Source organism: Malus sylvestris, chromosome 13 (genome assembly GCF_916048215.2).
Source record: "Malus sylvestris chromosome 13, drMalSylv7.2, whole genome shotgun sequence".
NCBI classification, from domain to species: domain Eukaryota; kingdom Viridiplantae; phylum Streptophyta; class Magnoliopsida; order Rosales; family Rosaceae; genus Malus; species Malus sylvestris.
In genome coordinates this window covers 8,631,568-8,692,515 of record NC_062272.1, presented here as the reverse complement: position 1 = coordinate 8,692,515, position 60,948 = coordinate 8,631,568, and the positions used below count along the sequence as shown (strand labels likewise).

General features: G+C 38.4%; 6 protein-coding genes, 1 long non-coding RNA gene and 2 other non-coding genes across 10 annotated transcripts; 5 read left to right on the top strand and 4 right to left on the bottom strand.

The window, feature by feature from the left end:
* Positions 1-1,067: 1,067 nt before the first annotated feature.
* LOC126595216 (probable WRKY transcription factor 17) lies at positions 1,068-2,104 on the top strand. Its single transcript, XM_050261589.1, has 2 exons — positions 1,068-1,260; positions 1,380-2,104. The coding sequence occupies exons 1-2, from the start codon at positions 1,068-1,070 to the stop codon at positions 1,808-1,810; spliced, it is 624 nt and encodes a 207-aa protein (XP_050117546.1). The 3' UTR covers positions 1,811-2,104.
* A 6,485-nt stretch (positions 2,105-8,589) lies between these two features.
* LOC126596858 (uncharacterized) lies at positions 8,590-12,587 on the bottom strand. The gene is made up of 2 exons (XR_007614042.1): positions 11,996-12,587; positions 8,590-11,120 (listed from the first exon to the last, which is right to left on the bottom strand). It is a non-coding gene; the product is annotated as an uncharacterized LOC126596858 (long non-coding RNA).
* A 6,834-nt stretch (positions 12,588-19,421) lies between these two features.
* LOC126596851 (delta(3,5)-Delta(2,4)-dienoyl-CoA isomerase, peroxisomal-like) lies at positions 19,422-20,802 on the bottom strand. Its single transcript, XM_050263509.1, has 2 exons — positions 20,090-20,802; positions 19,422-19,866 (listed from the first exon to the last, which is right to left on the bottom strand). The coding sequence occupies exons 1-2, from the start codon at positions 20,724-20,726 to the stop codon at positions 19,676-19,678; spliced, it is 828 nt and encodes a 275-aa protein (XP_050119466.1). The 5' UTR covers positions 20,727-20,802; the 3' UTR covers positions 19,422-19,675.
* A 77-nt stretch (positions 20,803-20,879) lies between these two features.
* Positions 20,880-20,951, bottom strand: TRNAQ-UUG (transfer RNA glutamine (anticodon UUG)). The gene has a single exon. It is a non-coding gene; the product is annotated as a tRNA-Gln (tRNA).
* Positions 20,952-28,155: 7,204 nt separating this feature from the next.
* Positions 28,156-30,846, top strand: LOC126596850 (bidirectional sugar transporter N3-like). The gene is made up of 6 exons (XM_050263508.1): positions 28,156-28,375; positions 29,130-29,166; positions 29,267-29,477; positions 29,599-29,760; positions 30,012-30,131; positions 30,208-30,846. Exons 1-6 carry the CDS (start codon positions 28,321-28,323, stop codon positions 30,538-30,540), a joined length of 918 nt encoding a protein of 305 aa, XP_050119465.1. The 5' UTR covers positions 28,156-28,320; the 3' UTR covers positions 30,541-30,846.
* Positions 30,847-33,552: 2,706 nt separating this feature from the next.
* Positions 33,553-37,684, bottom strand: LOC126596847 (serine/threonine-protein kinase PBS1-like). 2 transcript variants are annotated; one of them, XM_050263502.1, is made up of 6 exons: positions 37,551-37,684; positions 36,918-37,482; positions 36,076-36,293; positions 35,339-35,528; positions 34,502-34,893; positions 33,553-34,366 (listed from the first exon to the last, which is right to left on the bottom strand). In XM_050263502.1, the coding sequence occupies exons 2-6, from the start codon at positions 37,039-37,041 to the stop codon at positions 33,899-33,901; spliced, it is 1,392 nt and encodes a 463-aa protein (XP_050119459.1). In that variant the 5' UTR covers positions 37,042-37,482; positions 37,551-37,684; the 3' UTR covers positions 33,553-33,898. The 2 variants fall into 2 exon arrangements, with proteins under 2 accessions (XP_050119459.1, XP_050119460.1); XM_050263503.1 differs by having other exon boundaries at positions 36,918-37,478; positions 37,551-37,683.
* Positions 37,685-50,386: 12,702 nt separating this feature from the next.
* LOC126596845 (exocyst complex component EXO70B1-like) lies at positions 50,387-52,910 on the top strand. Its single transcript, XM_050263500.1, has one exon. It carries the CDS (start codon positions 50,731-50,733, stop codon positions 52,753-52,755), a length of 2,025 nt encoding a protein of 674 aa, XP_050119457.1. The 5' UTR covers positions 50,387-50,730; the 3' UTR covers positions 52,756-52,910.
* A 5,494-nt stretch (positions 52,911-58,404) lies between these two features.
* Positions 58,405-59,126, top strand: LOC126596962 (glutaredoxin-C1-like). The gene has a single exon (XM_050263683.1). The coding sequence runs from the start codon at positions 58,530-58,532 to the stop codon at positions 58,911-58,913; it is 384 nt and encodes a 127-aa protein (XP_050119640.1). The 5' UTR covers positions 58,405-58,529; the 3' UTR covers positions 58,914-59,126.
* Positions 59,127-59,566: 440 nt separating this feature from the next.
* TRNAA-UGC (transfer RNA alanine (anticodon UGC)) lies at positions 59,567-59,639 on the top strand. The gene has a single exon. It is a non-coding gene; the product is annotated as a tRNA-Ala (tRNA).
* Positions 59,640-60,948: the final 1,309 nt, after the last annotated feature.

Here is a 60,948-nt window from a genome sequence, read left to right as displayed (position 1 = left end):
TCACTCCTAAGAAAATGCATAAGAAGCATACGTCTCCTCCACAAGTCCGCCAATCGGAAAGGGGGCAAAGCAGTTCTTGTCAACCTTCAAAGCAACGTGAACGTGTTGAAGATGATGAAATTGCGACACAAAAATCGTCTGTTGCCATAACGATGCGCGACTTTTTGCCCGAAGACTTCTTCAATATCGCGGTCAAAGCTCCTTGCTATGAAGATGGTGAGGAACGCCTCTCCAAAATTACTTGACAAATTCACCATGCTCCTTGTTCGCACGAGCCTAAACTGCACGAACCGAAGCTCCTTGTCCGCACGAGCCTAAACTGTAGGACACGAGGCTCCTCGCCTGCACGAGCCTAAACTGCATGGCACAATGCTCCTGGTCTGCACGAGCATAAAAGGCAACACCAACGCTCCTGGTCTGCGCGAGCATAAAAGGCGACAACCCAAAGCTCCTTGTCCGCACGAGCCTAAACTGTAGGACACAAAAGCTCCTCGCCTGCATGGGCTTAAACTGCATGGCACAAATGCTCCTTGTCTGCACGAGTTGAAACTGCGAACGACACCAACGCTCCTTGCCTGCACGAGCTGAAACTGCAACACGGCACCAAACGCTCCTTGCCTGCACGAGTTAAAATTGCAAACGGCACCAAAAGAAAATACCCAAAAAAAAAAAAAGAAAAAAAAAAAAAAAGAAGCTATGTATTTGAACTACGTTACGACTTGATCTCTTCTTTGGAGGGGTACGTAGGCAGCTCGAATATTCAAAATTTGAGTTCAGTCACATCAAAATAAAGAATCAAAAATTTTACTAAAAAAGTTTGATGTTATTACAATTTCTTTGTACAAAAAAAAAACAAAAAAAAATTTAATTACAAACATTTGTTTAAAATATATATATATATATATATATATATATATATATATATATATATATATATGCCTCAGAAACAGATTAAATAGCATCTGCAATTCCAGTAGGCCCAAGCCCTTCCCCCAAATCTCAATTCCTCGCATGTCCTCTGGAGAGACCTCCCAACCTTCGCGGCCGGAGATTCTCGAAACCCAACGATGGCGGTGGAGCTGATGAACTTCCCGAAGATGGAGGATCAGAAGGTCATACAGGAAGCGGCATCACAAGGATCGCAGAGCATGGAGCACCTGATCCGGTTCCTCTCTCATCAGCAGCAACAGTCAAACAAACCAATCGGCCCGCGTCGACTGCACGGACATCACCGATCACACCGTCTCCAAGTTCAAGAAGGTCATCTCCCTCCTCAATCAGACCGGCCACGCCCGGTTCCGACGCGATCCGGTTCAGCCGGTTCACTTCCCTGCTTCTCACCCATCGTCTTCACAAACACTCAACTTAGCTTCGGCTCTGAAATCTTACTCCAACTCCGGCGCCGGCTCCAGTGATTACTCCGGCTATCGTCCCTTCGACTCCGATCGAGTTGAGTTTCGTCCAATCCCAGCCACACAGCATGACGCTTGACTTCACGAGGCCCAACGCCTTCGCGTCGAACCCAAAGAGCGCGGAGATTGAGTTCGCGAAGGAGAGCTTCAGTGTCTCGTCGAGCTCGTCGTTCATGTCGTCGGCAATCACCAAAGACGGCAGCATTTCGAACGGGAAACTCGGACCGTCGATCTTCTTGGCGCCTGCCCCGGCCGTTTCCGGTGCGAAGCCTTCCCCCTCTACGGCGCCGTTTAAGAAGAGGTGCCACGAACACGACCACTCCGACGACACGTCGTGCAAGTTTTCCGGCTCAGGATCTGCTTCCGGCTCCGGGGAGTGCCTTTGCTGCTGCAGTTGAAGGAGTTGAACTCCAGATGGGAGGCAATTTTTCTGCTCCATATGCTTTTCTAGAACTATGAGGGATCGAATGTTCAAGCTTTCCTTGTCAACCATCATTGGTGAAAATATGAAGGTTGCCGTTGTTTCTCCATCGGATCCTGTCTATGTTGCAGCAAAAAGGGATGCGGGAGTTTCGGGTTAATTCAGTCATAATTATAATGAGCAACAAGATTCAGGGGATACTAACTTCCAAGGATATCCTTATGCGAGTTGTGGCGCAAAATCTCTCTCCTGAGTTGACTCTGGTGGAAAAGAGATGGATGCATTGCTGCTTGCTTGGATGTTCTGCAGATAACTCATGCAGCAGTTTTCTATGGTTGAAAGTAGCTCAGGAACGGTTAATGATATGGCAAACACAAATGATGCAAAAAATTCTGGGATTCAGCACTTGCTTTGGAGCCACCCGATGATTGTGATAGTTAAAGTGAATTGTCTACAGGGATGGCTTCTGATGGGGCTGATGGAAAGTTTTCTTCTCTTGGTCTTGGAAATTCATTTGCCTTCAAATTTGAAGATCTCAGGGGTCAGGACTCCAAAGTGGCGTCGTCCGATTCCAGATTCGACGGCGGCGTCTCGCATCAGAGGATAAGCGGCATGAACGGCGCTGATTCCATCTCCCGCACTTCCCAACGACGCATCTCTCGTGGAGCCGCGACACCGGCTCTCCATCCGCCACCGCCGACAACTTTGATGAGTCTAGCTGCCCCAGATCCAAGGGCAATGCTGCATATGAATCCATCCAACCCATACGGCCTGGACCAGGTCCCATGGCACAAGGATCATCGCTGGGACAGGAACATGAACTTTCCTCAGTTTTTGGAATTTTCTTCTTGCTTTGGATCTCTGCCGAGGGATGAGTGGGCTGTGCTATGCGCTTGTGCTCGGTAGCGGTGCTCTGTGGCTGTGCTTGATCAGTGGCGGTGCTCGGTGGCAGTGCAACGGATGCGCAATGGCTGTGCTCAGTAGCAGTACAACGGGTGTGCAGCGGCTGTGTTCGGTGGTTGGGCTCAGTGGCTATGCTCTGGGTTCTAACTGGATCCGACGTCAAGATCACCTCCACCTACTCCGTCTTTTGCCTCGCAGCTGCCAATGACTTCAACAACCGCCGTCAAACGACTAGCCGGTCGTGAAGCTCGAAGCACCATCTTCTCCGTCCTCCTTGCTCCGCACACTGCACACTAAGAGCCAGGGACTCCTTAACAGCCAACTCATCAGACCGCCTGGAAAGTAGTCTGTTATCTTTGGGAGTGACAAGGTTCCGGGCCACCACCGCAGCGGTCATATCATTCTTCATCACCGAATCCCCAACGGTAAGAGGACCAGTGGGGGATATGAAGGTTGGGCGCCATATGTTGTCTGGAGAAGGCGGGACTGCCTCTTCATCAAGATTCAAGTCAAAACGACGGTCGGAGGGTCCAGACATTTTCAAAGTGTTGAAGGAAGAAGAGATCGGACAAATCAAGATCTTAGAAGTACAAGAGGGAGTTTTCACAAGCGAAAATTCAAGTGTGCTTTGAAACGAACTGCATGCCTCTATAAAAAATCAGCACTCGACGGGATTTCAAAGATCGAAGAGGCGAGCTCAGAATTCGAAGAGGCCATTCAAAAATCGAAGAGGCAAGCTCAGAAATCGGAGAAGCATCTTGCTTTTCCAGACGCGTCGGCACCCGTCACACGCAAACTCAGCTTTGCGAAAATCACGGGCAATTTGTCAAAGCGCTGATCCCAGATATCGAAGGGGCGCCAGTCTTTTTCAGCCACGTCAGCACCCATCACACGCAAACTCAGCTTTGCGGAAATCACGGGCAATTTGTCGAAGCGCTGATCCCAGATATCGAAAGGGCGCCAGTCTTTTTCAGCCGCGTCAACACCTGTCACATGTACACTCAGCTTGGCGGAAATTACGGACAATTTGTCGAAGATTTCTGATAAAGAAGAAAGCACGTGAAGCCATATAGATCAATCACGCATTGGTTGCCAACACGAGTGAAAGAATAGTACCTCTACAGGTATCAAAGAACTTCCTATAACTGTCCACCTTCACCTTCCATAGCAAGGCAGACATGCATAGCCTTTCTTCATCTCCAAAAAAATGCTTTCCCAACGAAACCTCTCGAGTCATTCAGTGTTCCTTATTCCTTGGGGTACCTCTGCAAGCTAATGACTCCAAAGCAAAAGTATCTCATATCACCAGGGTAGAAAGCAAGAGTATCTCATATCATGCGTTCTCCCTGTCCTTTCCTTTGTCCTTGTTCCTACCTACAGAGACAAGGATAAAGAAAACAATATGCCGGAACTTCCACTCAAACTCGGGTAAGGAACTGATTGCTTGGAACCCTTCCCTGATTGCCTACCTAGCACTGCTATCGCGTACTCGTCTCCCACTGCTGCTGTACTTCCAAAGAAGCTACCACATCTGCCTGAAGAACAGATAAGGCAAGTGAAAATGACACCTTGCAGCATGTGGAGACAACGTGCAGAAGGAACAAGCAGAGAAGAATGCGGTCTGCACAGTCAACTCAGCAGAAGGAGTCCGAACTGAGGAACTCGAGAAGCTGCCACATCTGCCTGAAGAAACAAGCAGAGAAGAATGCAGCATGCACAGTCAACTCAGCAGAAGGAGTCTGAGATGAAGAACTCGAGAAGATGCCACATCTGCCTGAGGAACAGATAAAGGAAATGAAGATGATACCTTGAAGCATGTGGAGACAAGTGCAACCAAGCACGTGCCGATTCATCCGCTACTTCTTCAAAAGCAAGAGTATCTCATATCATCAAAGTTGCAATCACTCTGACGGTGAATTCGTTTTGACCCTCAAATTCTTGGGTCGACTTACTAGGCGTTGTAGGCTGCACGTGTCGATTCACCACCCTTGAATCAAATCCTTAAAGATCAAGTCACCAACTGGAAGAAAAGCCCATTAATCTTGAAGATCATACCGTTGACCAAACTGCTCAGGTGTGAATTAGAAAGATTGAACAGAGCAACAAGTCGTCACCTTCACCTCGTGCCTGCTTGTCATGTGTTCAAGTCAACCTTCAAGGATCAAGCCCTAACGGTCCTTGAAGAAGTTTCCAACCAAATTCAAGATCAAGCCTCGACGGCCCTTGAGGAAATCACAAGTCCGATTCAAGATTAAGTGTCTACCATCCTTGAATCAAAACCTAGTTCAAGAATAAGCTGTGGAAAATCAACAATTGGAGGAATCCAGAAAATCCTCCAACCCAGTTCAAGATCAAAGCTGTGGAAAGTCAACAAGCGCAACAAAATACGTGCCGATTCACCCACTACCAAAGCCAAAGATCATTTACCACATGAAGCTCATTGTGGCCCAATTTCAACCTTCAAGATCAAGCCTCGACGACCCTTGAAGAAATTTCAAACAAAAGTTCAAGATCAAGCCTCAAACGGCCCTTGAAGAAATCTCCAGCCCAATTCAAGATCAAGCCTCGACGGCCCTTGGATCGACATCTACAGTAAGGGACTTCAAAACGCATCTCCTACACGTGACAAGCACATGTATACGACGTGCCTTGAAGTGGGGGCATTTGTAGACATCGAAATTTCGGTAAATAAATGTTGACCGATAAATCAAAGTGTCAACGCTCATGTATTACATAAATTTTACACGTAGCATGTGACTCAACGAAAATTGAAATGAGTTGGAAAAGTCATCAAATAGGACACGTGTCAACACCTGGCAGAAACGACTTATTTCATCTGGGATATTATATTCAAAATTGGGCCTTGAAAATTTCTATAAATAGAAGCCAATTTCATTCATTTAAGGGGAGAACCAAAATCATTAGGCAAAACTCTTGAAGCTCTGAAGCTCTGAAACTCCGAAGCTCTCAAGCATTCAGGTTCCCGAAGAATCAAGAAAGCGTTCTTCGTTCATCGTTCGTCCTAAGATCAAGCCCCAACGGCCCTTTGGATCAACAATCATCCACCTTCAAGCCCAAGCCTCAACGGCCCCTTGAAGAAAGCTTTCATCGTTCATCAACTGTTCATCCTCAAGGATCAAGCCCCAACGGCCCCTTTGGATCAACAACATCAACAAGTCCGCTCATTCGCTGTTCATCAAGCCCAAGCCCCGACGGCCCTTGAAGAAAGCGTTCTTCGTTCATCGTTCATCACTGTTCTTCAAGATCAAGCCCAAAAGCCCTTGAAGATCCGTCAATCACCATTCTTCAAGATCAAGCCCAAAAGCCCTTGAAGATCCGTTCATCCTCGTTCATCCAAGATCAAGCCTCGACGGCCCTTGGATCAATCGCACATCCCACAAATCAACACCTTACGGAGATCGAATCAGAGGATCAAAATAGAGAGAGATTGTAACCCAAAATCATCAAATACTTAATATTTGTTTGTGCGCGTTCGTTCTTGTCTCTTTCGTTTCAGGAATTTCCGTGTTCACAGTAATCTTCACACGTAACATCAGCTTTCCAGATACCACATACCACTTTTTCAAAGTGCTCTGACAAAATTAAAACACGTGAAGCTGGCAGCTCCCACTACATTGCTGTGACCAAGAAGGGTAAAGGAATAGCATTACTACTTGTTATTGGGAAATCCCTATATACATTGACCTCCCTCCTCAACGGACAGGCAAACCTGCAAAAATGCTCAACCCTTTCTCGCATTCGAAAAGGCACCCTCAACATAACCTCTCGAAATACTCAGCTTTATTTCCCCCCGATAATACCTCAGCAAATAAGCCACACCAAGAACAAGAGTATCTCATATCATCAGGATCGAAAGCAAGAGTATCCCATATCATGATTTCTCCCTGTCTTTGTCTTTGTCCTTGTCCACACCTGCAGGACAAGGAGAAAGAGAGCAGTCAGTCGGAACCTGAAATCAAACCTCCAATTTGGAACTGACTGCCTGGAGCCTTTGCCTGGTTGCTTACTTAGCATTGCTCTCGAGTACTCATCCTCAACTGCTGTCAAGGTCACGAATTCCACCGGTAAATACCTCATGACAGTTGATCAGATATTGACTCTTTACACTGAAGCTGCCAAGCGTGGATGAGTCACTATGAAGGAATGTTCTGAAGGACCATTTAAATGCAAAGGTTGCACACCACTTCTGCCATGCAAAAGATTGAAGCAGAAGGTTCAACGGTGAGCTGAAACAGATCACTACAGCACGACACCTTTCCATACCACATTCATTATTCCGTCAACAGCAAAAGTATCCCATATCATCAAGGTCGAACGTACTCTAGATTTGATGGACTTGTTTTGACCCTCAAATTTTTGAATCGGCCTTATACTCTGAAGGGCACCAGAAAACCCTCCAGCACAGTTCAAGAATAAGCCTGTGGAAAGTTACTTCTTCAAAAGCAAAAGTATCTCATATCATCTCTTATCCATTTGCTTCTCCTTATCCTGGCAGTTGAATGAGAGACAAGGAGAAGGAGAACAATCCACCGGAAGCCGAAGTCAAACCTCTGATCCTGGGTTGCTTACTTGGAAGTTTGACTGCTTACCTTGTCTGTCACCTCTTTCGGCAGATCTCCTAGCTCGGCGACTTGGGGGACTCCTACTATAGGGTTTGTATCACACTTGACTAAGCCCGAAACTACAACTAAGCTTCAAGTGAAATTGATACATTACCTTGTGCGTCAACATCAGCTAAATACACCATTCCCGGATGGAGGAAAGGTACTTCCAGAGAAGGGCAGATGAAGATCAGACCACACTTCGGTACTTAGAAGTTTCGTGATTACTCAAGGGATTGGATCTTGCAAGTCCCCAACCGAGGAGTTTCCCTCACTCGGGAACTTAGGGGAGCACTGTTTGTACCATACTTGACCAATCCCGAAACTACCGAGCACCGGCCAACGCTATACTGTCAAGGACCCAGAAGAGTTCCCCTCCGACCAGGAGGCCAATCACTACTCGACACGTGTCAAGATTAGAAGCCAATCAGAGCGCAGCACGTGTCGACATCAAGAACCAATCATAACATGACACATGTCAATGTGACAAAGCTACAAGTTTTTCTATAAATAGGGGTCATTCCCCCACAATATTGCCTAATGCCATTTGTGTTAAATCATTCACAAGAACTCACTAAATTGAAAGCTTGATCCTTTGTACTTGTGTAAGCCCTTCACTACTAATAAGAACTCCTCTACTCCGTGGACGTAGCCAATCTGGGTGAACCACGTACATCCTGTGTTTGCTTCTCTGTCTCTATTCATTTACGTACTTATCCTCACTAGTGACCGAAGCAACCAAGCGAAGGTCACAAAACCTGACACTTTCTGTTGTACCAAAGTCTTCGCTGATTTTGTGCATCAACAACCACTATTCTCTGGGAATACCAAAATACGTGCATGAGTGAGGAAATACTTCAGTTGTTGAATCCTTTGCTCACAATTTCCTTCCCACTCATACATAACCTCTTTTCTCAACAGTCTCGTCAATGACAAAGCAATGACTGAAAAATCTTTCATAACCATCCAAGATAGCCTGGTAAGCTAAGAAATTCCGAATCTCAATTACAGCTCGTGGTTGTTCCAATTCCTCAATTTCTGCTATCTTTTAAGGATTCACTTGAATACCTTAAGAATATATAACAAATCTCAGAATGCCACCTGATTCATCTAACTTTAGCATTTGCTACTTAGCATACAACCAACGTTCTCTCAATCTTTGCTTCACCGACTTAATACGTTTACATGCTCTGCTCTGGCTCAGAATATGCCAGAATATCTTCAATAAAAATGATATCAATTTATCAAGGCATTATTGGAATACTTCATCCATCAACTCATAAAACAGCATGAGTATCCATATAGCATCACCAAACTTCATAAAGACTATAACAAGTCCAGAAAACCATCTTATGATCAACGTCACTTATAATATTCAATTGGTAGTAACCAGATCTCAATTCAATCTTTGAATCTTCGCAATTACTTCTGAGCTGGTTAAATAAACATCAGTACATCACCATGGATAACGGTTCTCAATCGTTACCCGACTCCATTGTCTATAATCAATGAACAGTCTCAAGATCCATTTTCTTCCTCACCAACAAACTGGGGCTCCTCAAAAGTGTTGTACTAGGTTGAATAAAACTTTTATCAACCAATTCTCTCAACTGAATTTACAATTCCCTTAACTCATCCTGAACCAATCTTTAACATAAATTTATACCTGGCAACAATTCAATAGTGAACCTCATATCTCTGCCTGAAGACAATCCAGGTATACTTTCAGGGAAGACATCAAGAAAAGTCTAACCCCTTTTTCATTTTTCACACTTCTCCGAGCAACATCCTTTAGTACCACATGAACTAAGTATTTTTGGGCAGCCTTTCAAAACAATCTATTTGCTTTCACAGCATAAATAATGGCTGAACTCACTTCACTTTGTATGCCCACTCATTAAGATAACCTCTGATCATCCAGATCGATGGAAAGTGACTGGTTTCCCGTAACAATCCATCTAGTCACAATTATAACCAACCAATCTAATGGAAATAATTTAACCGACACAATACATACTCTATTACTACTAAGCATTCTGAATAAGTACAATATTAACATAAAATAATCTACTGGTTTACTTACTTAACGAATCCACGAATAAGTTATTAATATTACGGTCTGCAGCCCGCAATACTGATAAATCATCGTTGTCTCGATAAGTAGGCAACCACTCTCAAAGATATAACATTACTATTTTGTCACTCAATGCAAAATACATACACTCGTCTCAACTACATTTATTTACTACTCTCAAGGTAATAACATACATAATAAGAAATATATCAGCCGAAGTCAACTAGAATGACCAATACGGCTGATTCAACTCTTATCTCAATAATACGTCGGCCGGATCCACTCCGCGTGGTCGGTACGGTCGAGCCTATAACTCACCAATTTCTCATGTGTCAATCGAATCCACTTCTCATGGTCTGTTCGGCTGAACATAAAACTCATCAAATCTCTCTGTACTCACGGTCAATCCGACCAAACTACTAAATCCATAACTATGCTGAATCAACACTATGATATCATGGAAAATTGTTGAGTACAACTGATTCTAGGGACGATTCACAATTCTGTGTCCCCTCTATTCACATAAACACATTCATTAATTTCACATTTCCCAAAGTGTTAATTTTGTACCTGCTGCACAAGGTACATTTCCTTTACTCGAGACACCTTGTCTCAAATATCTGGGATTACCAGTATATCAATCACTTTTATTCTGACCAGCGACATTAAAACCTCAGCTGGAAGAATTAACTCTAGCTTCACTTCTTTCGAAGCTCTGAATCTTTCTATATCTTTGATATGACGAATCATTAACTTTATCGTCTTCATTTGATTCCCATTCATTTCTTATTCTTCTTTATTCTCGTTGCTCATGTTCTCAGAGTCCTCAAGACTCAACAGCATCTCGTATATTCCTGGTAAGAAGTACAATGGATAGTGGTCACCCAAAATACCACTTCCCTTTTGCCACCCAGCTTAAAACAACATAACACCTCCACCAAATTAACAACAATATCTGGATGGAACGAGGCAAGTCTGAAAACTTTTTATAATATCCCTTGATCATCACCTTCCTTGTCTCATATTTGTAAACTCTTGTTTACTACAATCGATAAATGCCGGAGGGATAAACTTTTCCTTAAACAAGTCCTTAAACAATTTTAAATCGGCTGATTCCTCTGGTGACAACAATTAACAATCCTGTTTCCACCAGGATACAAATTCATACTCAAAACCAGGTAGTCGTCTCGACCCCTGTCAGAAGGAAATTTCCTTTAACTTGCATATTCTGAAACATTTTTTCCAAACGGTTAAACCGTCACTTCGTTCCCTCAGGTTCATCATTTCATAAGGTGATTCAAGTTCAACTCATTACCCATCTTAAAATGTCCATTTTGATAATATACTGAATCACCATTATAATAGTTTCCCCTAACCCGCTAAATCAGGGAGACTAAGTTCCTCTAACTACGTGGTTTGCTACGAGGCGGTGTAGTTCTGACAGAATTCACTAGAAACTTCTCAAGATGTCCAAGATTGCAACCATGCTCTGATACCAACTGACACACCCCGTCCCGAAGGAGGGCATGCTGGCCGTCACGTGAGAGTGACGTAACCATTTGCACAGTACGGAAGCTTTAAGATACAATTTATAAGTTGATACACCCGAAGGTGAGTCCTAATTTTGTCCAATCTGTCAGAACATCGTCGAATTCCTCGTAGTCACCACACCTTTGTGATTCCTGAACCTGGAGGGGCGCAAAACCAAAATTGAGTGGGTCAGTAAAACAATTCTTTTCCAAATCCAAACATTTCTCAAAACGTTGTAACCCCTCTCCGTAAAACTTGTATACTTTCCCAGAAATGTAAAATATAAATATACATATATATTCTCAAAACTTCATTTTTACTATCTCAACATTATCTCTTTATCAATCATGCCATGCCATGTCTAATTCAACAGTTAAATATGGATGCATCAACAATAATCATATCAGGTGCAAGAAAGTAATCAACCAGAGGCCCTCTAATAGCCTGTACGGTTGAACCTAGAGCTCAAAATCTATCACTCTCACTCTGCCGGAGTCACCTCTGTGACCTGTCCGGCCTTCTGCACACAAGTTACGCTCTAGTGCTTTCTCATCAATCATCTGTGCACATAATCTAAGGTCACCCACCAGTCGAAATCTCACTAACACTCTACGACTGGCCCGTCGCACCCACTCCGCGTGGACTGTGCGACCAGCATCTACTTGGATCCAAGGCGAGCGTGCGATGCGGTGAATACTATAAGCACTAAACCATGGTGCAGGATTTGAGCTCAATATATATCATCATCATCATAACAGTAATTAAATACTCACCTGATACTCACCTGTGCGTCCGCCGCACCAATTCATACATATGCATCATATATCAATTCATATCATTTCATGCATGGCAATTCGATTCACATTTCTATATACTTTTCATATACTTTCATGCATAGCGTTTCAATTCACGTTTTTCATATAATTCTATATACTTTTCACACATTTCTATTTAAAGCATAATTTCATGCATTTTCAATTTCTGGGAAAACGGCAAGTATATATGTATACGGAAAACAAAACTGCCCACTCACCTGGAGTTCGCCCTACAACTCCCTAGCACAATACGCCAAGGCGTCATGACGATCGCCGCCTAGAACAGTAATCAAATCCAACCTCAGAATTCATATCGATAGAATATATAACTTATATAAAATACGTCACTACGTTGATCGATCCGGAAGATCTGCCACTCAGATTTTAAATCCATAACTTCCAGAGGTCCACAATATATCTCTAGGATAACATCCTAAAATTTCACTACCATCCAACGGTCGGATCTCCGTCAATTTCCAAAACTAAGTGACGGTTAACATTTTATTTTATGAACTTACAATTCCAATTCCGGAAGATCCGTAACTCGGATTCCCAATCCGTAAGTTCCAATAATCCTCAAATATTACGTATTACAACGTATCAAAGTTTGGTAATGATCCAACGGTCGGATCGTCAATTCATATTTTCACCTAAATGCAAAAACTATAAAACGTTATTTGAACACCTAACCAACAATCCTTAATAACTTTCTCATACGGTGCTCAATTTGGGTATATGAATATACCACAGTGATCTACTCGATGTCACGGACGTCGAAATATTTTTAAAATAATTTTTTACTGTAGCACGCGCCCCCCACGCGCCAAGGAAGGCACGGACCTACGCGCCCCCACGCGCACCTTCTTCTTCCTTGGGTCGCCGGACTGGTTTTTCCGCGGCCGTTTTTCAAATTGCCATAACTTTGTCATTTCTCAACGAAATCAAGTGATTTAAAAACGAAAGTTGTAGCCCTTGAAGAGACAAAGAGAATGATACCTTGCACAACACCTAGTTCGCCGTGTTTTGGCCGGAAACTGCTTCGAAAGCCTCGGAGGTCGCTGGAAACTGGGTATTTTTCAAATGAGTATAACTTCTTCAATACTCAACGAAATTGAGTGAAACAAAAAGGAAAGTTGTAGTAATTGACGAGACGAAGAGATAGATACCTACATCGACTCCTAACTCGCGGGGATTCGCCGGAAAATGCCTCGAAAGCTCCGGCCAAACTTTGAACTTGTCGATCTCCGTGTTCTTACGTCCAAAAACTTCCAACGAAGCACTCCGAGCTTCCTTGGGACCTCACTAAGCTTCCTACAAGCTTGTTTTAGCCTAAAACGTAACCATTTAAAAGATCATGAACAGTTCTCTTCACGGGAACTTTGAAACTAGGGTTTTCCGAAGCAAAACTTACCTGAAATGGATACCATCGTGATCGTGAAGTCTTCAGGGTTCCAATGGTGGTCTTAGATTCGTCGTTGGTATAGCTTTAGGGTGGTTTTGTGGTGGTCCGTGTGAGTTCGAAGGAGAGGGAGAGAGAACTGAGAGTTTCGTGAGGGAGGAGAGAGAGAGACAATGGTACGGGTTATGGGGAGGGTTTTGAGGTGTGGGGATCCCACGTGTCCAACCCCAATCCCAATTTCATAAATTCCAACATAAAAATCCAAACTTAAGTCTAGTTTAAGTTCCTAAAACCAAATAACTTATGAACTTTAAGTAAAACCAGTTGTTAAATTTTCGCCCCTTAGTCCCGTTTAAGGGCATTTTCGTCTTTTCACATCCTCAGAATTAAAATTCCGGAACGGGCTGTGACACATGCCAATGCAAGCTTACAGAAATGCAATCCTCGACATGAAGGTCTAATGACAGACAAATTAATGAAAGGATCCACAATTTAAGGCGAATCTCCTTCAATCAAAATATCTCGAAAACCCCTACCGCCGTCCAAGCCGCAGCTTCTCTTGCTGCCAATGCCTCTGCATGCAAAGAACGTCACTGCTAGGTTAGCCATGCATCATCAAGCAACCAAGTTGTTTGGGTGAGTGGATCACTAACACTTGCTCAATATTTTTTCCAACTTTTTCAACATGTTTTTTTAATCTGTTTCTTTTTTCGTTTACTTTATTCTCCAATTACTTTCACAACCATTACTTGCACAAATTTCACGTGAAACATACTGGACAATCAATATGTATATGTGGGAGTTCATGAAGAATTTACTACACGAAATCAATAAAAAACTCATCAAAATTTACCAGTAGAAGAAATTAAACTTAACAAGGAACTGCCAATGCATAGTTTACTTCTTTTTTCAAATGCATATTTTTGTACATTATCGATGTTTGAAATGAATAAATATATAAATAAATAAATGAAAACTAAAAAACAAAAATAAACAAAGGATTACAAAAGAAAAAAAAAACGTGCAGAGATTATTTCTGAGAATTAATGAAAACATTTTTTTATGAATAAAAATGCAAAGCGTACTCTCAAAAGTGGGACGCTCGGGAGTATTTTTGCTTACCACCATAATTATGGTGTATGTTTGTCATACACATAATCAAATGACACGTATTTTTCAATGGTGAATTACTGCAACATAACTCATTCCATTCAATGGTTAATTACTGCAATATAACTCATTCCGTTCAATTGGTGCCTCTCATGTGACTATTTTCTTCTCTCCACATCAATCACACTGGATGTTAGAGTTTATTCCAAAGTCAATTTAATTTATAAAAATTAAAAATGAGTATTATAAGATTTGAAGAATGTGGGGTGTGTAGAAAATGTGGAGTGTATGTAGAAAATGTAAGGTGTATGTTGGAAATGTGGTGTGTGAGGGTGTTTTGGAAAAGTATGTGGGGTGTAGTAAGATAATTTTTAATTGAAAAAAAAAATGTGAGGTGTATTAAGTATGTAAGATTTATTCAACAATACATGGGGTGTTAATATAATAAGCCTTTAATTATTTACATTTTTCAGTCTATTTTTATGATAGGATATATCCTATCAATTGAAAAGCTTTCCAAGCAACAAAAAAAAATATATATATAGAATATCCACTCCTTTACATTTTCCATCTTCATAACTAATATTAATTGACATACTCTTCCCGAGCTTTGACAGACTCGTTTAGAAATTCTAGATCTTAAAATCAAAGGTCACAATTAAAAGTGAGATGTAACTGCTAGGTTTTTTTTTATATTTTTTTTCAAAAGAAACGATAGTTGATTCATTGATAACAAAAGTTATACACAGGCCAAAGCAAGCTTACAGAAATGCAATCCTCGACAAGAAGGTCTAATGACAGACAAATTAATGAAGGGATCCACAATTTAAGGCGAATCTCCTTCGATCAAAATATCTCGAAAACCCCTACCGCCGTCCAAGCCGCACCTTCTCTTGCTGCCAATGTGTAACATCTCACATCGCCCAGGAGAGTGATCCTTAAATGTATATTCTCATCCCTACCTAACATGAGGCATTTTGGGAGCTCACTAGCTTCAGGTTCCATCGGAACTCCGAAGTTAAGCGAGTTCGCACTAGGGCAATCCCATGATGGGTGACCCACTGAGAAGTTGCTTGTGAGTTCCTAGAAACAAAACCGTGAGGGTGTGGTCGGAGCCCAAAGAGGACAATATCGTACTACGGTTGTGGAGCAAGCCCGGGAAGTGATTCGTCCCGAGCCGGGATGTGACAAATTGGTATCAGAGCCTAACCCTGGCCGTGGTGTCCTGACGAGGTCGTCGGGCCCCTTAAGGAGGGTGGATTGTAACATCCCACATCGTCCAGGGGAGTGATCCTTAAATGTATATTCTCATCCCTACCTAACATGTGGCCTTTTGGAAGCTCACTGGCTTTGGGTTCTATCGGAACTTCGAAGTTAAGCGAGTTCACACGAGGGTAATCCCATGATGGGTGACCCACTGGGAAATTCTCATGTGAGTTCCCAGAAACAAAACCGTGAGGGCATGGTCGGGGCCCAAAGCGGACAATATCATACTACGGTAGTGAAGCAAGCCCGGGAAGTGATCCGTCCCGGGCCGGGAGGTGACACAATGCCTCTGCATGCAAAAAACGTCACTGCTAGGTTAGCCATGCATCATCAAGCAACCAAGTTGTTTGGGTGAGTGGAGCACTAACACTTGCTCAATATTTTTTCCAACTTTTTCAACATGTTTTTTTAATCTGTTTCTTTTTTCGTTTACTTTATTCTCCAATTACTTTCACAATCATTACTTGCACAAATTTCACGTGAAACATACTGGACAATCAATATGTATATGTGGGAGTTCATGAAGAATTTACTACACGAAATCAATAAAAAAACTCATCAAATTTTACTAGTAGAAGAAATTAAACTTAACAAGGAACTGCCAATGCATAGTTTACTTCTTTTTTCAAATGCATATTTTTGTACATTATTGATGTTTGAAATGAATAAATATATAAATAAATAAATGAAAACTAAAAAACAAAAATAAACAAAGGCTTACAAAAAAAAAAAAAAAACGTGCAGAGATTATTTCTGAGAATTAATGAAAACATTTTTTTATGAATAAAAATGCAAAGCGTACTCTCAAAAGTGGGACGCTCGGGAGTATTTTTGCTTACCACCATAATTATGGTGTATGTTTGTCATACACATAATCAAATGACACGTATTTTTCAATGGTGAATTACTGCAACATAACTCATTCCATTCAATGGTTAATTACTGCAATATAACTCATTCCGTTCAATTGGTGCCTCTCATGTGACTATTTTCTTCTCTCCACATCAATCACACTGGATGTTAGAGTTTATTCCAAAATCAATTTAATTTATAAAAATTAAAAATGAGTATTATAAGATTTGAAGAATGTGGGGTGTGTAGAAAATGTGAAGTGTATGTAGAAAATGTAAGGTGTATGTTGGAAATGTGGTGTGTGAGGGTGTTTTGGGAAAGTATGTGGGGGTGTAGTAAGATAATTTTTAATTGAAAAAACAAATGTAAGGTGTATTAAGTATGTAAGATTTATTCAACAATACATGGGTTGTTAATATAATAAGCCTTTAATTATTTACATTTTTCAGTCTATTTTTATGATAGGATATATCCTATCAATTGAAAAGCTTTCCAAGCAACAAAAAAAAATATATAGAATATCCACTCCTTTACATTTTCCATCTTCATAACTAATATTAATTGACATACTCTTCCCGAGCTTTGACAGACTCGTTTAGAAATTCTAGATCTTAAAATCAAAGGCCACAATTAAAAGTGAGATGTAACTGCTAGGTTTTTTTTTTTTTTTCAAAAGAAACGATAGTTGATTCATTGATAACAAAAGTTATACACAGGCCAAAGCAAGCTTACAGAAGGTCAAATGACAGACAAATTAATGAAGGGATCCGCAATTTAAGGCGAATCTCCTTCAATCAAAATATCTCGAAAACCCTGACCGCCGTCCAAGCCACCCTCTCTTGCTGCCAATGCCTCTGCATGCAAAGAACGTCACTGCTAGGTTGGCCATGCATCATCAGGCAACCAAGTTGTTTGGGTGAGCGGAGCACTAACACTTGCTCAATATTTTTTCCAACTTTTTCAACATGATTTTTTAATCTGTTTCTTTTTTTCGTTTACTTTATTCTCCAATTATTTTCACAATCATTACTTGCACAAATTTCACGTGAAACATACTGGACAATCAATATGTATATATGGGAGTTCATGAAGAATTTACTACCCGAAATCAATACAAAACTCATCAAATTTTACTAGTAGAAGAAATTAAACTTAACAAGGAACTGCCAATGCATGGTTTACTTCTTTTTTCAAATGCATATTTTTGTACATTATCGATGTTTGAAATGAATAAATAAATAAATAAAAACTAAAAAACGAAAATAAACAAAGGCTTACAAAAGAAAAAAAAAACGTGCAGAGATTATTTCTGAGAATTAATGAAAACATTTTTTATGAATAAAAATGCAAAGCATACTCTCTTAAAAGTGGGACTCTTGGGAGCATTTTTGCTTACCATCATAACTATGGTGTATGTTTGTCATACACCTAATCAAATGACACGTATTTTTCACCTAACTCTAGTTAACTTTTACTTTAAATCTTGCTTTTTCAATTTTGAAAAAATTAACCAAGGTTAAATGAGCGGACATGTGTCAATTGATTAGGTGTATGGTGAGCATACACCATAATTTATGGCGGTGAGCAAAAATGCTCCTCGGACTCTCTGTCACCTCATGTTTTTGGCACAATGTTTTATAATGTTGTCACGAGAATGGACGTAAAAATGTGAGTAGTGGGCAAATAGTTCATAGAGAGTTCTATTTTAGGAGAATCTCCTTAACATTTCTTTTTTATTTATTTATTTAGTCAAACAAAATTACTTCAAATAAAAAATAATACAAGGCCCAAAAAGAGCCAACCAAATAACAACATATAAAGTAAAAAGTTCAAACGAAACGAAAGCTGTACCCAAGATATAAAGAAAGACACACACAATTAGGCCGAGGGCTGCAAAAAACAAAAATTGGTAAGAACAATCACTTTTATCATTTCTTGAAATGGGTGCACAAAAGGCAGGTGAAGAAAACGTATGAGCTTCTTACCTCATTTGGAATAATGAAGACGTACGTCCAATCCAAACCGAATTGGGCCAATATGATATTTGACCCGATTAATGCCATGGAACTGCCCATTTCTTGGTCAGGTTGATGTGGACTGGCAAACACATAAACAACCATATAGAGATAATCCAATTGCATACAAATAGGGACTCTTTTGGAATTAATCAATCTAGATGGATATTATCCCTGATTTGTCTTAATAATTTGATTATAATTGATAACTAAATAAATTAAAGCAAGTGGCCATTTACCACATTGGTGGAAAGGTGATGAGTCTTTGCATGATGTCGTGGATTCGAACCACGTTGACGACTAATCTAACAAAATCTATCATTTGAATAAAAGAAGATAACTAATTAAATTTTAAAAAATAGATACGAACTTCCAAATATTATGTAAGTTTAAGGTAAAAGTATGGAAGATGAGTGAGTTCTAGCCGTAAAAACATAAAAGAAATATAATTCTGTACTAGATACTAATCCTTCTTTTACCTTCTATTTTTGATAATAACGTATGGATAGATGTAATTATCAAAGTGTGGGCAGAATTATTAAGAAAAATAAATAATGTGGACCAAGAGAATGAAGCTTGGTGGTATGAATGAAATAAGTTCTTGATGGTTGTGTGAGAATGTGACATGGACTCAATCCCTTCTGATAGGAATCAATGTAGTCTAGTTTCAGGTAATTTCTTGCACGATTTGTTAATCTGATACGAAATAACACTTAATTAATAGGTCTTGAGTCAATCTGTTAACAAGTTGGACTATTATTGTATCAGATCATTATCAAGTCACATATTAAGAACCTAATAAGATAGCGAGTATGATAGAAAAACAACACGTACACGACTAGACAATAAATATGACAATTTCTTGCATAAACCATTAACTCGACACGAATCAACATGACCTATTAACAAATTGAATCATTATCAGATCACCTATTAAGAATCCGTTAAAATAACAAGTTTGATACCACACAACCCATTATGATAATGAATATGACACAAGAATGATACGAACACGACAAACACAATTCGATTTCCAAAGAAATAACAAATACTTCAAGAATCCAAGTATAGAAAAATCTGTCGATTATCAACGTCGAGCGCAATCATAATCGAGTGCAATAACAAGGTACAGGGTATACCATTTTATTTTCTCTCTTAAAAAGTGTGCTTTTATCACAAGTGCTTTTCACTGTGAGAGTATGGAACAGCAAATTAAAAAGACAACAGCATAAAGGAAGATGCAACTGAAATTGCAATTAGAGCTTGGCAAAGACGGGCTTTCTTTTCTGGGCAAATGCTGAGATAGCCTCAGTTAAATCATCAGATAACAGCATTGCTGAATTCCATGTTGCAACATAATCCAATCCTTGCTCCACATTCAGCTCCCTACTTCTTTGCAATACCGCTTTCGTCCCCGTCACTGCCAGTGGAGATTTCAATCCAATTCCTGAATGTCATGTCCCAAAAATATTACTACTACGGGTTTATGATTTACTTCTGAAATGGCTAAAAGCGCTTCTGACTCCAAATTAAAAAGCAGGGTGCTTTTGGGTTGTAAAAGCGCATTCTTTACGCTTCCAAAGTCCACACCCTTGTCAGCATAAGTGTAATAACAAACTAATTTACTTGATTAATCACAAATTATTTGTTTTTGTAAATGACCAACTTACCCTCAGCGATGAGGCGTACACCGTTTTCCAACTCGTCTCTGGAATCGAACACTCCAGAAACCAGGCCCAGCTGCTTAGCCTCCGGACCCGAGAACCTCCGACCCGTAAGCGCCAGTTCAATCGCGTTTCCGTACCCGACAATTCCCGGCAGCCTCTGAAGCGTCCCGAGGTCCGCCGTGATCGCCAAGTCGACCTCTTTGACCGAAAAGAACGCGTCCTTGCTGCAATACCTTATGTCGCAGGCGGTCACGATATCGATACCACCGCCGATACACGCCCCGTGGATGGAAGCAATCACTGGCTTCCGGCACCGCTCAATCGCCGTGATCGCGTCCTGCAACCACTTGATCTCCCGCCGAAACTGCTCCCCGACGCGGCCTCGGTCTACGGAGACGAACTTTTCGGAGATCGATGTGAGCGTTTTGATGTCGATTCCGGCGCAGAAGTGGTCACCGGTGCCGCTGAGGACGATGACGTTGACGTTAGGGTTTTGGTCGAGGGAAGAGAGGGCCTCGGGGAATTCGGTGAAGAAGTCGCGCGAGAGGGCGTTGCGGTGGCTGGGACGGTTGAGGTGGAGGTAGAAGACGGAGGATTTGGGGTTTTTCTGAAAGATTTCTAGGGATTTGTAGATCGCCATTTTTGTCTGTCACTGCCTGAAGATTGCGAGAAAGACGGGAAAATGGAAGAGAGGGAAGGGAAAGAAGATAGAAGCGAAATGATATTACCAAATTACCGCGACCCCCAAACGACAGCGTATAAAGATTAAAAAAAAAAAATGTTACAAAAAAGGAGGTCCTACCGGGAGTCGAACCCAGGTCGCTGGATTCAAAGTCCAGAGTGCTAACCACTACACCATAGAACCTTCTTGTCTAAGTTTGTCTTTTTATTTAATTTCCACATTTGTTCCACAGTTGAACGCTGTGATACTATTGAAGAAGTGCTAAAATTTACACATGCATAATTATTAAAAATTTGAAAATAAAATTTACAACGAGATAAAAATATAAAATGGTTGTTAAAATTAGTTTGTGAGGACCTTCAAATGATATTTCGTAGCTGAAGAGACTAGTCATATCTTTAGTGACTGTTTTTAGATAACTATTTCATCTCTAAAAGTTTTTTTTTTATTCGGGAGAAAAACGTAGAAGAGAAAATGGGGGCAACTGATATGGTTGCCTGGCTATGAGGCTTTTTTTTTTAAAAAAAAGAACGTTTGTATTTAAATTGCCCGTAATTTTTAGTATTAGGTACCTAATACCCTCAACCTTTTAGTGTCATTCCAAATTGGTCTCAACATTTTTAAACATTCCAAACAAGTACCTAACCTATTGAAAATGTCACATCCGTTAAACCCCGGTTAATTTTTTTGTTAAACGCACATGTAACAACAATGGATCCAACATTTTAGCTTACATGGACACTAATAATAAAAATAACTTTAAAAAAGACAAGAACAAAAATGAAGATTGGGAAATATCATGCCCCCGCCACCACCAAGCTCAACCTACGACCACCGAAACCCCATTCCAACCTTTTTATTCAAAACCCACCAACTACGTATAATGGAATCCAATGATCAACAAGTGTTGAATTGAATCGAAAATAGACTCAAATGAAACTACATCATGCAAGCAATCTCCTCACATAGAAGAGAGTTAAGAATTCATATAGGGTTTCAAAGAGCTTGTTTCTGCTCGTGTGATTTTCTCATTTGTAAATTCTCATTATGTAGCTTCCAATTCTTCTTTGTGAGCAATGAAGATGGTGGTGGGCGTATTATGGCAGTCCATACCATTTCAGTAACTTCCATGACCTTCTTCTCGGTGTTGGCAACTTGAGTTGTAGGTGGAATTGGTGGTTGTTCGTTAGGTTTGGAGGTGATGGCGTGGTGACCATTAGTTGGTAAAGGCTATGCTTCCATGACTTTCTATTGATTTTGAAGACAAAATAAGTCATAGTTAATTTAACAGAAATTTAATTGAGGCTTAACGGATGCGATATTTTCAATAAGTTGGGGTACTTGTTTGAAATATTTAAAAAGGTTGAGACCAATATATATGGAATAGCACTAAACGTTTGGAGATTTTTTAAGTACTTAATCCTAAATTTTAGTTATTTTTCTTTAGTTTTGTTGCAGGATTAATTTAGTATTTTCACCTTTGATAAAGAAAATTCTATTAATGAATATATAATGCTGCTACTTTTCTAGCTAGGGTTTCTACCTAGCTAGAATCAAATTTCCAAAGAGAGTAATATGATCCCATGACGTAATGCCAGGATTAAGGAATCATAATTTTACATGAATTAGGGCACAATTAAGAAGCTCCTGCTTGCACTGCACGTAATCAAACGATTACTTTTTTGCATCAACATTTTTAATATTAGATCATGACGATACAAGACAGGATCTTGTGATTTGAATCCAATTTTGTTGTTGTGATACTCCAACATGATCAAAAGATGAAGCTGCATTTCAAATTCAGCTTCCTGTTCTTGAAGATAACTCTGTTCGTCATCCTCTACCTTTTGCCTTTATATCTTGTTTTTGTTATTTGACATGGTGATCTGACACTCCCACCAATAGTAGAAAAGGAGCCTGGAGCCCAATGCCATCACCACTAATCTTAACTAAGATATCTCTGACTGATCATCAGAAATGAAATGTCGTAAACACCCAGTGATCATGATAAGATCACATATATAGTGCATTCTCATCACCAAATTAATTAGTAATCTTAGCATTGGCAATTAGGATTAGTTTTCTTCAATTGGTAAACTCATGTTGTTTGCCCATGAGCGCATCTTTAGACAATAATTTAAATTTAGCAATTTGGTTCACTTTTATATTAAGATACTTTTTGTGTATTTAAGATTTTTTTGTAGGATAAGAATTTAGATTACTCTTCTATGTTTACTAGGCGTACCATTGTGTTCTTGTTTGTTAGGAATTAGGTCTGCAGGCGGGGATTAAATTTGGCAAGGTGTAATCAATATTTTCGGATTATGAATCACGTCGTCCTATGTAGTATTCTTCTTAATTTTAGTGAATAAAAATTCAGAGTTTGCAATTCATTTTTCACATTTTTTTGGTTTCTCGTCCTCTAATTCGTTAACAATATACAAACCAACATTATATATCTTTGATATATTTAATTGGTTTATTACTTAAACGTTGATAAACGTATTCACTCTTATTGGTGACACATCATTTAGTTTGCAAATTTTGTCTCCCTAGTATTACCCGATGATAAATGACCTACTTAACTTAGTGGTTAGATTATTGCTTTCATACGGTAGGAGTCATTGGTTCCAATCCAATAGTATACTCAATGCTAGATGCAGAAACACATAATAGATCAATATGAACATCATGATCAGTTAACAAAATTGATTGTTGCCGATACTTTATTCTCAGTTCCTTCTTCCATAACCCGTGCTCGGAGATCGGAAGAGATAAGAGAGCCCTATGGAGAATGTGGTCATAAATTCATAATAGAGTCCGGCCACAACGACCAAATTGATTATCTTCATGCATAAGGATACTAGATTAAAGTAATAACTAAGTTTCTTCCCTTCTGAAAGTGAAATTAATCAACCCCAAATGAGTTTGGCTCATATGTAATATAAAAGTATCAATTATGGGAGGTATCGAGCTCTCTCTTATTTCAATTCCAATCATTTAAGGGTTTACGTACCTGCCTAAGCTAGTTACCTTAATTTTAATAATTAAAAGTCAAATCCTTAATTATTTAAGCATAGATTATTAGCTAGGGTTTTCGGGTGTACGTAATCATATTTTTAGTTCTATATTTTCTTTTATCGATAGAATGTTAAGTGTTTGACTTCATTTCAAGCACAGTACACCAGGTTAAAATTTCATGGCAATATCCTTCATGTGCATGTAGCACCTGTGCCTTTTGAAAAATTGGCAGCTTTAATTTCGATGAGATCGATATATAACAAATAGCAAGCAATCATCGATGATGAATCATACCATATGTAACCCTTTTTATTTTTATTTTTTTAAGTTTATTTTTTCTATTTTTGTGTGTGGTTCTTCTGGCTATACATGAACGATAGGAGAAAAACTTGTCATTGGACTTCGCTTAGTAGCACTGCAATCCATTCAAAACTCGTCACGTGGCAGGCCTTAAATATAATCTCTTATCATTCTTTTATATTTAAAATTTTCATAATTATTTTCACTAATTAATATTATATATATATATATATATATATATATATATATATATATATCAATCTAATGTTTCCATTTTTTTTCTTCTTTCCCTCTTTTTTTTTTCTTCCCAAACTTCCCTACACTTAGTTTCCAAAAAAAAAAAACAAAAAAAAAAACTTCCTTCCACTTTGTTTTGTCGTTCTCTTCACTGTCTCTCCCACTTCTCTTTCTCCCCCCCCCCCCCCCCCCCCCCGGTTGTGGTTCTTGCTTTTTATGAAATTCTGCACTTTTTTCTTCAGAAAATTTCTTTGCTTTCTTTCCCCCTCCTCTCTTCAAATACAAACATTTCTTTTCTCCCACTGTTTCTCTCCTCCCTATAAATACCAAAGTACACACTCCAGATTATCGAGTTAATATTTTCATAACCTATTTGTTATCTTTCACTTTATTTTGATCGTAGTAGTTTTCTATTTTCAAGAAAGTACATCTCTTCCAAATATAATTAAGAAGAAATAAAACCCTTATACGCCTATATATGTGGGTTATACATGTCAAGTTCACATGATCAAAGTAACTATTGTATAAAGAACGAAAAGAAACTTACAGATTCTCGGTTGCTTTCCATGATAAAATTAGCGTGGGTGTTTTTTTTTTTTTGAAGGAAAGCAAGAAACAAAACTGGAAGAGAAAGAAGTGGGAAAGAGTGCTGAAGACCTATGGCAAAACAAACTGGAGGGGAATTTGGGAAGCAAACAAAAAATAGGGGGAAAAAAGAAAAAAAAAGGAAACATTAGATTAAATATAAATTAATCAGTAGAAAAAATAATTCTGAAAATTTTAAATATAAAAAAAATGGTAAAAGATTATATTTGACTTGCCATGTGGCGAGTTTTGAGTGAGTTGTAATGTCACTCAATGAAGTCTATTGGTAAGCCAAGTCCCACACAAGTTTTTTTGAACGGTAGGGCAATTTCAGTGTTAGGTGTTTAGAAGCTGGCCGCCGATAAATGCCAACTATATAATGCAAATGCAAGATTAGATTGCCATCGCTTTATATATATCGTATAAGGAGTGAGAGGTAGCTCAACGTCGTAATATTTGGTTGAATAATATCAACGGCATAGTATTGGTGGCACACAATTAATGAACATGTCGATATCACTGCATTATTGTTCTCTCAATTATCATGAGATAACGACAAGGATTCTTTCTAGATCCTCTTTAAATTTGTGAGGATCCGGAAATTAATCAATCGGATCCGTTCATCGTATATCGTGCGACCAATTTTCTTTAAGTACTATTTATATTCAATTTTAAATTAAAATTTTAAAATGATTTCTAACCGCACGATATACGATGAACGGACACGATTAATTGATCATCTGGATCCTCACAAAGAGTATCCGAAAAGGATCCTATTTGAGATAAAAAGCTCAAATCATTTCAGGAGGCAAGGACTAGTTATTACGTCATAAAGTCAGGAATTGGATCTCATCCGGATCCACTTTGTGGGGATCCTAGGGATCCTTATATCTTAGTCATTTATCGTGTATCGTGCGGTCAAAAATCATTTGACTTTTTTATTTTATTTAAAATTAAACACAAATAGTATCTGACGAAAAGATCATACAAAGTACGATGAATGATTAGGATGTGGGGATCCCTAGGATCCTCACAAAGTTGATCCGAAGATGATCCCTTTCCATAAAATCAGCACACTGACCTACATTTCTGGCTTTTGGGTGAGAAAAAGAAACTTATTTTTCTCAAATTTGTCAAAATATCAACCTAGCTAGCTTAGATTACTAATCAAAAACTTGGTTGAATATACTGCTCAAATTAAAAGTCCGAAAAACGCACGTATCAATTAGCTCTTAGTTTAGATGTATTTATCTTTCCAAATTAGAAAATGTCTCAAATTCATATTTCTTGTTATTTCCTCATTAATCAATGACGAGTTGTTAGTCTAGTTATGAAACTTGTTTAAATTTTATCATGCTTACGTCGCGCGTTCTCATTGATCAATAACGAGTTGTTACTCTAATATTATTAAAGTAACATAACTTATAAAGGATCTAAACTCCAGAAAAATAAAAGAAAATGGCAACCAAATCACACAAATTAATGAACGTCGATGGAATAGCCATGTACATATCTAGCAATCTGTCCAGAGGCTCCCATGGTGTCCACCTAGCATTCTCGAATCCCAGCCAAATGATAGAGACAAGAACGAGTAACAACATCATGATTGTCTTGTGGCTCATCTTTAATTAAATTCTTTTGTCATAACTTAAAACCTCTCCCTCCCTCCGTCCCCATCTCATAAACTGCAAAAAATATGAAAAAAGCTGGCCAGGCTGCTTGGATTGTGGAATTTGATTACTTGAAGAAGAAAAAAGTCAGTCAGATAAACCCCCAATGCACACGAAACCCTCTAAATATTGCATGAACATTGAAGCACTACCAAACAAACATTCAACGGCATAGAACAAAAGCTTTGTGAACAATATTGTAAATCTTTGAGTGTGTGACTTGGAAAGATTGTTTGTTGTAATTGAAATATTGTCAGGTTGTGTTATTCAATTCAATTTATAATAAGTATATTTATTTTTGAGGCCCTACAAGTTGAATTGAACATATCAAATTTGTTGTCTATCTTCTTAAGAAATTGTTATTGTCATTTCAAAAATTTAATTGTGCAATCCAAACTTTCTATATTTAGAAAGATTTATGAGGAGTGCATAATTAAATTTTTTAGAGTGTTAATAATAATTCTCTATTATTATTATAACACTTCGTGGCAAGTGTTCCGAAAGTATATATATACAACTATATAGTCTGCGTGTGACTTGTGAGAATTTACAAGTGACAACTAGGGCTGACGCGCCCAAGCGTGTTTCGTTTAGGGTTTTAGAAGATGGAGAGAAACGGTTCAAACAATGGCCATACAGTATGCACTGGTGCTTGGAATTAGAGATATAGAAGTCACATGAATCGGGCTCTACTAAGGACAGCTTTGCGGTCTTAGAAGAGATGAGTAACGTAAAAAATCATATTCTTCTTTTAGTTGGAAGAAACCACTTGTTTTTTCAAAGAGCGTGGAATTCATGTTTGATTAGAAAAAAAACTCATAAAAAATTAGTAAATTAGTGACGATTAACCAAAACTCTAACTATATAACTCTTCCTAATTCGCGGTTTACGGTGAAATTAATTATTTGAATAATTATGGTGATGATTTGGGGGACTTACCCTAATTCCTATCCAAAGTAGTGTCAAGAAGTGTGGTGAATAATGCTCTGTTTTTTTTTTTTTTTTTTTTGTGAATTAGTAAATTAGTGACGATTAACCAAAACTGTAACTATATAACTCTTCCTAATTCGCGGTTTACGGTGAAATTAATTATTTGAATAATTATGGTGATGATTTGGGGGACTACCCTAATTCCTATCCAAAGTAGTGTCAAGAAGTGTGGTGAATAATGCTCTGCTTTTTTTTTTTGTGGCCGTTGGATGGAGGTTACGCACACGCGACAGAGGGGCACGTGGAACTTGGATTTGTGATTCATTGAATGAGTTCATTGAGTAATTTTTCCTTGTGCGGGAATATGATTTGGTACATAAAATGTCATAATACTAGTGGTTTGATACTTAAATTTTTTTCTTCCAACTACTTGCATTATGACACTTGATATATTAGGCAGTGTTTCTGGCACATTGAAAAAATTCTCGAGAGCATGGTACACCACCTATTAATCCTCCATCTGTCATGCAGCCAGAATGAGTTCAATACGCACACCCTATTTCTTTTTCTTTCACTTTTTGTGTGTATATAAACAAGCTCCTCTAATTTTCTCTGCATGAGAATTTGAGAGGGAGGGAGAGAGAGAGCTCTAGGGTTTCTCACCACCAACTGAGTCCTCCTCCTCCTTAGCTTCTTCAACATATCATACTCTTCATTTCCATTGAGAGAGAGAGAGAGAGAGAGAGAGAGAGAGAGTTTATCAGTCCGAGTTTTCTTAGCTAACTACGGTTTTCAGATCTAGAGAGATCATGGCTACAGTAGCAGACAGTCACCATCCTTTGGCATTTACATTTGGAGTTCTAGGTAAACAAAATTGCATATGTACATTATCCATTGAAATTTCTTTTTTTCCAAATTTTTTTGTTACATTAGAGAGTGTCGACCTCTGTACTTAGCATATCCCTCCCGATCACCCTACTCATCCTCACCACTAAACTAACGCGAATGGCTCGTTACGTACTAGTTGTTTCCATGAAATTTTAGGTGAGTTATTGTGATGGGAACTAGCCAGCTACTATAGCAAGCTAGCTGGGTGTACCAAATGAAGGAGCTGAACAAACACGATACATAAATGTCATTTTTGGGGCTCGATCGATCATATATATTTGTTTGAGTGCCATATACTATTGTTTGCTATTGTCATATTCTTCTCTAGTTATGACGCCTTTAAAACCTAGTTGGCCCGCATTTGTTATCTAATCTTTGTCATCAACTTGGCCATATTCTTTTTCCGTTAGTGAACCGTCTGAAATTCAGTGACTACTTTTTTCTTTGCAGAAAAGCCTAGCTAAATAAATATATATAAAAACAAACCATATATACAACAATAAATTTTCTTTGTGTGTACAATATTCAAATATTAGTTGTCCAATTATTACTTCTTGTTAATTTATAAGTAACGCTGTAAATCATTGTGATCCTTGATGATCAACCTTCCTCACCACTACCCACTAATTTATAGATAATGAAAAGTGTGATTTATTTTAACTAATTGTAATCTTTTGATAGTCAAGAAATTCTATTTGAATGACCACTATTATTTCTTTGATGATGCCAGGAAATCTAGTCTCAACCATGGTTTACTTAGCCCCGGTGTAAGTGATGCATACTTTTTTTTTTATATTTTAAATATAAGGAATAATATGTATGTAAGTCTATAAAGAGACATATGATTAACCTTTTTTTTAAATGCAGGCCGACATTTTATCGAATTTACAGGAAAAAATCGACAGAAGGATTCCACTCGGTGCCATATCTGGTAGCAATGTTCAGTTCCATGCTTTGGTTGTACTATGCGTCGCTAAAAAAGAATGCTATGCTGCTCATCACCATTAACTCATTCGGAAGTTTTGCAGAGATGATCTACATCGTCATCTTCGTTGTTTATGCACCAAAGGATGCTAGGGTACGTACGTATGTTTCATCTTTAATTGTTTTTTGTTTTTTTTTGTATATATCAATATATAATTTCAATTTCCCTGTATTATATATATTCTCTAATAATTCTATATATTTACGGAATGCAGAAGCTTACAGTGAAACTATTTGGTATTATGAACGTGGGACTTTTCACCTTGATCCTTGTCGTGTCTCACTTCCTAGTGAGTCGTGCGTACCGGGTCCCAGTTCTTGGATGGATTAATGTTGCCATTTCTACCAGTGTTTTTGCTGCGCCCTTAAGCATTGTGGTAATTGACTCAATCATACAAACATATGACCATATTATTTGTTGGTGCTTTTTTCAATTACGTAAATGTTATTCACACTCTGATATTGTCTGCTTATATTTATTTTTGAAGTGTTTTAAAATATTAAAATGTTAAATTTGGAGCTCTAAATGAACTCTCAACGCCATTTAATTACCTTTACTTATATTCCGAGCACACATAATGTGCGTAATATATAACATATTCATTCAGTTTATTGATTTGTATTGCAGTCACAAGTTATCCGAACAAGAAGTGTCGAATTTATGCCATTTAGGTTATCATTTTTCCTCACACTGAGTGCCATTATGTGGTTTGCATATGGATTGTTCCTCAAGGACATATGTGTCGCAGTAAGTATACTTACACTAAATTAAATCTATTTTCAAATCAATTATCCCTGAATAATTGATTAATCACTTGTTGCAGATTCCAAACGTTCTGGGATTTGTGTTGGGACTGCTTCAGATGCTGCTGTATGCGATGTACCGAAACCGAAAGCAGGTGATAATAGAAGATCATGAGAAAAAGCTGCCGGCTGCCACACCAGATCACGTGAAAAACATTGTGATCATAGCCACATTAGCAGCTTCCGAGGTTCATCCGGTGGATGCTCAACCGAATAATCGCAATGATGACGGTGACGTTAATAATAACGCAGCCGTTACAGAGGCAAAGGAGCATGAACAAACGGATGATCATCGTCATGTGGAAAATGCTTCCGTCGAGCTTCAACCTAATGAAACACCATCAGCAGTGTGATGCTGGCAAAGTCGTATGTCGTACTTTTCGGAAAGAAAAAAACTACGATCAATCGAACCTCGTTTGATGTGTAACAGCAGCAGCCGCTTGATCACGCCAAGATGTGGAATGATCTTGTTATGTTATATGTTTCGTTAATTGTCTCTTATTTAATTATTAAATTCCCAGTTCCAAGCGTGGAGACTGTGGCTGTGCTCATCGATGTACAAGTATATGTGAATTGGAAAGTTACAGCTATCCACGCTTGGCTTTGAATACTACTACTCAATATTAATATCAATTGACGTATGCTTAATTTATGTCCTTCGTTTCCTTGAGCAATATTTTTGTTTAAACGGCCCGGAAAACAGCTATGTGGTGTTCAAGGAAATAAAGAGTCCCACATTGGAACATTCACAAATAAATTACAACATATATTGAATAGTTCCACTTCTAATACACCAAGATTTTTGGTGATAAATTTCACTGACTCGACTACAAATGCTCATGCATGACAGCGTTCCCAAAACACACAATTTCTCATATTTTCTCCACAAATTTATACATTAATTTCGTATTTTTTTTCATATTAATTGATTAAGCCGTAATCGATAGACATAATTAAGCACGAAGTTTAGATATGAGAGTACCAGTTTATAGTAGGAGAAGCCAATGGTGGAGTTTGCGTGAAGAGCTTTAACACAATTGAAGTTGACATATGAGAGTGCCAGTTTATAGTAGGAGAAGCCAATGGTGGAGTTTGCGTAAAGAGCTTTAACACAATTATCTCACGGGTTGTGAGGTTGCATATTTCCGCATATCCTGCACGTTGGCACGAAATTTTCTTGCTTACACATTAAGATTGATATCAAGTTTGAAATTTAGTGCATAGATCGAAGGAGTAGAGAGGACGTCAAACATCATAGGACAACATAAACCATGCTCTACGGTTCACATTTTTAGTACACTACTGTACCAAATTATGCAATAGATGATGCATCAATTTCCAACTCGTCACACAATAATTAATGTAATAAGCAAGTAGGTTCCACCTACGATATTGGTTACGGTAAGATTCGCTACACCAAAATCATGTTTCAATATGCGGACTACGCTTATCTTGATGAATGTGAGACTTAAATTAGAAGAATTTAAATAAGGAATTAGAAAGTGAAATTTTACTTCTAACATGATAATATAGTAAATCGATGTGAACCTGTTGACCCTAAAAACTACCAAGCCTACGTGGCGCACATGCCGAGTAATCTATAAGCTAACTACGTCCTTCGGTGAATGCGGGGCGTGCCAACTCGTCGGCCGAGCTCGGTCGAGGAGTAAATTTGTTGATGTTGCGTTGGGTGCGCGGCTAACTTCTGCGTCTTGCGATTGCGACCGAGGAAGGAACACGTCTCGGCCTATTGGGTTCTCGAACCTGAAGACAAGGCTACTATTCTTACGAAGTTCAATATCAAATTCGGCTTTTAATGTGCCAAATGTAATAACTTGTAACACCTCACTTCACCGAGAAGGCTAATGAGATGACCTCGACCAATAAGGATTCAGAAATCCTTCTCGACCGAGACTTGGATAGGTAACCAACCGTCCTCGCCGCAGTGCTGTTGATGCCAACGGAAGATGCTGCGAGATCGGCTAATTCTGCGGTGACATATCTATCTATGCCGACTTAAGATATCACCGGTTGCTTTCACAGTGCTGTTGATGCCAACGGAAGATGTGTCAGCGAAAAGAGAAAATAAAAATCTCAAAGTTGTTGAGAGAGTTTGCGCAGGACAGTTGTGTGTTGAATTGGAGGGGTTTTACGTTGCACAGCGCCTTGTATTTATAGGACTGAAGTATTTGGCTTGCATGGTCAGATAATGTTGCAGAGTCTGACTGCAACTCTACCTCGCAGAATGAAATCTGATCCGTAGCATAAGCTGGCTGACCTTTCAAATAAAATATAAAAACTATCTAGGCTTATCCCATCATGACCAAAGACCTACCTTACCTAGGCTTCTCTCTCCACCATCAAATCCTTGCTTTATCTCATTAAGACTCCCAATGCAACTAAAGCCTTCTTCTTTTTCCATGACGGATGTCCAGGTGCAACCATACATGCAAATTAAATTATAATTTAATTGCAATATCATCTAATCACTTGAGATACCATCTTCCATCAAATACCACTTTGTATCAGGAGTCATATTGATGCATGACTCACGTGGCCACAGCAATATCACAAAAGAAACATATTCTCCAGTATCCTATTTTGCATGCCTACCCGATGTGCTTCGAGATAACTGTATAAATAATTTTAAATTATCATCTAAGAGATAAATATATGATTAAAAAATCATAATGTTATCCTTTAAATAATAATTAAAAAATTATCTTAGTAAATCCAACAGTTTAGAATTCGTCCATTCAACGATCTCGGCCGATTGTGTAATTTTGAATCCAAACAGAACCTTATTAAGTAATAGGGAATTTTCGAATTGCCACATCAACTTTTTATTGCGTGGAATTTCCTAATAAGAGCTTGTTATCATGGATTATGATGACAATGCACCAAAATCAACCGTAAAATAAGGTAAATCAACAAATAAGCAAAATTAACCACAACAAGAACATAAAAATATACAGTACATCCAATCCGGTGATCCCCATAAGAAACTTCACTAGAGAATAGTAATAACCCCCTAACCCTTATCAAACTATGGATCTTAAATCTCTCTCACCCTTTGGCTCAAACACTTTGATGCCCTTATGGAACCCTTGTAACGATTATAGTTTAATAATGAAAAAGCGCTATCGTTTCTTGTCAAAAACTTCCGTCATAATCAAGGGTCAATCAAGAGAAATAATTTATTGTGGATGAAAAAGACGCCCCATTTTTGTAGCAGGAAAAAAGGAACACCGCAAGTTAATCGATCATCCTTGGTAATGAAGGAGAAAGTAATTGATCATGTACAAACACATTACCAAGGAAACATGTAAAACGCTCGATAATAATAAGGTTGACAAAGACAGGAGTAGGGACAAGAGATTTTGTTTTGTTTTGTTCCAAAAACACAAAAATACAGAAGGCAGAAGAATCGTACAGCATTTAATCAAACGTTTTTACTCTCAAAATTTTTAAATACGTCCTCCTACTTCTGTTCTTCCTTCAATCTTGTAGAAGATAATGTACAAATTCCATTTATGGATTATTCTTCTTCTTGTTCGGAGAAGAGGAAAAGAAAAGAAAAAGGGTTAAATCAGGACACAAGTTGGTCTGCACCAACTCTCCATTACATTGAACACCCCAAACTAACCAATCTGCGAAAAAGCGAGGGTAGGAGCTGAGGTTGAAGAAGACGGTGCATTGTACACTACGGCGCTACAAGTTGGTGCCATCAAAACTGCCTTGTGCACTCAGTCGTCTTTTTTCTCGCCAATTCTCTCCCCACATCTTGGCCTCAGCAACTGCTCGTTCCCTATCCAACATCCTCACGGTTTCCTTTGGGGAATCGTCCTTCTCGGACCCATCTAAATCCCATCTCCGTCCGGATCCTCCTCCTTCCTCATTCTTCAATATTCTACCACCATCCCTGTGCCTTTTCTCATCCTTTTCTCCCGAACCTCTGTGGCCATGTCCTGAAGCCAAGTTAGGGTCATAAGACTGGTTGGCTAGGTACGACAGAGCAGTAACCACATCCCCAATGAGAGGCCGTGTGGCAGCTTGTTCCTGGATGCACATGGATGCCACGGCTAGAGCTTGGTAGAGACCCCGCATTGGATACCGACCCTGAAGTCTTGGGTCTGCCAATTTCGCAAACTTCCTTCTATCATTGAACAATGGACGTGCCTGCAGACATAAAACCACTGCCATTTAATTATTGCACAAACACAGAACCCATGCTTGCCAGACCCACAAAGCCTGCACAACAAGAAGACAAGTTTCTGCAGGCAATTCTACTACAAGAAACAAAGTGAGAATTACCCAAGTGATAAGGTTCTGTTCTCCATGGGGACGGTCACTATCTATGGCCTTACGTCCAGTAATCAGCTCCAGAAACACTACCCCAAAACTGTAGACATCTGACTTTACTGTCAACTGACCAGTCATTGCATATTCAGGAGCACAATAACCATAAGTGCCCATAACCCTTGTGGACACATGGGACTTGTCTCCAGTGGGACCAAGCTTCGCAAGCCCAAAATCTGAAAGCTTTGGGTGAAATCCTTCTTCCAGCAATATGTTAGATGATTTGAAGTCCCTGTAAATAACCGGAGGGTTTGCCTTGTCGTGCAGATATTCCAATCCTTTGGCTGCACCAGAAGCTATTTTCATTCGTGTGTTCCAATCCAATGGTTCCTTATCACTTGGAAGATCTGCAGAGGGATCAACAACCCATTATAGGTGAGTCATTAATTATCACTTGGATTAACTGTCAGGGAAAACGAATAGTCCAATAACACAGGAAAACAGAAGTTTGGTGCACTGTGTTTATTGAGGTCACCAAACTTTTTGGAGACGATGCCCCCAAAAGGAAATGTTTCTTTTTTCCTTTTCTCCATTTTACCAACATGTGTGTGTGTAAGAAAATACTTCTATTTTCCTATATGCCAAACTTCAAAATTCACCATACGTTCCAATTCTGTAAATATCCCCTCAAGGTTTCACTTCAGTGTAGCATGCATCAAATGTATTTTTCATATTTGCATAACAGAAGTATTCATATATAACATAACCGAACGCTTCAAGGTGATTCCATGATCATTATCCAATAGTTGACATTAAACAGACAATAAGCCAAAAGAAGGAAGGTAAAGTTACCATGAAGGTGATCTTCCAATGATCCTAAGGGCATAAATTCATAAACAAGAAGCCGTTGATCTCCATCAGCACAGTACCCAATCAGATTCACTAGATTAGGGTGATGCAGAAGACTGAGCATGAGAACCTCAACGAGAAATTCTCTGTTGCCCTGGAGTCCATTCCTATCCAATTGTTTAACAGCAACCACCTGTGAATGTCAGAACAAAGTCAAATAATCAAAATCGCCTCAACCAGGCCTGAAATTAATTCTGTGAAATCTTGCAGCACATCAGTGACCTTCGGGATGTATAACTAACAATGGATACCATAAGCATTCTATAACCTTGGCGTCTTATTTACGAGGAAAGATGGAGTGGAAAGTATGATATGGAATCCAGAATTATTGCATTCCAAATACGGTATGCAAGTTTAACAACCATCGTTATGAGTTATGACACTGATACATAAGTCTACGGCCTCGCTCACATTATAACCTTGCCATTTGTTATTCAATTCTCGTTATTGTTGAAATAACAAGACAACATAGCATTCTTGATTAATACTTCATATAGCTATAGAGTTGCAATAACTTATATGATTGCTACGGTAATTAAAAAAAAAGTCCTTATCAATGTTTAGTATCTTACTTATATTTCTTGTACCTATTGCCTTCATTTGCTTCTTTTCAATTGAACTCATCCTGTAATTCCTGTTCTGTGTATAAATAATAGATCATGCAACAGCAAAGGAATTACCTGACCAGTGCTCTCGAGTCGCCCCTTGTATACGCGTCCAAATCCCCCTTCCCCAATGAAGGACTCTGGCCTGAAATTCTTTGTTGCGGTTGCAAGCTCACGGAAAGTGAAAATTTGAGCAGCAATTTGGCCCCCAGGTACAACATCTTTAGGACCAGGCAATTTGGGCAGCTCCCTTCTGGACCCTCCATTGCTTCTTGATCTCAGTCTGTCTACTCCTGCACATACGAGCGTAACAAATTAGTGCAGATCCCTAAGTATCATCAAACCCGTCGGTCTCGACTACACAAGAAGATAGAACCTTGAGTTAAGCTAAACACCCAAAACCAAAAATCAATTGGATTTGCAGGAAAGGAAACTCAATAAACCATAACCCCAATACGAAAAACGTACCACACGTATTCAAATTTGACATCTTATAAACCATATAGAGCAAATTTTACGAAATTCAGTTGTACCATATTCGGTTTGATCAAATTATGAATATCGATCTTAGTTCTTCACTGACTTATGAAATCATCCACAACTTTGGACACAATTGATTACCAATCAAATTGATCATGGGCAATCAAAGTTACCGTGAGATCCAATTTTTACAAAAGAAAGACACTCTTTTATGAACTATGTCAAAATTTTGTGGGGTCTACCTAAAACCTCTCAAATTTAGAGCTCGAACACTCAATGAGGTCATCAATCATGTACTAACACACAAACCCAAATAACTAATCCATACAATTATATTTAAATCAGAAAAAAAAAAAAAAACCAGATCAGATCGAGCAGTAACACATTCAAATTACCAAACAATAAGGATTGATGAGCAAAAGCAATCAAGAACTGACCAGAAGGCAATCTAGAAATGTTATTAGAGACCGTTGGTTGACCCTGCTTTCTGTCATCAATTTCTGCCGCTGGATTGTTCAGCTTCTCCTCCTCCTTCGAATCGAAACAAGGAAAACAACCCATTTCCCCAAATCCAATTAAAAACTTATTTTAACTGTTTCCCAATACAAAAGATTGAAATTTATTAAAATCCCAGATGAATCCAAAGCACAATCAGAGGAGAGGAGGCTGCTCTTCCAATCTTCCAATCCCAGTTTTTACGACAACCTCATCATCTGAGGGCCATCCAAATATCTGGGCAACTCTCTCTCTTGGTGTTTCTTGAAGCGATCAGGGCAGGCAGATGCGGACGATATAACTAAAGGGGACAAAAGCAAAGGGAATCCAAGTCCACAGACACCAGAAACGATAACAAAGAGGAAGCGAAAAGAAAAATCCTTTTTGAGTGCCCAAAAAGAATCTGTGATTAAATGGGGCAGTGAAACAGAGCAGCTAAAACAAAAGTGAACCGGCTCCCTCCCTCTCTCTCTCTCTCTCTCTCTCTCTCTCTCTCTCTCTCTCTCTCTCTAAACTTCTGAAAGACTTTGACCAAAAATAAAAATGGCAACTCTGTATCACTCTAGATTCTAAACTTCTGAAAGACTTTGACCAAAAATAAAAATGGCAACTCTGTATCACTCTAGATTTTCGCAAGAAGTTTGATTTTAACTGAGTGAGGTAAATAGTTTTTGTTTTTGGGACAAATGGGAAAGCAGAGAGAGAGAGAGAGAGAGAGAGAGAGAGAGAGAGAGGAGAGGGGAGGGGATTGTGGGAAAGTTGAAAGATTTGATTGGACCGGCCGAAGAACAAGAGGTGTGGGATGATGGGATTGAACCGGTAAGCACAAAAACGTGTCAAATGGCGGGATTGGCGGACTACACAAAGAGGGGAGGGAGGATCTATGGGCCAAATGGGGTCCGCGTCGTGGATTGGCCCACCCTACGCGGCACCATGCGTGTCCTCCGTGGATGCATATAATGCTTAGCAGCAAAGCACTACCAAGTACCAACTTGAGGTTTTCATCCAATGCCAATTAAGCAATTAAAACATGATGAACATTATTCAATTTTGTACCAACTTTTTACTTTTGGGATGTGGTGTTTAGATGATCAACTTGAGGTTTTTTTTTTTAAATCTTGTTCTAAGTTTATGGTGTTTGTTCTAAGTTTTAACTAAACATATTGAATTTGTAATGACCTCAATGATATTTTGTGTCTATGGATGGAGAAGGATCTTATATTTTATTTTGTCGTTGATTTACTCCTTAAGATTTTTTAATCAGTATATAATTGATTTTAATGGTGGATCAAATTGGATGAGATTGGGTTCATGTAATCTATGGTTTTAACAAATCATGCAATTGTTATAGAGGTTCTTACCATTTTGGGATTTGGTGACATGGCAATTCATAATATTTACCAAGTATGTCATCATCGATACTAATATACCTAGTACATTTTCAACTGAGCAATGCTCTTAGCACTCTAACATGGTCAAGATATTATTTCAAAGTGCGTCTAACAATTCCCTTTTGATTTTTTATTAATGCTTTGGGAACTTGGTTTCACTAGTCACTACTCATCGTTATTTTATAAATCTCAAGTCTTCGCTCATATCATTGCATATCAATAATTAAATACCTCAATTCAGCATATCAACAATATAAAATCTTAGTCTCCACTTATACATGTGTGAAAGGAAATGGGGAACCTTCCATGCATATGTATGTGGAGATGGAGAGTGATTTTTCTTCAATCTTTCAAATGCCAAGGTTTGAATGATTGGAAATAATCTAGAAATAGCAAGGCATTAGCACCGACAATATTCCAAATACATGCTTTACATACAAAAAAGAAAAGAAATGGGATTGCAGATTGGAGATTGGAGATTGGAGTAGATTGGAGATTGGAGATTGGAGATTGGAGATTGGAGGGTCATGATTGATTTTTGTAGGCTGAGGCAGGCAGGCTCTATCTAACTAGATTCTAAAACTTTGATATTCCAATTTTTGTCATGCCTGTCATACTCTATACTCAAGGTTCCTTCTGATGTCAATTCATCGGTTTGGACTTTTACTTTTCAGATTCATATCATACAAAAAAGCATTTTTCTTTCGGGACCAACATTAGGGCCAAAGCTTTACTATACTTCCATGTCTATAGCATGTACCGAATTAGTGAAATGTGATTTTTGCATTAAAGGATTTAACAGTTAAGGATTTGACGAGTATAAATATTAATGTACTCAGAGCTTAACAATTGTCAGCATACTAGAAAATTCCTCATTAAGAAGCTACAACAAATTGTATAATGTGATGTAAATGATATGATTTTCTTAGAATTATCATTTTCTTTCGTGTTTTTAACTTCATTTCAAATATGAGATACATTTATGAATATGACCGCCACCGTATCACCCATTGAGATGATGTGTTAGATGATTTTCCAGCTTAATATATAAAACATATAAATAAACGTGTTATAATATGCAAAAATTTGTAACGCCATGTGATATGACTGCCTAGCAAATAAAAGTCTATAAGGCTTATCCCATATATAGGTAATCTTCGTTTTGTTTTACTCTTCCTAATTTGTCCAAAACATTTGTGGGAGGCTTGTCAATTTTATCGTGTTCTAGTAAAGTTCGTGCCGTGGAAAGTTAATCTACATTCTTTAAGCTACCAACCCTTCTTATCCCTCATTTTAACTTTATTTCTAAAGTAGCATTATATATTAAAAAATATCAAAGTAATATCAAGTTTAATGTAAACAAATTGTATTGCAGTACCAAAGCTTAGTAAATTTGTGTATAATACACGTATTTATGTGTTTTTAAAAGATATATTTATTTTTGTACACATTTTAATGATTCGTTAATTTGCACATTTTTTAAAACTCCAACGAATGATATGTAAGGATCCAAGTGAAGAGAAGATCAACACTTGTCAATAGATTAATGAATGAGTTGTTATAGGTTGTTACAAGTTAGTTGAGATAAGGAGGATAGTTAGTTTTTAGCTAAATATCAGCTAAGTAAGGAAGATATATATAACAACCATTGTAATCATAGCTTGCTTATCAAGAAATCAATGTACAATTTCACCTTCTCTCTCTCGAGTTATCTTCCTCTCTATTCTTCTGCATTATGTGAATCTCTCAAGAACAAATTCATCAATATTGTTGATACACGAAATCGGAGGAGTCTTGGAACAACGTAAGTTCGACCGTGAATCTACAAGAAAGTAAAGAACACAAGATGTATCGTGGTTCACCCCAATGTTTGGGCTACGTCCACACTGATGTTGATATTGTTTCACTCTGAATGATGAATATACAAGGAGGCTAGAGGCAGTGTGCTCTCTAGCCTATTTTATGTGTGCTCTTTCTCTATGGCCTCAATCTTGGCCTCTCATAATGAGGAGAGTGATGAGTCATTTTATAGAATAAGGGCTCATCACTTATTACATATTTGCCCCTTCATTTATTACATAATTACATTTGAGTCCTCCGAGTATTTATACGAGATCTAAATACGGAGGCCCTAAGTATGGTACAAACAGTAATCCCCCAAATCTTCAGTCAAGAGAGTCTTTTGGCTGGAGACTTGAAATTCAGTCCATGTGTAGGCCGAAGTAACTAGATGTCGTTTAGAACTGATACCCGATATGAAGTGGTGCTAAATGTGAAATGATGCTCATCTAGAAGTAGCACATGTTGCGAGGCTGCTCGGCTTGTGGCGTTGAAAGTGAGGGAGTCCCTTTTATAGAATAAGGGCTCGCTCTTCAATATATAAATAATGGGCTAGAGTTGATGCTCGCGGCGAGACGGTTGCTTAGTTGGCGGCGATGCTCTCTAATGATGGTGAGGGAGTCCCTTTTATAGAATAAGGGCTCGCTTTTCAATACATAAGTGATGGGCTAGAAGTCTCTCTCTAATGAAAGTGAGGGAGTCTCTTTTATAAAATAAAGGTTCGCTCCTCAATACATGAATAATGGGTGCTCTCTAGTGAATGTGAGGGAGTCTATTTTATAAAATAAGGGTTCGCTCCTCAGTACATAAATAATGGGCTAGAGTCCCCAAGTATTTTTCATAAGGCCCAGTTGTGGAAGCCCAATATATGGTACATAGTGTAGTCCCCCAAGTCTTCAGTCAATAGAGGTTGTTAGCTGGAGACTTCAAATTCAATCCATGTATGGGTCGAAGTGGCGGTTATTCGGAGCGGTCTTTGTAGATCATGCACTGAAACTTTGTAGGTGAAGCTTTGCAAGTAAAGCTTTGAAGCTGAAGCTTTTGTAAATGAAGCTTTTGAAGCGGGAGCTCTCGAAGCTGGAGCTCTGTAAATGAAGCTTTCGAAGCTGATTGACATGAGTGATGCTCATGGATGTTGACATGAGTGATGCTCATGAATGTTAACCTGAATGATGGTCATGAATGTTTATGTATGATTAACATGAGTGATGCTCATGAATGTCTATGTATGATTGACATAAGTGATGCTCATGTATAATTTTGGAGTACTAGACGTACTTTTGATCACCTAGTTCGTGATAATAGCAGTAGACTGCCGAATAATTTTTAGAGTACTGGACGTACTTTTGATCATCTGGTTGGTGATAATAGTGGCAGGCTGCCGAATAATTTTTTTTTGTAGTACTGGACGTACTTTTGATCACCTGGTTGGTGATAATAGAGGGTCTGGCTCTTTTGGGCATATGGGCATTCGCCCTCCACATAACATTCTAGCCCATTATTTTGGGCTTGCCTTTTTTTTTTTTTTTAATGATTACCCTCTGATGGGGTTATACAGATGTCTCCGAAAGATTAGAAAAATAAATCACATCATTCAAAAATAAATCCGACCCTCTGCTCAATGGGTCACGCTCATAATTCCATTTTCTGCATGCCATCACCACCGCAATTATGTCTACTTCTTTTTATCTTCTTTTGCTTTCTGCTTTTACTTTATGCTTTTGCTTTCTGCTTTTCTCCAGACATCCTTTTTCTTTTTCTTTTGTGGGAGTGGTTGAGTTGTCTGATGGTTTGCAATCTCTAAGACAGATCGACTTTTTCAGATTCTTTTGAAAAGCCAAAATGGGCGGTGCTGGGATGGTAAATTAGGACTGGCTGAATAGGCCATTCCGTCATTTGATAGGTGCTGAGCTTGAAGGCTTCAGCTTTGGGACTCTGGAGAAATTGGATAGAATGAACTGTTGCTGCTAGAGGTGTTGTACGTGCTGCTGCTGCTGGTACTGGTGTTTTTTTAGCTCAGTGGCGCTGCCGTCCTTAGAGCCGGAGACCCAGAAGGCGTTGAACTCGTCGAGGTAAATGAAGCCATCGTTGTCGGTGTCGAGATCAACCCTGACGCGCTTGAGCTTGTCGCTGGAGTTTTGGAGCCAATGGCCTTGAAGTCGTTGCTAAGCTCGTTGACGGAGATCTTGCCATCGCCGCTGGCGTCGAAGCTTTTGAAGACCTTCTGGACCTCGTCGGTGACTACGGGTTTGTGGCTGGTCGAGGTTGGGGCTTCCAGCTCCCATTAGACATTTGCATAGCATAACCCTCCTTACTTAATTGTCCTACCGAAATCAAATTCCGCGCCAAACCCAGAATGTACTTCACATTATGGATGATCCACCTCGCCCCGCTCAGCAACTTGACCCGAACGTTGCCTTTCTTGACAGTGTCCAGCAAGCTGTCGTTCTTCATGCCGAAGTAGGCATTGCTGTAGTTTCCGGCAGTGTACTTCTCGAAAATCCCCTTGTGCGATGAGCAGTGGAACTCAGCGGCGCTGAAGATCCAGGACTCGAGGGGGCTGTCGACGCTGAGAAACAGAGCTTCGTTGATAACTTCGATGGTGTCTGCGGCACCGACATTGTTCTTCAGCAGTCTAAAGTCTTTGTGGGCGTGATCGAGCTTCCCGTAGTGCGAGCATGCGTCTCCCCACTTTTCGAAGTCGGATTTTCTAAGATCGACCTCGATTTTTATGTCGCTGGTGCTTGATTTCATATTTGCTTTGCCTATCTCGTTCTTTTCTCCTTTTTGCCCTACGTTTTGGAGGGAAAACCATTGTTGTTGTCTCTCTTTCCTCCTCCTCTTTCTTCTCTCTTACTGTCTGAAGAGAAAATTGGAATTTCTAGAGAGAAAAAAAAAAGTAGGAGAGAGAAAAAATGTGTTTGGTGAGGAGGCTGTTTGCAGAGAGAGAGAAAGAAAGAATGAACCATTGGGTTTTCTCAGAAAGCTTTGGTTTCGTTTGGTCTTTTGCAGATTCACGGCGGATGTGAAAAATTGAGAGAGAACCGACATAGCTTTTCGTGTCGATTCTCACAGACGACGCCAAATGTTAATGCACAAAACCAGAAGGGTCTTGGAACAACGTAAATTCGACCGTGAATCTATAAGAAAGTAAAGAACACAAGATGTATCGTGGTTCACCCCAATGTTTGGGCTACGTCCACACTGATGTTGATATTGTTTTACTTTGAATGATGAATATACAAGGAGGCTAGAGGCAGTATGCTCTCTAGCCTATTTTCTATGTGCTATCTCCCTATGGCCTCAATCTTGGCCTCTCCTAATGAGGAGAGTGATGAGTCATTTTATAGAATAAGGGCTCATCACTTATTACATATTTTCCCATTCATTTATTACATAATTACATTTGAGTCATCCGAGTATTTATACGAGATTTAAATACGGAGACCCTAAGTATGGTACAAACAAATATTAACATGGTATCATCGTCGGGGATTGCACTGGCGCTTCCGCACCTCCATTAAAAGCATTGCTTTATTTCTCTAATCCTCTGTTTTGCAAACTGCTGTGATTCTACAAATTTGGGGTCTTCTCTTATCTTCGAGTTCTTCACGATTATGTTCTTCTTTGATTGCCTTCTACATGTTTGATCAAACATCTCAGTGAAAGTTTCTTCTCAAAAGTTCAACAATGGTGACTGTAGATCAATTGAGAATTGTTCAATCTCCGATCACAAACCTCATTTCCACGGTTTCTACTTCGGTTATAGTGAAGTTGGATTATTCTAATTATCTTACTTGGAGTTTCCAGATCAAGTTACTTCTTAAAAGCCATGGCATCATGAGGTTCGCTGATGGATCAAGAAAATGTCCTCCAAGATTTGATGATGATTCTGAAATTGAAAGAGTTGAAAAAGATGATTACTTGGTATGTAAAATGCATGATCGTGCGCTTATGCAACTGTTGATTGCAACATTGTCCACTACATCAATGTCATCCATAATTGGCAGTCAAAGCTCTCATGAGATGTGGGTGAATCTCACTGAAAGATTCTCTACAGTCATTAAAGCTACAATCTTTTAGATGAAAATCGAGTTTCAGAACATAAAAAAAGGGTTTGAATTTGTGTCTGATTATCTCCAAAAGATCAAGGATGCAAGAGATCATCTTGCAGCTGCAGGAGCAATGTTTCAAAATGATGATGTGATAATTCTTGCGCTGAAAGGGCTTCTTGCATAGTTCAACACTTTTAGATGTGTTATAAGAGGAAGGGAAAATGGTATATCTTTCAAGGATTTCATATCCCGATTACTTATCATTGGTCAGTCCTTTGAATCTTCTTCTGCTTTACCATTTGGAACTGCAATGGTTGTTGGCACTCAATCAAACAAGGGAAAAGCATTAGTTCTTAGTCACGAAGCATTATAGTCTACTGAAATAGGGTTTAGTTCTGGATCATCTAGTCAAAGCTTTAACAATCATGATGGTGGATTAAATACCATAGGATACAACTCTGGGAATTATTCCTTTAACAACTACAACAATTCATATCAAAGGTCCTATAACTATGGGGGATACAAGGGGAACAATTTTCGAGAAAAAAAAAGGAGGCAGATTGTATAACTATGGTCCAATATCTTATAATCGTCCACCAAATATAAGCCCTGGTATTCTTGGTGCCCCAGAACCTTATCAATCAAGTTGTGCAGAACATCTTTATGAGATCCCTATTTGTCAAATCTGCAACAAAAAAGGTCATGTTGCTGTTGATTGTTATCAAATGCATAATTCTTCACATTATAGTACTAACATACCAATTCAATGTCAAATTTGCTGGAAATTTGGACATTCAGCTCTGCAATGCTATCACAGAGACAACTTTGCATATCAAGAGAAACCACATGCATCAACACTCACTGTTATGCATGCTCAGCATCAACTTCTGCATCTAAGCAATAATTCTGGATTACAAACATTAGAGCTACTTCTCATATGACCTATGAGTTAGCTAATTTGGATCTGCCATACCAAAGGAATGATATTATAATCACAACAAGTGGTGCAAGTTTACATATTTCTCATATTGGCACATCAACATTATTAGTTTCTAGTAACACACTTGCCTTGAAGAATGTTCTACATGTTCCAAAGATCTCACAACACTTGTTATCCATTTATCAATTGTGTAAAGATAATAGATGTCGATTCATTTGTGATGATACTTTCTTCTGGGTTAAGGACAAATCCACATGGACAATCATAATCAAGGGGCTGTGTAAAGAGGGCTACTATCATATTCCTTTCAACACACCAAATAAGTTGTCACCTGCACTACCTCATAAGCACACATGATGTCTAGCAAAACCTGTTAATACAAGCTTGTGGCATAAAAGACTAGGACATACATCAAATGCTATTACTTCTGCAATTCTATATCAAAATAATATCATTGCATCACTTGATACATGTCAATCAATATGTACACCTTGTTTGGAAGGAAAATTTACTAAGCTGCAGTTTAATTTTCCTGTAACCAAGTTTGTACAACCTCTAGAGGTCATGCATAGTGATGTATAGAGACCTGCTCTCTTGTTATCTCATGAAGGATTTAGGTATTATGTAATCTTCATTGATGAATGTACTTGATATACATAGGTTTGCCCTTTACATAATAAATCAGAAGTTTTTGCAACATTTGTGCACTTTTATGCCTATTTGAGTACTCAATTTTTTGCACAACCAAAAATTTTACCAAGTGATGGTGGGGGTGAATATGTAGGATCCAAGTTTCAATATTTCATGTCACAAAAAGGCATGTTACACCAAAGATCTTATCCCCACACCCCATAAAAAAAATGGGTTGGCAAAAAGGATCATAGACATGTTGTAGAAACTGCAATCACATTGCTTCAAACTGCAAGTTTACCTGCTAAATTATGGTTCCATGCTTGTGCTGCAACTACATATTTGATCAATAAAATGTCATGTGCTACTTTACAAATGAAATCCCCTTACCAGTTGTTGTTTCAACAGGTTCTAGACATTAATCATTTGAATTTTTTTGGTTATGCATGATTTCCACTACTTAAATCATACAACAGCTCTAAACTACAACCAAAAACAAAAACCTATGTTTTTCTTGGTTATGCAAGTCATTATAAAGGTTATATATATATATATACATATATATATATATATGTATATCTAAGCATGTTTTGTTTGATGAAACAACTTTTCCATATTCTAGTGCTACACAATTACCTAACTTAACACAATCATCATCTGCAAGTATACATGAGCTTTCTCAAAGCCCTCCAACAACATATGTTTCATTAAATAATCAGGTAGTATCACATGCATCTCATAATCATTCATCAACATCTCAGACACAGAGTTCTTGACCTTGCATTCATCTAGTGCCTTAGATTATTTGACAGCATCCAGAGCTTCAAATTTCTTGAATACACTTGCATCTACTGCCTCAAAGTTTATTCACTCACCTTCACAAAGTTCCAATATAGTACAACAACCTCACTCTCCTACGTAGTGTCCCATCCCTATGGATCTTGACTTTCAACATGAGCAGTTACATGTTGTATTGCCAATACCTATTTTCTTATGCAAACAAGGTCCAAAAATGGAATCTTCGAAAGAAAAAAAAAGTTTTCTCAGCTTCTGTGAGCTATTCTCAGTCATCCCTCACATAACCAAAAACCTTCAAAGCAGCTTCAAAAGTTTCAGAGTGGCAAGATGCCATGATAGAAAAAATTAATGCCTTACATACACAAAAGACTTGGTCTTTGGTTCCATTACCACATGACAAGAACCTAGTTGATTGTAAATGGGTATACAAGAGTAAGAGAGATGAAAATGGATCTGTTGCAAGGTACAAAGCAAGATTGGTAGCAAAGGGGTATAGTTAGGAAGAAGGAATTGATTATGGAGAGACTTTTAACCCTGTGGTAAAGCCTACAACTATCATGTTGATTCTTGCATTGGTTGCATAGTTCAACTGGCCTTTTAGACAAATGGATGTGAAAAATGCATTTTTGCCTAGAGTTCTTCAAGATGAGGTGTATTTGGAACAGCCTCCAGGATTTCACAGTTCAACACATCATTCCAACTATGTTTGCAAGTTACACAAGTCTTTATATGGCCTTCAACAGGCTCCTAGAGCCTAGAATGACAGGTTCACAAGTTTTTTACCAGGTTTGGGGTTCAAAGCTTCACAAGCTGATCTTTCTCTGTTTGTTCAGCATTCATCCAAAGGCATTGTGATTTTGTTGTTATAAGTTGATGATGTGATACTTACTGGTAGCAGTTCTGAGTTAATTTCAGATGTAATTACAGATCTCACAGCTAAATTTGATATGAAAGATTTAGGGAAACTACATTATTTCTTGGGGTTGCAATTAGTTACACATCCTGATCAATACAGAAGCATTGTTAGAGCTCTTCAGTATCTCACATTTACAATACCAGATATAACATTCTCAATGAATCAAGCATGTTAATTCATGCATAATCCTATGGAATCACATGTTCTTGCAGTTAAAATGATCATCAGATATCTCAAAGGCACTTCAAATCTTGGTATTCAATTTAGACCAAGACCAATACATCTCCAATCATACCGTGATGCAAATTAGGATGGTAACCCAAATGACAGAAGATCCACTTCAGGCTTTGGTATCTATCTTAGTTCAAATCCAATTTCTTGGGCATTAAAGAAGCAGCACACAGTTTCAAGGTCTTCAACAGAAGCTGAGTACAGAGATTTAGCAATCACAGCTGCAGAACTAGCTTGGATTAGGCAATTGTTTTGTGATTTACATGTTGACATTCATATACCTTCAGTTCTATATTGTGATAATATCTCATCAATAGCTTTTTTCAATAAATCCAATGTTTCATGCCAAGTCAAAACACATTGAGATAGACTATCACTTTGAGAGAGAAAGGGTCACTCGAGGAGACCTTCATATACAACATGTTTCTTCTACTGAGCAATCTGTATATATACTTACAAAAGGCTTGCCAGCACCCTTGTTTCAACAACGTTGTGGCAATCTTATGCTCAGTTCACTTGAGCATACGATTAAGGGGGGATTTAAGGATCCAAGTGAAGAGAAGATTAGGGATCAATTGTCAATAGATTAATGAATGAGATGTTATAGGTTGTTACAAGTTAGTTAAGATAAGGAGGATAGTTAGTTTTTAGCTAAATATCAGCTAAGTGAGGAAAAGATATATAACAACCATTGTAATAATTGCTTGCTCATCAAGAAATCAATATACAATTTCACTTTCTCTCTCTTCTCTCTCTCTTTCAAGTTATCTCCCTCTCTATTCTTCTGCATTCTGTGAACCTCTCAAGAACAAATTCATCAATATTAACATGATACACGTACATACATACTTTTCATGTTTAATACAAGTTATTCAAGCCAATTTTTCATTAATACAAACAAATTTTTCGTATTGTGTACATATTTTTAAAATTAAAAAAAAAGCCGAATTTTTCAAAGTATATTTTTAGAAAAGTTCTCAAATAATACACATGTATATGTTTTTACGTATTGGTACTTGTTCTATATTTTATTAACTAATTTTACAAAACTCTTTTCGTTGTTTTCACTTTACATATTATGGTTTTGTAAGATTAACACCAATAGTTGGGTTAAAACTCTTTTAAACTCGCCAAAGCTTCTCCAATCATTGGGCTAAAAAAATTTGGATTAAAACTTATTTTTAGGCCTAATAAATGAGTCAATGTTAGTGACTGGAACCTAGTTGCTAATGTTGTCAGTTATTTGCAAACAGACCAAAAATTATATTTTTTATCAGACCCCCACTTAGTTGGACCGTTGATTGAACCAAATAGTCCAGATTCAATTTTTAAAACAACCTACGGTCCCGATTCATTTAAAAAAAAAAAAATCAAATTGTGAATGTTATCTCGGTTGGTGAAAGAGTTAATAGAAATAATGTATGGAAATTGGGCCATCCACCAACAAGAAGAAAATTGAATTGCTTATTTGCCCCTTTCGCACCCGTCTCCGACCAAACACACTAACAACTTGTTATCGCACCAGTCCGACCCGCTTTCACACCGTTGCTATTACTGTTTGAATTCATTGTCCAGAAGTATTTGATGTTCTGTGAGATTGGCTCACAGAAGCTGTGTCGTCGTTGCACATCCTTGGGCCTCGTCGAAAATTGGCTCAGAGTTCCTGAGAGTGAGACAGTCATACTGATGGTGGTGGCACACGGTGGTTTTCCGCCGTTCATATGAAAATTGGCTCATGCAAATCTGAAAAATTTGTCGGAAATTGCAGAGGTTTATTCATACCATATTTTTGTACTATATTTTCATACCACTTTAATGGTATCTGATGTGAACAATCATATCATTTGAAAAATTTGCAAAACCCAAGAAAATGAATAAGAAACACTCATCGTATACCACAATCATAATTTAATTAATTAATTTTTCTTAATTATTAGTTTATTAAATAATAAACATGATATAGAAATGTACTATAAAAACATGGTATAAATATCATTATTTTTTTTCTTCCTAATTTCCTTCAAAACGACGACATGCATGCAATGGACGAATTACAAACCTGAGAGTGAGACAAAGCCATCTGGGTTGGTGTCGACGACCGATTCATTGGAATTCGACTAGAATTTTCTGCTTCAAAAGTCGACCTGCTGCGTTGTCTTCGAAATTCCCGACTTTCTACGCAAATATCCCAACTTTGCATGCGACTGGATGGGGAACAACCGGTCACTTGTCTGGTTTGGTTGTTCCATATTTGGTTCAAATCAATCAAACTGCACTTGAAGTCTCGTATTCAAATTTTCTTTTCGAAGTTTAAGTAAATTTAATATAAGTTGTTCTATCATTTCTTAAAAAACAAAATTGCACCGCTTAATGATTGATTAATTTATTTAGGATTGGAAAGCTGAATCGAACTAACCCTCACCGCTCCTTCGAATTCAAAGCCCACCATGTGACAAACATGTTTTTTTTTGCCGCTTTATGTAGGAAACATGTGACAAACATTGAAAATTAGAAAACTAGACAACGTGACCACTCCTGCCAAGTCACAAGCAGATTTAGCGCCAAATTGATGCACGATTGGATTCCTCTAATGATATAGTAGTGTTGCAGAAAGAGTGGATTAGTCGTGGGAAGCACAAACGACAGGTCAACGGTGTACAGACCAGCTTCACCCCTCCCCAAAAAAAGATTAACGTCCCAACCCACAAAACAAATCAAAATCCATTCCTATCCGTACGTCCCCTTTATTTTTCCCATCTCCCTCCGAATACTTCTCCATCTCTCGTTTCCCTTCCCTGCCGTTGTGGATCCCTCATTCTTCCACTTTCTCCCATTTTCTTCTCCAGAGATTTGATTAACTTTTTTCTTTTGTTTTGCTTGAAACTTGATTAGAGGCTAATCAAATTGATTAAGGGCTAATCAAATTTGATTACCGGGTGGAACGGAACGGACTTGATGGAGAAAAATGCAGCGGCGCCTGAAAAGTCCGTCAGTTTTCCAAGACATTCCAGCAAGAAGAATATCTTTTTGAGTCCCGCCACCCCTAGACAGCGATACGAGACAATCGATGAGGAGGCCCCACCAGAATCCGACGCCCAGCATCTTCCCGATGACCTCAACAATTCCTCCAATCCTACGCCCAAACTGACCTTTCAGGAAATTCTGGACGACGTCGACCGCTTCCTCGAAACCTTTTCCGAATCTAAAGAAACATGGACTCCGCCGGAGGTGGTCCCCGCGTCAGTGGAGTCGCTATCCAAAGCGGTCGACTCCATGATAACAAAATACGGCAGAGGCCTGGCCCGGTTTGGTGAGAACGAGGAGGACGACGAGCCGTTCGTTGAATCCGTGACGCGCGTTTCCAAAGTGGCGACGGTGTTGGAGCAATTCCCTTCCAATTCCACGACTGCCATGGCCTTGAATCGGACCAGCACCGTCTTGCAACGTGCCATGGCCTTATTGGACGAGGAGTTCCGTAACCTTCTCATCTTCGATCAGCAGGAGCCGAGCACTGCCAAGTCGGATAATAACCAGGACCACAGCTTTTCGAGTCGGATCACCTCCAAGCTCTCCTCCTTCAACAGCTACAGCAGCAGCTCCGCTCACGATTCGTGTCGGTCCATTCAAACACAGCCACCCGAATCCGAACCTGACAAATTAGACGAGTTTCCTTCGCTTTCGGAGGAGAGCATCACCACCATGAACAAAATCGCCTCCACCATGATCGCCGCTGGCTACGAGAACGAGTGCTGCTTGGTCTACAGCATCTCGCGGCGGAACGCGTTCAAATTGGCACTCAACAATCTCGGATACGAGAACATTTCCATCGACGAGGTCCAGAAAATGCAGTGGGAGTCCCTGGAAAGGGAGATCGCCACGTGGATCAGTGTCGTTAAGCTCTGCTCCTCCGTCCTCTTGTCTGGCGAGCGGAAGCTCTGCGACGCCGTGTTCTCCAGCCACAAGTCGTTGTCCGAGTCCCTGTTCTGCAACCTCATCCGCGCCGTCGCGATCCAGCTCTTCAACTTCGCCGACGCCGTCGTCTTGACGAAGCGGTCGCCGGAGAAGCTGTTCAAGATGCTTGACATGTACGAGACGCTTCGGGACCTGGTCCCGGCTATCCGGAACTCGTACCCAGAGGAGATCGGAAAAGAGTTGGTGACGGAGGCCGAGGCAGCGAGGAACCGCCTCGGCGAGGCCGCCGTCAGCATCTTCTGCGATCTCGAAAACTCCATCAAAAGCGACAATGGAAAAACCCCGGTGCCCAGTGGCGCAGTGCACCCCTTGACGCGCTACGTCATGAATTATCTAAAATACGCCTGCGAGTACAAGGACTCGTTGGAGCAAGTGTTCGTGGAGTACGAAAAAACGCACGGCACGCCCGGAACAACGTCGTCGCCGTTCCAAATGCAGTTACAGACCGTTCTGGACATGTTGGACGCCAACTTGGACATGAAGTCCAAACTGTACCGGGACCCCTCATTGCGGTACATCTTCTTGATGAACAACGGGCGTTACATTATGCAGAAAGTGAAGGGGTCCACGGAGATCCACCATTTGATGGGTGACACGTGGTGCAGGAAGCGGTCGACGGACTTGAGGGGATACCATAAGAACTATCAGCGGGAGACGTGGGGTAGGGTTTTGCATTGTCTCAACCACGAGGGTTTGCAGGTGAAGGGGAAGGTGTCCAAGACGGTGATCAAGGAGCGGTTTAAGTGCTTCAACGCGTTGTTCGACGAGATACACAAGACGCAGAGCACGTGGGTGGTGAGCGACGAGCAGCTTCAGTCGGAGCTTAGGGTTTCAGTGTCGTCGGTGATGATTCCGGCCTACCGGTCGTTTTGGAGTAGGTTCAAGCAGTACTTGGAGGGAGGGAGGCAGTTGGAGAAGTATATAAAGTACCAACCGGAGGATATTGAGAATTTGATTGATGATTTGTTTGATGGGAACCCTACTTCTATGTTAAAGAGGAGGACATGATGAAATAATATGTATTTGATGGAGCTACGTGATAATTCATGCATGGTGGGTAATGTTTCAATTGCTCGATTCTGATGACAAAGATCAAATATTTTTCTGTTGTTTTTGTATTCTTCTCTTCAGTTTTGCAGATGAACTATATGTCTTGTAAACTATATTTTGGATTTATTTGATTATGATCATAGAAAATCTTTTAACAGAGGTTAATCTGTTTTGTGTGTGTATATATAATATTATATAGGGAGTTTTAACGAAACACTCATGGTACTGTTCACTTTTAACGAAAAACTACATTTTTATCTTTCCCTAATACTATTCATTATGCATGCGTTTCGTGTCTAGTACGTGCGTCTTACCCTATGACTATGAGCATTTTGTATGTATACTGAAAAAAAAAATCATTTACAAGCACATATTCCTCCGGAGCGATTGGGGCGTGGACATAAGGGTCTTTAGATTTCTGTACTTGCAAAATATGATAATTAAGTTGTGAGTTTTGTTTGTTGATTTTTGGTTTCTTTTGTTTTTTTTGGCCCTTTGGACATCATATTTGGCAAATTTCTTTTGAAGATAATCAAATCTAAGACCTCTCACTTACAAGTGATGAGGAATATTAGTAGACCCGTAGTACTAAGTGGTCACAATGTTGTTCATTTTGGTTCCTTATAAATTGTAGGGAGACTTTGGATGCGGTCCCTAACTATGAATATTCTTTGACTGAAACCTTGTTGGTTTTTAATTTTTGATCGAAGTCCCTAAATTAATGTGATAATTTATTTCTATGTATGTTACTATATTTTTTTAATTAAAATTTTAAACTTATAGTTGTTTATATTAATGAGGTTTTAAATAAAAAACCATAATTTGTGGAGTTAAAAATATTAAAATATAAATATACTATTGTGTGTGTGTACATATATAAATATATATATATAAACATGGGTACATTCATTAATATTAACCAAAAAAATTATTGTACCAAAACCTGGGTACATTCTTCAAAATCACCAAAAAAGAAAGAAAAGATATTAGGCTTAATAACATTAGTAAATTTCTTTGATTAAACTTGACATGGATACATTCTCAAATCAAAGAAAAAAGAATGTACCCATATAAGTTTAAAAATAGATTAGAAAAAAATTGAATAGATTTTATATAAAAAAAATGGTACATTTTACATATAACAAATTGGTATATTTAAGAATAAGTACATTTTAACATTAAAATTTTGAAAATTTACATGAATGGGTACATATAATTAGCATGGGTACATTTAGCAAAATAAAAAATGAGTACAAATAAATAAATAAAATATAGGTACAAATACAAATAAAACTTTTTAAAATATGGGTATAGAAAGAAATTAATATATGGGTACAAATTAAAATTGAAAAGAAAATTGGTATAAATTAAAAAAGGGTTGCAAATTAAAAATGGGTATAAACTAAAATTAAAAATATATTATAAAAATTTAGCCATAAATATAAATATACTAATTATAACATAACACTAAATGAATATATTTAGAAATAAAAAATATTTTATTATTAAAATAATTAATTATATTATTAATATCCAAGGACCTTGATAAAAAATTGAAAAAGAATAAGGTTTTAATCAATGAAGTAGCAAAAAGAGGGATGGGAACCTAATTTCTCCTAAATTGTAATATGTCAATCTGTCTATTGCCTAATATGAATGACCGACTAAACAATGTTCAAACTCTTTTTTTTTTCTTCTTCTTTATTTTTTTTATTTTTTTATTTTAATAAATTGACATTCGAAAGACATCCAATTATGTAATTAATACGATTGAAATACATTAATCGCAAGCGGATCGATGGTCAATTAATGTGGTGATACAAGGATGGTTAAAAAAAAAAAAATGTGTGCTTGCTCATTGTATGTCCTATACTTTTAATTAGGGTTTTTATCAAAATGGTTTATAAGATTGATCAAACTCATCATTTTGGTTTCTTACTTTCAAAATCAATCAATGTCGTCTCTGACATTCACTACCGCACATCAGTTTGGTCATTCGATTAAGATTCCGTCAACTATTCTATTAGTTTGTATGTGGGACTCACAAATCCAATGAAATGGTGACAAGTGGATTATACAAAATAAGGGTTTTTATTGCAAATAGTCCCTGACATTGATCCAACTCCTCATTTTGGTCCCCGAGTTTCAAAAATTGATAAATTTAGTCTCTGACTTTCAATACCGCACATCAATTTAATCCTTCCGTTAAAGTTTCGTCAATATTTTTTGTCCCACTAGTTCAATCATATGGCACCACATGGATTAACTATAAGAAACTTTTTTTTTTAAGATTTAAAACTAAAAGTAAAATAAGAAACTAAAAACCAAAACTAAAAGAAAAAGAAAAAGTCATCGTTGTCTTCATCAGAGTATGCTCAAAAGGAAAAGGAAGGCACCATGACACCACTAAAGTACTTGGCCTCTTGAACTCACTCATTCTCTCTAGTTGGTTATAATCCTAAATCCTATCAGATTTGAATTGAATTTGGATTCGATTTTATCGAATTTAGATTGAATTTTTTTTTTCCAATTGGGATTGTGGGATGCGAGAAAAATGTCTGCGCGAAATACTCTTCTTTTGGTTCACTCTTAAAAAAATAATTTTTTATAGTTAATCCACGTTGAGCCATATAATTGGATTAGTGGGACCACATTAACAGAGGGAATAAATTGATGCGCGGTAGTGAAAGTTAGGGACCAAATTTATCGATTTTTGAAACTCAGAGACCAAAATGAGGAGTTGGATCAATGTTAGGGACCATTTGCGATAAAAACCTTTATTTTGTGTAATCCACGTGTCACCATTTGATTGGATTTATAGGTCCCGCATACAAACTAACATAATAGTTGATGGAATCTTAACGGAATGACCAAATTGATGTGAGGTAGTGAATGTCAGGGACGACATTGATTGATTTTGAAAGTGAATGACCAAAATGATGAGTTTAGTCAATCTCAGGAATCATTTATGATAAAAACTCTTTTAATTATTGTAATTCAAACTACCTTAATATTTTGATTACAAAGAAAGTAAGGGGTTGTTTGGTACTATAATTGGATCTAATTTTTTGTTTTTAAAACTAATGAGTATTAAGTAATTTAGCTACCTTCACTGTTTTTCAATGAAATTTAGAATTAGTCCTTGAACAAAAAAATCAGTTAATTTTTTGTCATGAAATACCATTTCAAGAAGGATACTAAACATGCTTTCTTATTCACAACAAATTTTGAAGCCTATACCCTAGATTTATTGTTAGTATACGTGTTTTTATGAATTAACAAAAATATGAATAATCTCTTGAAGTTACTGAGGGCGAGGAGTGACTGAACTTTAAAATGTAATACTTATACATGCGTAGTATATACGCGTATACATAAAATATTGAATTTGTAATTATACAAAAGTTTTGAGTTTTGGAGTTGGCTCCTCGACTTAACTGCGGCTCAACGGCTGGACTAACCAGATTCTGTTGTTAAAACCAGTCCAGTTTCAACACCTGAGAGAAGAGAGAATCACAGAGATGGTACTTGTCCTGAAAAAGCAAGAAACAAAAGTATGTCTGTGGTCGGACCTATACACCGAACCCTCAACTAAATCAAACCCAGATGGTGCATAAAAATGGAGAAACGATCCCCCAGATCCTGCTGCTGCATGCGAACTGTGCCCGCCGCCCGACTTCATCTGTATTGCAGGCCACGCCTTCCTTTTTCTTCTTTCTCTATAATCGTTCCAACATCCAAGTCAACCGTTTGTTTACTTTGTCATTGCTTTTGCTCCTACACGCTACTAAATTCCAGACTTTTTTGTTGTTGTTTCTGTTGTTTTTATACATATATCTTATATATTTGAATCCCAGATCAACCCAAATCTAATTTTTCCTTGTATATATAATCGACCAAATAAAAGATAAAAAGATAGATATATAAGACAAACGTTACATGTGCACTACAAATTTAGATAAGGGGTAATGTGTATAATTAAGCCAGGTGAAAACTATTTAACATGAAGGACATGTGGTCCAAGCCATACTCCGGCGAAAATCTAATTTGTCGGGTGGGATATATATGTCTATGACATTCATAGATAAGAGATGTAGACATCAGGAGATATACTTTGATTATAGGAGAAAATTTATTTGTCATCAATTGTATTTAATTATGTGTGTGGGAGTAGAGTATGCAAAATTGAGCAATGAATCTTATAAGAATATAATTTTGAACGACATGACTTTTTATATTTTTATGCCAGTATTTGAATTGTCTCCCCTCCTCTTTCAGTTGGCACATCCCATACAGATAGCTCTTCGCTCTTTCATGTTCTCATCTCACAATCAGGCCTGTGGCAAAAGAAATAGAAATATATATATAATTGTACAAATTGGTACTATATATATGCATAAGAACTATAGAAACTAAAAGATAACCTATTGCAAGAGAAAATTTGCCTATCACTTATTATATACACGATCATTTGTCTTTGTTTAATCTCATTGGTAGTTGAGTAATTAAAAAATAGACACATAGTTGTGTACGATCATTAAAACTTAGCAATTTGCCTAATTATATATATATATATATATATTTAGGACAACTGCTCAACAAACATATCTAGTGGACATACTAATGTTAGTGGTAGAAATTAATAGTCAATTACAATATATATACACTACTCTCAAAAACTAGCGCACGAGGGTTTTAGTGTTTGGGGTTGCATGCGTTAGCAGAACCTCATGAACACTAAAGTAAACTCAATTAGGCTTATTTATAATGGTAATTAACTTTGAAAAAGCAAAAAAGTAGTTAATTAAGCAGGAAGTCACAACTCCACAGACAACAAAAACATGAAAATAATTCAAACACTAGCATGCATGCAGGGCATACTGCTAGATGTCGCAGTTCTACTTTTTCATGGGATGGGAGTTGTTTGGGGTCAAATTGCAGAACCCAAGAAAGAAGAACCGTTGATCATCACGATCACGTTCTTTGTTCTCTTCAAGCTTTGGGCAATGGCCATGCCAGTACTGTATCTCTTGAGAGAATCCAAAATCCAAAACACCAAAAAAACCAGAATAATTAAAGGAAAAAAAGAAGAGAGACATGCGCGTAAGGGTCACGTCAGGATTGCAAAAAGAAGTTTTGGTCTTATATAATAACGCACTCGACAAGGAGGACCAGCGCAGCCGTCTAATCCTTCTGCCTCTCCTTTTATTAAAGCCTGCTTCAATTCCAACATAATCTGAATAAAGCCCTTAATTTTAGCTTAAAATAGAGCTGACACAGTACCCCTCCCTACTCCCGCCCGTAGACAAAAATACCCCACTCACCGCCTTCCACCTCCTGACACCGCCGCTTCCGCCAGTGACCGCCACAATGTACGAGTATGTATTTTGTCCACGTACGTCTACGCTCCTCTCCCCTCGTTGTACATTGTAGTACAGACAACAATCCTTTTAAAGCAAAAACCACGACACCCTCCTCGCACGCCCTGCGACAGCAAACAGACAAAAAAACTCGATATAACCCACTTTACCCCTCCCAACCCTTCATTCTTACAATTTTACCGCTCCCAAACATGACTATAAAATCCGCACTTCACTGTCCAACTTCTTTCAATTTCAGTTTTCAAACCCTAAACAACTTCTCTTATCTTCTCTCAGGTGTAACTTGTAATCTCAATTAATCAATAATTATACAAGTGGAGAGATTAGGATTATATTAGTACATTGTTAATCATGATGCATTACCAGGCAGCTGCTGAGTCATGGGGGTACTACGTGCCGGTGAGGATGAGCATGGGGGACCCACTGGAGCGGGTGGCGAGGCTGGCGTCGAAGAGCGCGGTGGTGATATTCAGCGTGAGCAGCTGCTGCATGTGCCACGCCGTCAAGAGGCTCTTCTGCGGAATGGGGGTGAACCCGACGGTGTACGAGCTGGACCAGGACCCCAGAGGGAAGGAGATCGAGAGGGCTCTCATGAGGTTGCTCGGAACCTCGTCGGCGGTTCCGGTGGTGTTTATTGGTGGCAAGCTTATTGGCGCCATGGATAGAGTCATGGCTTCCCATATCAATGGGTCCCTGGTCCCACTTCTTAAGGAGGCTGGGGCCCTCTGGCTCTGATCGTCATCATCGAATTTATCACATGCAGGTCAAGGAAAAAAAATGGAATAGAAAAGAGTGAGAGTGTTCATGATGATGTTCAGTTTTAACTACATTTGGATATATTTATGTTAATTTCACTTTCATTTTCTACTCCATTCTCGCAGATATATATGTGTGTTTGTGTGTGAAAGGAGAGACCTGCAAAACTTGAAAGAGCCTATTTTTGTAACATTCTACAATTGCAGAAAACTAGAAACAAAAAATTGAACAATCTCACAAGAGAAAGACACTAAAATAATAGAGAGCAAAACTCTAAATCTTTCATTCATCAAAAAACGTCTAATGACTCTAATTTGATCCATTGTGCTTTACAAATACATGAATTTAGAGATGCTTAAACCCCTACAATTATGACTCATACATGTACATTACAATGATATGCTATAAAAAACCAGAATAATTCCTTTTAATTCACCCACTAAAATATAATTATAGCATAAAATTAATTGTTGTATTCTTCAATGTAGAAATATCATTAATTCTTCGGGTTATTCACCTCTAGCTAATTAATCAGGCATAATTACAGAACGGACCTATATAAAAACTGATTGTGGCATAAACAATGGCATTGACATCACTAAATTACATACCGATAGAGACTACCATTGATTGGGGATGTAGCTCAAATGGTAGAGCGCCCGCTTTGCATGCGGGAGGTACAGGGTTCGATCCCCTGCATCTCCACTTGGATTTTTCGTTTTTGTAAATTTCCAACTAAATGAAGAAATATTTGTGTATTTACTTGGTATAATGAATTAATTGTACCCAATCCATATATGTAAGGTAATTGTATAACTAAAGTTGCATATATGATCTTATTATAAATGCATTTTGTCCACGTTAATTGATTATACAATAAGAGTCTTAAACATAAACTTGTTCGGTAAGAGTTGACAATACATTAGTAATTGTGTTTTTTTGTGTGTTAAGGCGTGGATCTTGAGTCTTTAACATGGAAAAAACTTCGATAGAGCACTTATGCCTTACTTGATCTCACCTTACTCCCTCTCAGGTGCATATTCCTCTGTATTTAGTTCATGTGTCCCAGTAGTGGTTCCACTTCCACTCATGTGAGAATATGACAGTTTATTAGTTAAGTAGTTGCACAAATCTGACTACGTGGCGTCATGGTTTAGTATATTCTCTCCAAATAATGTTGTGAAATCTTGTGATTAGCAGTTTCATAAATTCAGTAAGTTCAATCCTTTTAATTGGGATACTATTGCAAATTCATTAGATTTAAGAAATCAAGAAAATAAAACTTTCAAAAGAAATGTTACTCCTCTAGTTTCAACTTATCTTTACTTTTGGGCTTTGGAACGATGTGTCTACAGACCCAGGTTGCCCCTGTTCTAAATTCTTGACCAAAGTCGGATCAATTAAGGAGTCAATTTGGGCTCAATTATATACTAGTAACTAGTGTTATATATATGAAGAGTTGTGCGGTAGCATTAGTAAGAATTTTGGACTAAGTCTTCTGTTAGCTTCAAGCATTTCATGTTTTTTCTTAAGGTATACATGTCTTTTCTTAAGGTATAGGTCTTCCTCAATTCTTCTACCCATTTTACTGCAAGCCGCTATTTCATATTCATCTTTTCTAATTAGAGTATCTGTAGGTCTTCGTTTCACATGTTTAAACCACCATAACCAATTTTTTCTCATCTTATCTTCAATTACAGCCACTCGTACTTTACTTCGAATATCTTCATTCTTAACATGTCATTCCTTATAGTCTTCAAACAGAAATTTCCTTCAAATTGTTAATTATCTAGTGGTCTTCAAACAATGTGGGGGAGGAGTCCAACAGAAAATGACCCCCAAGCCCCACATGCAAAATGTCAAAAACAAAAAGGAAGAAAAGCCCCATATCCAGTTACAACTTGTTCCGTCCAGAAATCATAACAGAAATTAAATCCCCACCATCCCATGTCTAGTTACAACCGAGGTGAACTTACATGCAACAAGGATTGTCGGTATTTCAAATTAATTACAC

Coding starts and splice junctions, on each gene's coding strand:
- LOC126596847 (XM_050263502.1), bottom strand. CDS start 37,041: ATGGGTTGTTTTCCTTGTTTCGATTCGAAGGAGGAGGAGAAGCTGAAC. Junction 35,529..36,075: donor GACTCGAGAGCACTGGTCAG/GTAATTCCTTTG, acceptor TGACATTCACAG/GTGGTTGCTGTTAAACAATT. Junction 34,894..35,338: donor ATTGGAAGATCACCTTCATG/GTAACTTTACCT, acceptor ATCCCTCTGCAG/ATCTTCCAAGTGATAAGGAA.
- LOC126596962 (XM_050263683.1), top strand. CDS start 58,530: ATGATGCATTACCAGGCAGCTGCTGAGTCATGGGGGTACTACGTGCCG.
- LOC126596851 (XM_050263509.1), bottom strand. CDS start 20,726: ATGGCGATCTACAAATCCCTAGAAATCTTTCAGAAAAACCCCAAATCC. Junction 19,867..20,089: donor TGTACGCCTCATCGCTGAGG/GTAAGTTGGTCA, acceptor CATGACATTCAG/GAATTGGATTGAAATCTCCA.
- LOC126596845 (XM_050263500.1), top strand. CDS start 50,731: ATGGAGAAAAATGCAGCGGCGCCTGAAAAGTCCGTCAGTTTTCCAAGA.
- LOC126595216 (XM_050261589.1), top strand. CDS start 1,068: ATGGCGGTGGAGCTGATGAACTTCCCGAAGATGGAGGATCAGAAGGTC. Junction 1,261..1,379: donor CCGTCTCCAAGTTCAAGAAG/GTCATCTCCCTC, acceptor AGCTTCGGCTCT/GAAATCTTACTCCAACTCCG.
- LOC126596850 (XM_050263508.1), top strand. CDS start 28,321: ATGGCTACAGTAGCAGACAGTCACCATCCTTTGGCATTTACATTTGGA. Junction 29,478..29,598: donor ATGCACCAAAGGATGCTAGG/GTACGTACGTAT, acceptor TACGGAATGCAG/AAGCTTACAGTGAAACTATT. Junction 29,761..30,011: donor CTGCGCCCTTAAGCATTGTG/GTAATTGACTCA, acceptor TTTGTATTGCAG/TCACAAGTTATCCGAACAAG.